Source organism: Spermophilus citellus (assembly GCF_964194105.1).
Source record: "Spermophilus citellus genome assembly, chromosome: 11".
NCBI classification, from domain to species: domain Eukaryota; kingdom Metazoa; phylum Chordata; class Mammalia; order Rodentia; family Sciuridae; genus Spermophilus; species Spermophilus citellus.
The window spans coordinates 118,260,960-118,331,653 of record NC_138192.1 but is presented as its reverse complement, the minus strand read 5'-3'; the positions used below and the strand labels follow the sequence as shown (position 1 = coordinate 118,331,653).

The 70,694-nt window shown below is 47.9% G+C and overlaps 2 protein-coding genes across 2 annotated transcripts in view; both read left to right on the top strand.

The window, feature by feature from the left end:
• Positions 1 to 12,059: 12,059 nt before the first annotated feature.
• Positions 12,060 to 45,220, top strand: CFAP65 (cilia and flagella associated protein 65; the record flags this gene model as incomplete). The annotated part of the gene is given in 36 exon segments (XM_081261748.1): positions 12,060 to 12,117; positions 15,017 to 15,052; positions 15,055 to 15,146; positions 15,542 to 15,694; positions 17,587 to 17,771; positions 19,871 to 19,973; positions 20,610 to 20,776; positions 20,954 to 21,153; positions 21,367 to 21,512; positions 21,982 to 22,204; positions 22,560 to 22,825; positions 23,681 to 23,881; positions 24,105 to 24,464; positions 25,885 to 26,022; positions 27,269 to 27,514; positions 28,006 to 28,230; positions 29,055 to 29,213; positions 29,416 to 29,566; positions 30,003 to 30,131; positions 31,130 to 31,343; positions 31,649 to 31,777; positions 35,376 to 35,552; positions 35,820 to 35,886; positions 36,066 to 36,176; positions 38,382 to 38,573; positions 38,677 to 38,835; positions 39,974 to 40,117; positions 40,392 to 40,505; positions 40,672 to 40,779; positions 41,998 to 42,042; positions 42,269 to 42,471; positions 42,860 to 42,988; positions 43,483 to 43,681; positions 43,772 to 44,064; positions 44,848 to 44,985; positions 45,100 to 45,220. Coding segments are annotated over 36 exon segments (5,781 nt in total).
• A 23,029-nt stretch (positions 45,221 to 68,249) lies between these two features.
• CRYBA2 (crystallin beta A2) overlaps positions 68,250 to 70,694 on the top strand; it is a gene marked incomplete at both ends in the record, with an annotated part of 2,829 nt that continues 384 nt past the window's right edge. The window contains 3 exons of the mRNA XM_081262165.1: positions 68,250 to 68,410; positions 69,095 to 69,236; positions 70,380 to 70,522. Of these exons, the coding sequence (XP_081118291.1) occupies positions 68,250 to 68,410; positions 69,095 to 69,236; positions 70,380 to 70,522 (446 nt within the window). The remainder of the gene's footprint in view (positions 68,411 to 69,094; positions 69,237 to 70,379; positions 70,523 to 70,694) is intronic.

Below are 70,694 nucleotides of genomic sequence, written 5' to 3'. Positions count from 1 at the left end.
ATGTGACCATAGTACCTGGGACTCAGGGAGAGGGGCTGGATGTCCTTGCTAACCCTGCCCAGGCTAAGCTCCTTTTTCTGCTGAACCATGACCCCACCCCCCTTTCCGTCAAGTCTCCCCCATTTTATTTATTGGCAAGAGAAGGAAATCCACAGGAGAACTTGGGGGATGTTTTGGTCTTTTCTTTATTTTGTAATAAAAATTATTTAAGTTGTTAGAGTCATGGAGTCCAGGATGCTGAATAGAGTCAATACACAGAGTTTGGAGTCACAGATGGATCTGTTTAGGGGTTTGCTTTCCTCCTCCAAGAACAGACATCCAGAGCTCCCACCTACTCTGCAAGCTCTTTCTCACCCAGTAACTCTGCAAAGTTCAGCAGAAAGCTGTGCTCCACACTGGGCAGGGCCTTTGCATACTGACCCCCAAATTCTGCCCTAAACATGGTTGGGTCAGAGAAATAACAGGGGTATCTAATCCATCTAGATCTATTTCATTGCATTCTGACCAAAGTCATTTTGTATGCGCTACGGTCCTTCTTGGAACCTGGCTTTCTGACTCTGCTGTTGGTAATGGAGTGTAGAATTCACATTTATCTTGTGGCCCATTCTAACTTCTTGGACAAGTCAGAATTTGGGTGTTTTTTTTTTGTTGTTGTTTGTTTGTTTTGTTTTGTTTTTTTACCAGGGATTAAACTCAAGCACTCAACTATTGAGCCACATCCCCAGCCCTGTTTTGTATTTTATTTAGTGACAGGGTCTCACTGAGTTGCTTAGCATCTCGCTATTGCTGAGGCTGGCTTTGAACTTATGATCTTCCTGCCTCAGCCTCCCGAGCCACTGGGATTACAGACATGTGATACTGCACCTGCCAGTAGATCCTTTAACCACGTAAGAGATCCTTTAACCACGTAAGAGATCCTTTAACCAAGTAGTTGTCAAACCTAAGAATGACCTCAGCAGTTGATTCAAAGATATTTCTGACATGGTCTTCCGGATTCTGCTTTACTACATCCATTATGAGACCCAGGGACTTTATAAATATTTCAAACATGTATCACATTTTGAGAAGCACTGTTAAATCTAGAGATGACCCCCTTCATTTTCTCTCAGTCACTCTATCCAAGGCAAAAAAAAAAAAAAAAATGTACCACCACAGATCAGCTGACATCCTAGGTCCGGCCAGTAGAAATAGGTGATGGTGGCCATTGGAACACCATGGAAATTGGCAAATGCTGCAATCAAGGTTCCCCTATTGCAGAAAGCCAGTTGTTAAAGCAGGCCACTGCCCAGGTTCTGTCCTCTTACAGAGATTACTATGTTGGAAATGGTAGGGATGAATTCCTTGGAGGAAAGCTCCAGGGGAAAAAACATTTCCTTGGGAAACAGGTTCCCACAGGCTATAATGATAACTGCTCTCATTTAACGATGACTAATCACTGGGCTAGGGTGGCTAGGGAAGGGATGCTATGCCTGGGAGTCCAAGTTCCCCTGCAGTAACACCTCCATGTCCCTTCTTCTGAACCATGACCCCACCCCCCTTTCCGTCAAGTCTCCCCCACCTTATTTATTGGCAAGATAAATAAATAAATAAATAAATTATTCTAGATCTATATCCTCAGTGGCCCATTTAACTCTATGTGGTGTATACTTTAACACTATAATTTTCCAGATGAGAACATACCCAAGATTATACAGCAAGTGACAGAAACGGGATTTGAAGCCTTCCATTTGTCTCCTGGGTCTGTTGTTTTGCTACAAGGTCATGATTTGGTAAACTTGGTCCCTTTCTGGAAAGTCATTCCCAGCATTTCAGTTCTGGAAATCTGCTTTGTCAGCACATCTAGAGTGGGCCTATCTCTGTAGCAGATTTTCACTGACCATATCAAAATGCCTATGAACTCTTTTGTGGTGGGAAATATGAGGTGAAGATCAAGATGTTCTTGTCTGCTCATGTGTACATCTTCTCCACGTAGACATTCGGCTTGGGAGATTAGATTATGATGACAGGTGATGAGTACAGATGCATAGGGTGGATGGTTGGGCAAAGAAGGAGTTTGGCTCTCAGGCAAGAGGAAAGAGGGGACAACTTCGTAAATCCGAGGCGTGGAGGCTGGAGTGAGCCTGGAGGCTTGGAGGAACCACCATCAGGCCAGTGTGGCCACACCATGGGGGCATGCATGGCTTGGCAAAAACTGAGATAAAGCAGTGGCAGAAGTAAGGTGACCCGGAGCCTGCGTTCCACGGATTTGGCCTGGATCCCCAGGACCCAGGAATATGTGGAAGGTTTGAAGGGGGGCAGGTTTGTGACCAAACAGATTCTGAAAGCTCCCCTGGCTACAGTGGAAGATAGACTAGAAGGCACAATAGTGGAATGGGGAGTCCATTAATTGGGCAGAGAAGCATTTGACCTGGATTGGGGAGATGGCCATGGGGTCAGAAACAAGGTGACAGATATTTACATCTAGGGAATAGAATGGCCAGCAGTGAAGCTCAGGTTGGATGAGCAGCAGGGTAAAAAGGGTCCAATTCAACATCAGTGGTTTTTTTATTTTATTTTTTTCATGGCGTGGGAGGGTGGTATTGAGGATTGAACCCAAGGGCACTTTACCACTGAGCAACCTCCCCAGACCTTTTTATTTTTTATTTTTTTACTTTTATATTTTTGGTACTGGGGTTTGAACTCAGGGGCACTCAACCAATGAGCCACATCCACAGCCATATTTTGTATTTTATTTAGAGACAGGGTCTCACTGAGTTGCTTAGCACCTCATTTTTCTGAGATTGGCTTTGAACTCACGATCCTCCTGCTTCAGCCTCCCAAGCTGCTGGGATTGTAGGCGTGCACCACTGTGCCTGGCTTTTATTTTTTATTTTGATATAAAGTCTCCCTAAGTTGCTCATGCTGGCCTCCAATTTGCAATCCTCCTGCCTCAGTTTCCCAAGTTGATGAGATTATAGGTGTAATCTCAAGCCCGGCAAACTTCAGGGTTTTAAAGTATGAGACTCCACTCTCTCATCCCCAGCTCCCCCCTATTCAGCTCTCCCATCCCCAGTACCCTTGACTTGGGTTCTTCTTTGGCCTTAGTGGCTGCACCTGCAAGAGTGATGCCCAGGACTTTTCCATATAGATATCCTCTCTCATTGCTTAAGGCTGGTCTACCTGGGCTTATGGGACTCTCCAGGCTCCTGCTCTTTTTCTGTCTCCCCTCTTAGTCCATTTAGTGCTGCTTTAACATAATTGTATAGCCTGGGTCTTTTGTAAGAAAAATACATTTATTTCTCACAGTCCTGGAGGCTGAGGTGTCCGACATCCTCATTTAAGCATCAGATGAGGGCCTTTCTTCTGCCTCATCCCATGGTGGAAGGGAAAATGGCAAGAGAGCAGGAAATGGCAAAAGGAAGGGGGTCAAACTTGTCCTTTCATCAGAACCCACTCCTGCAACAAGCCCACTCCCAGGATACAGGCATTAATCCACTCCTGAGGACAGAGCCCTCAAGTCCTAATCACCTCTTAAAGTCCCACTGTTGCATTGGGGATGAAGTTTCTAACACATAAGCTTTGATAGATACATTCAAACCACAGCACCCCACCCCCACCACATATCTCACAATTGTGTAGGAAAAAAACTTAGCTGGGCCTAGGCAAATTACAAGACCTACACCTAAGGCCTCAGGTCCTGGAGAAGACTGGAAGATACTGATACTAGAGTTTTGGGTCCCAGATACAAAGTGAGGGAACTTCTTAGTTGTGAGGTCTCTGTAACAGCCTGGGTGCTCTGCCCTCCCCAGAGAGCCCCGGTTCACCTGCACTCCCCTATCTGACTGCACCAGGACCTCTGGCAGCTAACCTCTCCAAGCTGTCCTTGCAGAGTCTCTCTCTCTCTCTCTCTCTCTCTCTCTCTCTCTCTCTCTCTCTCTCTTTCTTTCTCTCTCTCTCTCGCTCTCTCCTCCAGTCATGGCCAAGCACTGCTCTTTGCCAAAGAGCTATGTGAACCTGCACCCCTCTCCCCCAACATAAACTCATTAGGGTGCTATTTGCTTAAGGGCTTCTGGAAGCAAGTGGGGGCCCTGGATTGGAAAAAGCTGAACCCAGAGTGACTGTCCTTCAGCCTTCCTACCTCCTGCTAGGCACTTGCCACCCCTGTGAGGAAACTGGACACAGGAATCCATTGAAATATTTAGGGATGGACTTTGAGGGGCTAAGTAACTTGAGCAAGGGTAGTTGAATGGATCATTAGGAGCAAAAGCAGGGAGGGGAAGTTTAGGCCATGCTCAGGGACTGAAGCCCATGTAACTGGGGCTAGAAGTAGCAAAAGGGGAGGCTAAGACATGGGGACACTGAGGAGGAAGGACACTGCACTCAGTGCCAACTGGACTGAGGGCCTTGTAGGAAGTACCTCCAACAGGAATTCTCTCAAAGAGATCAGACATCAGCAATGGAGACCTTTAAAAGCAGAGTGAAGGCCCTGCTTCCTACCTCAGAGGATGCCTCCTCTGGGCAAACCTTCCTGGCAGTGGTAGCTTTCCCACCTGGTGTCCTCTGGCTCCTGGGTGTCAGTACCTCTCCGGCTCAGCTGCAAGTCCCACACCCCAGTCTGGTTCTCAAAGCCTCTTTGTTCAACAGGCCAAGCCTGAATCTGATAAGGTCGAATTGCACTGGGTAGACAGCAGCCCTGCCCTCACTGGTACCCTGAGCCATACCCCTCGCCCTCGCACGCAAGCAGCATCCACCCCAACTGGTACAGACACAGGGCCTTCTCAACCAGGTGGGGACAGGGTTTGGTCTCCGGAGCAGGCCTCCCTGTGGCCCATTTAAGACCTCTTTCATCCCTTAGGGAAGTAGGATAGAATTATTATCCCCATTTCAGAGATGATTAAACTGTGCTCCAAGAGGGGAGACAACTTGACCACATTCACTTCTTGCACAGTCAGGAACTCCTTTTTAGTCCTAAAACGTTGGAAAGTGGGGTTGCTTCTAATTTCTACTTTGCACATGAAGAAACTGAGGCCCAGAGAGATGAAGTCTTTTTTCCCCAAGTTACATATTAATGGAGTCCAGATCAGTACCTAGGTCTCCTGCAGCAGCAGACACAGTTCCCATTCCAGGGGAACTGCAGGAAGGCACACAAGACCTGATGGGCTGAGAGAGGCCAGATCTCTGTTAGAGAAGGTGGTCCTGGAATAATGGTTCTAGGTGCTGTCAGGGAACCCAGAATTGGGTGTGAGGATAGTTAAAATAGGTCCACAAATTCTTTGGTGACTCCTCCTCTGGAGAGGCTGAGTGTGCCTTGAATTCAGTCTATGGCTAGGTCAGAAACAGCCATGGAGCTTCTGTCTGTTCTACCCAAGACTGCACTTGGCCTATATAGATAGGTGTTCTGGTTCCTGACCTAGTTGAGCCCCCCACAACAGGCAGCATCAATGTCAACCATAGGAGTACCATCTTGGACACCGGATCAGTGGAGCCTTCGAATGGCTGAAGTTTTGGCCAAAGTCTGATTTGGAAAAGATCCCCCAGCTAGAACTGTCGGGCCATGCTCTGAATTCTAGATCCACAAAACCGTAAGCAAAATAAAATGGTTACTTAGAAACTTGACATTTTGGGGGAATGAATAACCAGACAAACAGTGAAGAGGGAATGGGGACTGAGGAGGTCATTTCCTGAGACTCTCCAGAAGCCTTTAACACAATTTGACACAAAGACTTTTAGAAATGGAGGTTTCGTGAGGCTGGAGGATGTGTGATACCCTTCAACATCTAAAAGGGCAGCCTGAGAAAGCACTGCAATGGAAAAAAATGGGGCAGACAGAGATGGAGGCAAAGGGGAGAGCTGGATGAGCACATCTCTCCACACTCAATAGATCGGAAAATATATTTGTGCTGGGCGTGGTGGCATATGCATGTAATCCCAGTGACTCGAGAGGCTGAAACAGGAGGATTACAAATTCAAAGCTAGCTTCATTAACTTAGACCCTGTCTCTAAATTAAAAATAAAAAGGGTTGGTATGTGGCTCAGTAGTTAAATACCCCTGAGTTCAATGCTTGGTACAAGAAAGGAAGGAAGGAAGGAAGGAAGGAAGGAAGGAAGGAAGGAAGGAAGGAAGGAAGGAAGGAAGGGGAAGGAAGGAAGGAAGGAAGGAAGAAAGGTTCACAATGATCAATTTTTGAGCGGAAATGAAGTCTTCAGGTGGTTTTGGAAGCAAGGAATATCATGGATGTGGATTAGTGGGTATTAAGGAATTATCCATCACCAAAAGGAAATGAATGTAATTAGAGATTTTTTAAACCCAACAAGTGTTGAAGAAAGTGCTCAAAGTTTGGGGCTAGACCTGGGAAAGTTGGCCATTCCTTAGAACAATTGCTAGCCACATTTGCCCAGAGTGCCCTACAGGCAGAAAATGTAAGATCTCATTAAGAAGGTCTATGAAGATGACCCAGAAAGCACCTTGTTGCCCTAAGAAACTCCAGATATTATAATCTTGGTGACTCAGGAGGCAGAGGCAGGAGGATTGTAAATTCAAGCCAGCCTTGGCAACTTACCAAGAACTTGCCTTAAAAAAAAAAAGTGCTGGGGATATTGCTCAGCAGTGAAGGTTCAGTCCTCAGTACCCAAAACAAGCAAATAAATCTGCAAGTCCTTCTGCTTCTGCATCTAGCTTATGCACAAAACTCTGAATGCTAGATTTAGGAAAACTCAGAGGAAATCAACCACGTAGATAATAGGGAATGAATGTGGCTTGGGAGAATATTTGGGAGTGTGATGGAGGAAAGTTTAGAGGAAAGGTTTCAAGATCTTAATCCTAGCAAAAGATGGGCATGATGAAAATCTATCACATAGAGGGAAATAACAATATAGTGGAGAATCGTGAAAGACACCACTTTAGCCAAGTGGTCAAGATTAATATTACCAACAACACATGGTGACACTATGTGCTCTCATATGCGACACTCTGAAAAGGACTTATCAATTCTGTGTTATCCTTCCCAATATGCAAACCTTATCTTAATCACGTGGAGACAAATGCAGGCTGAGGAATATTCTAAGAAATTACTGACAGTACTGTTTAAAAGAGTCAAGGTGCTGATAGGTGAGAAAAGACTCAGGAAGTGCCCCAGAGTGGAGGATTCCAAGGAGGAATGACAAGTAAGTGCCAGATACTTGGGAGAAAAAGGACATTAATGATAAAATTTGTCAAACCTTAAATTCTGTAACTTTTGTTAATAGTATTTCAAGTACCAAGGTTAACTCCTTAGCCTTGGTAAACATTCTATGGTCATATAAGAGATTAATGTAAGGGGAAGATGGGAGAAGGAAGAACACCATTTTGTGACTTTTCTGTACAGTTAAAATTAACTCATGAAGTTATTAATGATGGTGGAATGTGATGATCATTATTATCCAAAGTACATGTATGAAGACATGAATTAGTGTGAATATACATTGTATACAACCAAAGATATGAAAAATTGTGCTGTATATGTGTAATAAGAATTGTAATGCATCCTGCTGTCATATATAAATAAAAAATAAATAAAATTAACTCAAAAATTTTAAAATGTGGGAAAAAATGTCTGCTGAAGACAATCTCATGGACTAGTCAAAGGTGGGCTCCCTTGCCGTACCTGAGTCTAAGGTGACTTCTATGTCCAAAGAGGCCAGCTGTTCTAGCTGGTGACCATGCAACATCTTTACTTGAAAGAGAGCCTTGACCAGAAATGGAATGAAAAAGGGTTGGAGGGATTGAGTAGGGTGAAAAGTCACGGAATACTGGTGTTCTTCATTTATTCAAAATTTACAATGAGCCGCACATTATGTTAAGTTCTTTAAGCCTCTTATTTCACTTAAACCTCACAACTATTGTGGTAGCTGTTAAAGTTTCCACTATTGACAGATAAGAAGAGTGGGTTTTTCTTTTGCTTTCATGTTCTGGGGATTAAGCCCAGGGATGTTCTACCACTGAGCTATAGCTCCATCTTTTTTTATTTTTTATTTTGAGACAGGATCTTGCTAAATCATAAAGACTGATCTTGAACTTACAATACACCTGCCTCAACCTTCTGAATAGCTGGAATTACAGGCATGTGCCACTACTTCCAACAGGAGACTGGGTCTTATAGAAGTGAAGGAACAGAATCATGTAGCCAATAGGGGCTGGGATTCAAATCCAGTTTGATGGCTCCAGACCTCTTTCCTAACCACTTCACTCTACTGTCTTCTCAGGGACACCCTCAGTCAGTTTATATCTCAGGGTTTCCCATCTGGGCGGTGTCAGGGAAAAAGAGATTGCCAGCAGAAGGAAGGAGGAAGGGTATGGGCGAGGATGGGCTGGGCAGCTGGAGCTGTCCATGGTGCTGGTACCTCTCTGTCAAGGGTGAGGCGGGAAGGCTGGAAGGAGGCAGTATAGGAGAAGCAGGGAGAGCTACTGGAGAGACAAAGCCCTGCTCAAATTAAAAGGAAATGAGCCTGAGACATCAGATGTGGTGGCAGATCCTTCACCAATGAGAAATAATCAAAAGGGTGAGACTTCAAGTTTGGAGGACTTCATATTGAAATAAATAATTGTGTATACAATAGCCAGTGAGGAAGGGATTTGTCCTCAAGTCTGACTTGCAACCAATATAGTATAGCTCTATCAGTTGTTAATATCTGGGAATTCCTTGGCACCATTTGGTAAGCAGTCACTGGCTGAGCCCTCCACTGCCATGTCTGCCTTCTCAGTCCCCTCCCTGCACTCAGGCTTTCCCATGGTCCAAGAAGTAAAGGGACAAAGCCTGAGAGGGCATCCAGCATAATGTGGGCTTCCAGGACACTTCTCTGGCTCTAAGACCAGATGACGTCATTCTCATAGGCCAGTTGTCAAGCATTTTGAGTTCTGTCCCCCTTTATCCCCATTTTACAGATAAGGAAAGGGAGGGTTTAGGAGGTTGAACAATTTGTCTGACGTTGTTCAAATACTAAAAGTTGGAAAAAAAAAAGATGGGGGAAAAAAACTAGAACCAGAACTTGAACTTGAATCTTCTGAGATCAAATTTCATGTCCTTTTCCCATACTGCTTTTTTCTCTTTGTTTTTATTCTTAATTTTCATGTTTAATCATAAAATTTTTTCATTATGATAAACTAAATATCTAAATCATCTTGAAGAATCAAAGTTTTAGTGAAGTCAAACTAATAATTTTCCAAAACTCAAGGGCAAATTATATGAATGGTAGGAAGCTGTGTCTAAAGTACTCATCTGGACTTTATTTAAAAAAATTTCAAGAAGAATCTGTCAGTCCATTCTAAGGGAAAAACACACCACCTTGGAGACAGATCCTTTCAATTTAGTTACTATGCTGAGATGATTCAAACAAAAACTAATTTGTTCTAATCATGCAGAGATCATATGTAAAATGGTCACTAATTTATTCCAAACTATTCCCTTACTGTTGACCTGTATCTTTCTACCCTGTTATAAGGACAATGAATAGAGGTGTAGAGTTATCTAGGGAGGCTGGGTTTGTTCAGAGAGTTAGAAAACCCTGTGGTGGCCCCAGGCAGGTTGGAGCCCTTTCCTTCGAATTCTCTTGCCATATGGCAATCTACGTGCAAACTCCTGCTCATTTTGTGCCCCAAAAGTGCATTCAGGCTGGTGATGCCGCCAATCTCTGGATGCCTTCCTATTCCAACAGCTACAGGGACCTTGCCCCGTGCATGCTCCTAGATCCATCCCTGAATACGCTGATGGCCCTGTCACTTTCCACCTCCAAGGCTGGACTGAGAAGACACGCCCCACTCATTTCTGAGACCAGGAGCTTCTGTGAGAGAGCCCACCACCCCACCTCCTTCCTCCAAATACACCTTGGATGCGGACCTGATTCCAGGTCCAACAATCAGACTACAGCCATTGTTGCAGTGTGAAGGAAGACCGAAGGAGGGCACAGACAAGTGCTAGAGGACTTGTCAAGAGGAGAGTCCAGCACTCTGCCGTCGGCTTTTGTCTTTTTCCACCTGTAGCAGCAGGGTAGCCTCCTTCTCAGAGAAACAAAAGAGGAAAGAGTGGTGAGGAAAACACACTCTAAATGTGCAGCAGAGAGGCTGGGAGCTGTAAGAAGCGACGGTGCACAGAAAACTGACTGACTTATTTTGGGGGACCTCCCATCTAAGGAGTGGTGTGTGTGTGTGTGTGTGTGTGTGTGTGTGTGTGTGAGAGAGAGAGAGAGAGAGAGAGAGAGAGAGAGAGTGAGTTTGCTGACTGCTTTACACAGGCTCAATTACTCAACCTTCACAATACCTTTGGGAAATTATTCCCAAGAAACAAATGAGGAAACCGAGGATCAAAAAATGATGTGACTTTCCCTAAGCCACACAGCCAGTAAATAACGGTCAGAATGAATCCCAGATTCCCAGAGTCTTCTCTGTTCTTTGGAGGAGAGGAGCAGCCATGGGAGCATGAAAAGACACTTAGAAAGCTTAGCAAAGATATTTCGTGTGTGTTGAAGTCCAAATCACTGCGTGTGCTTTACCTTTCTTACCCCCAGCTCTGGGTTCTGGAGGGTCTGAGGCTGCTCCGACCCATCCTTCTTCCTTTCACCCACATCCTGGGCTTCATCAGTTTTCCTAAATCATCATTCACTTTTGTTTACAGACTTGAACCAAACAACACCTTCCTCTGATGGCGTTTTTTGGGGGAAGGGGGTTGTCCAGGGAGGACATGATTACCAGGACACAGCAACTATTATTTCCCACAAGTTCTAGGCTCCTGAAAAGGGGACTTCCAAAGCAAGCCAAGGTTCCACTTCCTCTCCTCAGGCTCAAATCCTAGCTGTGCCTCTTTCCATGCTATCCACCTCCCTGGGCAAGGTCCAGTAGGCAGACCTCTCCCTGAGACTCCCCACGTAAGTCAAAGTCACTAGCTGCAGAGTTCCCAGGAGATAATTAGAATCCCATAGATCCAATAGAAACCAAGACCACAGGGGCCCCTGCTGACAGGAGGAACCATCCATCTCCTTTCATCCTTCCAAGCCTAGAGTCCACCAAAGTGTAAGCGGGCAAGAACTCTAGAAGGGGGATCCCCCAGTAAAGACACAGAAGGACTCATGGCTCTACTATGAATTTTTCTTCCTCTTTGGGGTTTTCCTGAGGTCCCCACTGGACTCTACTCCTAGGAACAATGCTTCCTATTTTCATTTTGGCCTAAAATGGAAAGGTCCATTTCTTTGTCCTTAAGGTCAAGCTGAGTCAGGCTGACCATTTTAAAAAGAACTTGGGGAAAACAAAAAGGAAATCATTATAGAAACCATAAACAGCATAAAAGTCATCATGTCCAAAGTACACATTTCAGATTCTGAGAATCCCATGAAAACAAGTGAAACACTCACTGAGTTCTATGTTCCTTGATCCCAAGAAAACTCCAAGCCTAATCATGCTAGCATAACTTAACAGGCCCCTTGGCCTGCCCCTTGCCCCCAGTCCTGCGTGCCTCTGGCCATGTGATCGCCCAGGCCAACTCAGGCCACTATTATCTCAGCCACCTTCCACCTTTCACAAGTGAATCCTAACTTTCCAAAAATTATAGTTTATTTCTTGGTTTACTTCTAGACTAAGCTCTCTTCCCATAACCACAGCCGGCCTCTTCAATCTGAGGAGAATCCAGCTCACTGTCCTGGATAGTGAAACATCTTTAAATACCCACAAATGAACTTTGAGATTTCCAACCTCACCTACCTACAGAGTCTTCACCAAGAAAGATTCTTCCTCCAAAGCACACATGGACAAGTGAACACATGGGCTTCCGAAAATCCACATTATTGTATAGTAAGTTCTTCATACATTAACCTTTGGAACCCTTCAAGAGTTAATTCAATTTCAAAGAGTTAATTCATATTCCAAACAATATGCAAATAAGTTAGCAATTGCAATCGCCTGAAACGTGATTCTGGCTGGGGTTCTGACCCTATGTCAACAGCAGTTGTGGGGAAATAACAGGAATGACTCCTATTTGGGTGTCCAGTCCAAAGAAGTAGTCCCCTATAAATCTGGTCGTCAATGATTGCTGGGACGTCAGGACAATTAAGGCATTATGTATAATAGCACGTTGCGATTGGTGAAAGCCCACAGTTACTACTACAGCAGGAAAAGTCAGGGAATAAAAACTGAGTAGTATGAGGATTGAAATTGGGTGACAGGGGCTGGGGAATGTACCTCAGTGGTAAAGCGCTTGCCTAGCATGCGCGGTTCCATCCCCATCACCGCAAAAACAACATCCAAACAATACACACACACACACACACACACACACACACACAATCACAATCACAATCATAATCACAATCATCAACATTTGGGCAGCGCATTCGCCTACACTGAGCTTGACCCTTTCGGGTTGCCGTCGTTGCCCTGGGATACCAGGAGACGCTGTGTCCTGCGCGTCCCGTATCTGTGGAGACCGCAATATGGCGGCGGTGTGAGTTAGGAGCGTTGGTCCGCTGCTAGCGAGTAGCCAGGGAAGGAATCTGTACCAGGAGACTGCCTCCTCCGGGAAGTTGTGGCCAGGGCCCCTCAGGGTCCTCAGACAGCCCCGTAAGACTGGGAAAACTTGGGCGAGATCAGACCGGGAAGCCCGAAGACAAAAAAGGAACAGCTCTAAGTATATTTTGTTTCCTTCATTTTACCTATTTTTCCCCTCAACTCTCCACGACGACCTCCACTTTTTTCTCTGGTCATCTTGAGAAATTTTAATATCAGAAATTAGGCAATTAAAGGTGGCTGGTGATGTGTGTGTGTGTGTGTGTGTGTGTGTGTGTGTGTGTATCCCTGGAGATTAGAAGATTGGATTAAAGAAAAAAAAACAAAACCCATAATTGCCTAGTGTCTTCACGATGATTGCAGCAGTGTGAAGTCTTTTAGGAAAGTAGTGCAGGCTATTGTGGAAGTTGATTGTTAGTTGTAGTAACATTGGTTTGTTTAATGCTTTCTCAAACCCCTTATTTCACATAAACTTTACATGAATTGTGAAATAGGACAACCCTCATTTTATGGAATAGATTGACGTTCAGTGTGATGGAGAAACTTGCTTGTCCCAAGAGAGTCTGGGGAGTTAATTGAAAGCTGCTTGCCTTGCTTTCTGCTCATTCAGTCCTTAGCCTAGGATGGGCCTGTTTCTTACCCCATTACTCTCCCTATGCACTCTCTGGGCTAATTCCATATGTTGAATGGAAACTTTTTCAGAAACTGCCTGTAGAATCCTCTGAAGTCAGAGACATCAATGAGTAGGGGCAGGACTCCAAATTGATTCAGTGACAGAAAAGTAATGGTAATTTCCTCCCTGTCTCTTCAGCTTGCATTTCTTGGGTTACATTTGAATGTTTGCTTTAAAATTGAACGTAGGAGTCTTGCCTGTCTTATCCCATGTCTAGTACAGTATCAGCTAATAGTAGGCACTCAGTAAATACTTTGTGAATGGATGAGTGAATGAATGAATACATGAATGAGTGGATCTAAGATAGTCCCTTCCAGAAGATTTGGGAAACCCTCTAGGAACAACTGAATCAACAGAATCTTTTGCTTTGGATGGGTGGTAGAGAAGGAATGGGAGAGTGTCTTCGGGAAGTGTACAGATTCTTAAAGGTGATCATAAAATATTTACTCAATTTAAGTGACTACATTATAATAAGGAGATGAACCACAAACATGAACAGGAGAATTAGGCTAAACAAAATGAAAGTCACTTGCAATTATAAACTGTTGTAAGGATTAAAGTACCTGTGAAGACTTTACAACACTGCTTGGCACATACATTCTCAGTGGATGTTAGCAGAAATACATACCATTTTTGACATTGTGGGGAAAGATATTGAGTTGTCTGAAAAAATATTCCTATGTTCAAAAAAGGTGTTAAGAGTGATGCTGCCCAAGGTGATAGCCACTAGTCAAATGTAGCCATTAAGTACTTGGAATAGGAGCAGTCTGAATTTGAAATATAAAACTGTACATCAGATTTGAAAAAAAATGTAAAATATCTCAATAATTTTCTGTCAATTACTTATTAAATGTTAGTGGCTTAAATAAAATACTTTATTATTTCACTGGTTTCTTTTACTTTTTAAATGTGGCTACTAGATAATATTTAATTACATGCCTGCCTTGCATTATATTTTGGGGAGCAGAGCCATGTTTGGTGATTTCTTGGATTATTGCTCTGTACTGAGTGTGAAAGGAAATTAGAGCTGAGTGGATTTCTAACAAAATGGTACTAGGGTTTGAATTCAGGTTCTTAAGCATAATAGGCAAGGATTCTACCATTAAGCTACATCCCCAGCCCTTAGAGCTGAATGTTGTGAGGTGGATCATTGTAGAGGTCTGGAAACCACTATCATATGTGCCTGAGCAAGACTGGCTGTAGCAGGAGTGTCTCAGAGTAGAAGTTGCTATTCTCTTATATAGGTTACAAAGTCACATGTGAGTGTATGTGCCAAAGTAAACCTATTAAAGGAAGAAAGAATTTGAAGTGATGAAACCAAAAATGGTCTAAGACACTTTGTATCCCTTAGAGCAAGGTCAAGAACTCTCTTTCACTCATTTGGTGAAAGCTGTGATTGCTATTCTTGGAAAATAGCACCTGGGTATATGTATGATATGTCGCATATAATATGCATGAAATTGTTTCATATTTTTGCATATAATTTTCAGCTCTGACCCAGTCCATTCAAGGATCCCTCTATTCTAGAGGTTGTTAATCTTTTTTTTTTCAGTGTTGGAAATCAAAACAAGGGTCTTGTGCATGCTAAGCAAGCACTCTACCACTGAGCAACATCCCCTGCCCCTTCATTGATTCTTGTTTTTTTTAAACCTTTTTATTAGTTATTGATGGACCTTTATTTATTTATTTGTTTATATGTGGTGCTGAGAATCGAACCTAGTGCCTCACACATGCTAGGCAAGCCCTCTACCACTGAGCCACAACCCCATCCCCCCCTTCATTTATTCTTTAATTGATCTGTTACTTTAGTGAATGTTTGCTTTAAACTTGGTCTACAGGGTGTGTTCTGGTAGAGAAAACCCAGAAGATCACGAACACGCCGTCTCATTTGCTTCTTTGCCCTCTATTTCTCTTCTCATAACTTATAAGACACATTTAGAGGAAATAGAGAGTAAAAGCAAGCTAAAGGTAAGGCATGTGCTTTGGTGACTGGGGACTTGCTAAGTAATGCCAATTGAGGCCATGGAGGGGCATGGCTGGATGGGCCTTATTCCCAAACCTCTGGTTGAGTGCCTTTACTGAGTGGTGTCTCTCGGTCCCCAGGCAAAGCTCCAGATCATATTTCTAGTGTCGGGTCTCATGGTACTGCCTCCTCTCTTACCAGCGTTGGGAAGCAGGCCTTCTCTTCCATCTCAGTGATGGCTGTGGCAAGTCCCCATCATCAGCCTCTTTTTCTCATATCCCTCCTGTCTCCCCTCTGCTCTCCTCCCCACTCCAGACTTGTACCTGGATCTGCAGGAACTCCTAGCTTAGTCAGAGTGCTTCCTTGGCATTCTTGTTCCAGGTGCCCATTGCTCATCCAGGCGATATCAAGTCCCACCATGAGGCCCAGGGACAGCGGAGACTGCACTATGAATTCTGGTGGGTCATGCCTGAGTACCATTACAATGGCTGTCCCCACCATCAATGACAGCAGTATACCCATGAGCACCTGCAGCAGCAGCACCAGTGCCCAGGTGAGAATGGTAGAGTAGAATATGGCAGCACCAGTCAGGACATGGATGGCAGGGAAATGGGGAAGGAATCTGAGGGACATGACTGTCATTTACCCTCCAGTGTTAGACCCTGCATAGGTAGAGCACCAAGCCAACTGGAATGTCGGTAGCAGTGAGCACTATGTGAGAAGCATGGGGTGGGGCTCCACGGGGAGGAGCAGGCAGGAGTCTGGGCAGGTAGCCAGTGTTTCTCTCTTACCTCAGAACACTCTTTTGGCCTTGACCCTGAGACTTTGTATTTGACCATCGTGTGGATGTTGTTTACTTTTTGTAACTCTTGTGGTTCTCTGTATGGCAGCACAGCTGTCCAAGGGTGTGACTATGGAGTATGACTTTGCGTTTGGTGCAGCTTGTGTTCATATTGTGTGTGGGTATGTGGCGTGCGACTGTGGTGTGTGGGTGGTACAGGGTGTGTAGGTGGGTAGGTGGGTGGTGCGGTGTGTGTTGTGTCTTGGGGGTGGTACCTGCCTCTTTATATGTGACGGTTGTTGCATTCATCTCCCTATGGAGAGGGGTTTTCTTGGATGAAGGTGTCTCCTCCATCTGTGTCATTCTGGGCATGTTCGTCTTTGGATTTGCTTGCCACCCTTCCCTCTGGATGGGAAAGGCCCCCTCCTCTCTCTCCGATTTTAGCCCCATCTGCATCAGCATCTGAATCTCTCCAATGGCTCTTGTTCCCACCATAGAAACTTCAGGACTCCAGTAACCCCACCATCTCCCTTCAGCTGGGTGTGGTGACTCCTTCTTGCTGATGTTCATTCCTGGATTTCTTCATTGCTCCTGATTGATAATTAAATTCTGTTTTAAATACCAGGATGGCTTCTGTTTTCCTGGTTGGATCCTGACAGATGCATCAACTGATATTTATAGTAAATCACCCTCCCTCATCCATGCCACCTTTTCTCCATGTGCAGTCAGGGAAAGAAAATACAGTGGCCATTCAGCACTGTCAGTAAACATTGAAACTGAGAATGTGAGCACTAAGTGAGAAGGGATTTGTTGGTCTCATTCACTATTGTGATCTCAGCACTTAGCACAGAGACTGGGGCATAATAGGTCAACAATATTTGTTAAATGAATGACTACATCCTTGTGGTATGTAATGATAAACCAGCTATAAAGTGGTTGAAGATAAAATGGCAATGAGTTGAGTGATCACACCAATGGCCTTGGTAGGAAGAGGAAATAGGTTCATCCTTCTTCCACCTTACTACCTAGGGAGGTTTCCATCACTCTTCCTCCTTAGCTGTACAGGCATCAAGCATCAGCCTGTGAAGGATCTTTCCATAGCAGACAGGGAAGTATTAGCACATTGCATCTCCAGCATCACCAGGAACAGCACTTAGAGAGGACCCAGAAGGGGAGGGGCAGGGACGGCTCACACATGAGTTGGCTGCTTAGTTTTATTAGCCAGCTGAGGGGTGGAAGAAGGAACTGTGATAGGTCTTGTGACCTGGAAAAGTGCCATTCCACATAGGAGAGGCTTCTTCAGTGAGGAGGAAGTGGGAGGACTAGGTTTCTGAGAGAGAAGGGTCTGCGGGTGAAAGTGAGGAACAGAACTGGCCGGCTAAGACTGCATGTGTGTTCTGGATGGACTGGCTGGATTGGGCTGCCCAAAGGGAGGCTTCCAGAGACAGGCTGTCATTGGCAAACCATTCCAGTGACCTTGGGAGAGGACATATCTTCCTCTGGGGCCTGCCTGCTCCTCCCCTCTCTCCAGACCATGCCCCTGGTGAGGGTTGTTGTCACTCTTCACTTGCTAGAGACACGGGGCTCTTTGTCCACTCTCTGGGCCTTTGTGTCCTACCCCTAATGCACCTCTCCTTCTTCCCCTTCTCCTTGCCACTGAACAGCCCAGCAGCCCCATAGACACTCAAGTGTGCCTCCCAAAGAAGCAGAACAAAGTAAAGAAGAGGGTCATCTGGGGCATTGAAGTGGCCGAGGAGCTGCAGTGGAAAGGCTGGGAACTGGGGAAGGAGACCACGAAGAACCTGGTTTTGAAAAATCTCTCCTTGAAAACCCAGAAGATGAAGTACAGGTACCAGAATGAGGGACCAGGGACCAGGCCCTGAGCCCTCAAGTCCCCAAAGTGGACTCTCTTTAAAAACAAATGAACTTTTGGGCTGGGGCTGGGGCTCAGTGGTAGAGCACTCACCTAGTATGTGTGAGGCCCTGGGTTCGATCCTCAGCACCACATATAAATAAATAAAATAAAGGTATTGTGTCCATCTACAACTAAAAAAATAATAATAATTTTTTTAAAAAAATGAACTTTTAAAATGCTGTATAAAATCAAAGGAGTGTTCAAAACGTGCAGTTTGAAGAATTCCAGAAAGTGGCACTCCTGTAAATGGATGAAATCATGGAACAATGACAGTGTCCGAAGCCTCCCTTCCCCCATCATGGGTCCCTCCCTCCTCACTAATGAAGAAAACCACCATCCCGCCTTCTATGTGACTTCCTTGCTTTTCTCAAATGCATTTACCAGCTGTGTCTACATCTCCAAATGACATCCCTAAATTGATTTTACCTTCTTAGGAACTTTATGTAAAACAGGAGAATTTGGTGTACCCTTTTAACCCTTTTGTTTCTGTCTGTAAGACAGGGTGACTAAGTTGCTGAGGCTGGCTTGCTCTTGAAGTCCTTTTGCTTCAGCCTCCTGGGTTGCTGGGAAGACAGGTGTGCCCCATCAGGCCTGGACTGAAGTTTAATAACTTATCTAGTAATTATTTGGGGTTTCTTCCAGGTGCACATTCATATTTTATATAGAAAGTGGTGATTCTCTTTCTTTCTTTCCAATTCTTGTACCTTTTCTTTGCCTTTACTGTACTATTAAATAGAAAGTGTTGAGCAGAAGTAGTTATAGAAAACAGCCCTGTCTTGTTTATGATCTTCAGGTGAAAGATTCCAATGTTTCACCATTAAGCTGGATATTTTCTGTAGGTTTTTTCTTTTTTTTCTGGTGGACTTGATCATTTTAAGGAAGTTCTCTTCTATTTCTGCTTTGCTAAGTTTTTCTCATAAACACATGAAGTTTACCTAATTTTTATTGATTCTCTTTAGTTACATATGACAGTGAAATCTATTTTGATATATTTAAACAAGCATGGAATGTATCTTATTCTAATTAGGACCCCAGTCTTGTGGATGTACATGATGGTGAGATTTTTATTGAGATTATCATCTGATTTTTTCCCTCTCTTAACTAACATGGTAGAATATATTGATTTTCTATTTTTTAAATATTTATTTATTGTAGTTGGACACAATACCTTTGTTCCATTCCTTTATCTTTATGTGATGCTGAGGATTGAACCCAGGGCCCTGCATGTGCTAGGCGAGCGCTCTACCACTGAGCCACAATCCCAGCCCCTTGATTTTCTATTTTATATCAACCACTTATTCCTCAAATAACCCCAATTGGTCACAACTGAGTATGCTTTCTATACGTTGTTAAATTCCTTTTGCTAATATTGCTAATTTTGTGTTTCTGAGTAAGCTTGTTTTTCTGTGTCTCTAGGGTCTAGAGATCCTGCCTAGTCTCTAGGGTCTTTGCAATTTTCCTTCCTACTGTTTTCTTTGTGGAAAGATTTTTGACTACCTATTCCATTTCCTTGATGATTTCAGGTAGGACGCCATAAAATTTATTGTGCAATTCTTGAGTCAGTTCGGTTAGTAATATTTTCCTCAGAGTGTGTTTATTTCATCTAAACTTAAGCACTTATAGGCATAGAGTTGTTGACAGCATCTTATTAATATTTTTAAAATCTACAACATCTGTGACATTGGCCACCCTGGCACCTCCCTTCCCAGCCTTGATTACCCTAGATAAGAGCTCAGGGATTCTGTTAAATCAAGATAGCCAGTCCCATTCCTGTCCTCCTGGGCCATCATCCTCATCAGAGGCACAAGTGTTGTTCTTTTTTTATTTGGGTAAAGATCTGAAAGGATTGTGGGAGTGGCTGTGCCCTCTTGTGATCAGACCCTATCTCCCTCCCCATGGACTCATCTCCTTTTTCTCCATGGTCCCACGGACTCCAGCCCCCTCAGCTCTCTCTAGAGTCTGCAATTTTCCTGCCTCCTCTGGTTGCTATAAGCCCAGATCTGAAGTGCTCATCTCTTGGCTCTTTCCTGAAGGCCTCTCAAGACCAAGTTCTTCTTCACGGTCATTCCTCAGCCCATCTTCCTGAGCCCAGGCATAACTCTCATGCTACCTATTGTCTTCCGGCCTCTAGAGGAGGTAAGTCCCACCAAGCAAACAGTAGCATGATGGGAGGGACATGGGAACAGGGACCCCAGAACAGGAAGTAGGACAGAGCAGCAAGGAGCTCCCCCCACATACACCCTGCCAGCTACAACTAAAACCCCAGCTGGGGAGTACCCCACAGGGCTCAGAGCCTAATCTCCTTAGGCAGAGGGATATTCCCCATCAGATTTGGGGGCATAAAGACCGCAATATTGTGTTGGTTACTAGAAAGTCCAAGATTTCTTGGCCTCTTCTTGCTCTCTGCAAGTTTCTTCAAAATTCTTTGTAACAATAACAACAACAATTTCTCTTTGAGATGGGGGATCTTACTGTGTTGCCCAGGCTAGCCTTGAACCCTTGGCTCAAGTGATCTTCCTGCCTCAACCTTTCTAGTAGTTGGGAATTATAAGCATGTGCCACCAAAATGTCCTCAAAATTCATTGTTCCCCACAGAAGAGCCCCTCATCTCTGAGACCCAGACAGTATAGGAGCACAGGCTGAGCTAGTACGTCACAACCCAGCCTACTGCCAGGAGTTGTGTTGGGGGGATGACTGAGGGGGGGTGGGATGTGTGGCCCCTGAGCACTAGGAAGGCACTGCTGACTGCCTCCCCTCTCCCCTGCCCTACAGAGAGAGTACAAGGACCAGCTATGGTTTGAGAAGGAAGAGGGGATATTCTGTGTGGAACTGAGGGCCACCCTGCCTTGCCACAAACTAGAGTGCCCCCCGTCCCTACAGCTGCCCATGTGTGCCATCGGGGACACGGTTGAGGCCTGTTTCTGCCTGGACAATGTGGGGTGAGGGGAAAGTGGCTGAAGCTCAGAGGTGACAAGAACCAGCACTGGGAAGAGAGTCCAGGGAACAGGGGAGGCAGGCATGTCTCAGTGGGGAATAGGGCACCCCGGAGCCTCTACCTGATAAGGCCACGCAGTAGTCAGATGTACAGTGACCCGGACCCACCCCCTGCCTCCTAGGGACCTGCCCACCTTCTTCACCTGGGAGTTCCCCAGCTCATTCCAGATCCTTCCCACCACGGGGTTACTGGAGCCAGGCCTGGCTTGTAGGATCAAAGTGACCTTTCAGCCCCTCATGGCTGTCATCCATGAAGTGGAGGCCACGTGCTGGTATGGGGAGGGCAGCAAGCAGAAAAGCAGCATCCAGCTGCAGGCTATAGGTGAGGCTTTCCTCTCCGCCGTCCCCAGCTGCTGCTCCCTGGGTCTCAAGGCCTTAGTGTGCCCCCACCTCCCACTCTGCCTCCCCACCAACCCCCCCCACACACACACACGCTTTGCCTTTTCTTTGCTTCCATAATGTCACAGACTGTCTTCCCTGGGGACACATGCCTTCTAGGGACTGTTCCCCCAAAACTGCCCCATCTCTGCCCCAGCCAAATGTGCCCAGCTGGTGGTGAGCATAAAGCACAAGCGACCGGAGGACCAGGATGCTGAGGGCTCGCAGAAGGTGTTGCACTTCGGCTGTGTTGCCGTGGGCTGCACGGCTGAGAGGCAGATAAGGCTGTATAACCCAACCGTGGTATGCACTGGGCAGGGGAAGGAGGGTGGCAGGAGCGGGAGGCAGCACTCAGGGACCCCAGGACTGGGTGTGCTTAAACTCCGTTCCCTTTTCATAATAACCCAGAGCCTCCAGTCTGATCCCACACACGTCAACAGCTGTCATTAGACGTTCCTCTATCCTCTCAGCTGGCACTGGGCTCATGTGACACTAGCCTCTCAGAGAACCCCTGGAGTAGCCCTAAGAGTGTCCTGACCCCAGGACCATAGCTAGCCCCATAATGCTTTGGGAAGAACAAGACTCTGTTCTGGGCACACGGCATGGCCCTTCCTTCTTCCTGGTGGAGGCAGCTTCACCCACACCCATACCAATCAGTATGCACGGGCTAGATGCCAGCTGCCCCCCACTACCTTGGCTGGACCCCTCTGTACAGTGCCCAGACTGCCCAACTCTGTGACCTGATCCTTTGCTCCCTCACCTGGACCCACAGGTGAATGCCCCTTTTAGGATCGAAATAGCCTCAGACATTCTGGCCAAAGACCAAGCCTTCTCATGTTCCAAGGGCCATGGCATCGTGCCCCCAGGAGAAAAGAAATATGTGTCATTGTTCTTCCACCCTGAGGCCTTGGATGTCAGAACTATGGATTACATTTCCATCATGTCTTCTGGCTGTGTCTCCCAAACTGTGCTCAAAGTCATTGGTTTCTGTATAGGTAATGGCGTCCCCCAGGCCCGGAGCAGCCCAGATTTAGGATTCCAGAGAACTCCTTGTCTGTTCCTAAGAGACCTTGCCTCTAGTCTGTCAGCCTGGGTGTCTGCTGCCCCCTCGTGGCCCAGTGGGGAAGCATTGTGTACACCTGGTGATACCATCCTGCCACTATCCCTAATGACACGGGGTCTCTGCTCAGGCTGCAGGGATTCTGTGCCCATCCTCCCTGCCCATCTATCCCCAGGCAACAGCAACCCCAAGCAGTGTCAGCCTTTCTGAGACATTCTCTGGGAGGCTAATACCTCAGCCCCACCCAAGTGGGAGGGCCCACTCGCAGGGACCACATCTCCTGTGCCCAGGTCCTGCTGTGGCCCTGCAGCACTACTGTGTCAACTTCAATTGGGTCAACCCTGGGGAGCACTCGGAGCAGACACTGTGGATAGAGAACCAGTCAGACTGCACAGCACACTTCCAGTTTGCCATTGACTGCCAGGAGAGCGTCTTCAGCATCCAACCTGCCTTCGGGACCCTGGTGGGCAAGGCCCGCATGACCCTGCACTGCACCTTCCGGCCCACTCGCCCCATCATCTGCTTTCGGCGGGTGGCCTGTCTCATCCACCACCAGGTGAGTGGTAGGGAAGGGGCTGAGGGGAAGGAATCCCTCAGTCTGAGAGCCTGCGAGGAAGGCAGGCCTCGGTAGCCATTCTCCTGTATTCTGAAACTTCCACTGCGATCTCTCAGCCATTTTCTCCTTCAGGGCTCCAGCCCAGGCTGTTGGAGCTAGATTGTGACCAGGAGCATCTGAGGGCTTACTCTGAGCCAACTGGGTGTGCCAAGCTTGTCTGGTTGCTACCAGGCCAGAGACTTTGGTGAAGCTGTTGCTGGTGGGCTGGGGAGAGAGAGGTTTAGGGGTTATTCCACACAGTATGTGCAAGGCAGAGAGTCTGAGATAAGAACCCAACTCCAGGCCTCTGGGCAGGTCATTCCCTTGGTGCCCTGACCTGAGGTGCCTGGCTAAGTGGCAAGCAGGGACTGAAATTTATCCTCAGATCCCTCCCGAGCAGGTTCTCAGGCTCTGGGCCCTCTCTCTCTAGGCCTGGAGAGTGGGTGCCTCTTTCTGAGTCTCATGCAGGTATAGGGTTCATGGGGGCCTTGGGATGGGAGGAAAGAACAAATTTGCTTTCTGCTCTCACAGGGAGGGCCTAAATGCTGGTCTTGCAGGCCCTTGGCTGGCAGTGGGATGGGTAGTACAAGGAATGCCCAGCACCCATGTGCAGCAGAGGGAAGGGCAGGCCATGGCTGAGTGTCCCACTTACCACTGAGTCAGCTAGGCGGCTGTCAGAATGCTCCCTCTGCCTACCACCCTGCAGCTCCATCTCTGCCATCCTGTTTGCCCAGTGTCCGTCCTCAGTTCAACCCCAGCGTACCCCCTTACCCCACCAACCCTCCTGTGCCCTGTCACCCATGGAAAATGTCGCAGGACCCGCTATTCCTGGACCTGATAGGAACCTGCCACTCAGACAACACCAAGCCCGTCATCCTGAAGCCTCAGCACCTCACCTGGTACTGCACGCACCTGGCTCGGGGTCTGACACTGTACCCTCCTGACATCCTGGGCATCATGCTGAAGGAGAGGAAGCTGGAACGAGACAGGGATGGGGCCCTTATGATACCCATTGAGGTACCGTGGATCCCTTAGTGCCCATGGGGAGCAGGATGCCCTTTCCAGGTTCCAGCCCCCTCTAGCAATTTGTGAACAGTCCTCTGTTCCCAGAGGTACAACTATAGCTGGGGGTGACCTTCATGGAGCTCTTGCAGTCTTTTTTTCCAGAAGGGAGGGGCAGAAGGAGGACAGCGGCAGGAGGAATGGCAGTTGGGCACCATCCCTGTCTCTCCCCTTACAGGACCTGGAGGATATGCCAGCCCCGCAATACCCCTATATTCCCCCCATGACTGAGATCTTCTTCGATGGTACCAATGACTTGGCCATCTTCCCCCCACCCGTCAGCATAGAGCCCATGGAGGTGGACTTTGGTGGCTGCCCTGAGCCTGAGCCCCCCAACCCTATCCCTCTGTGCCTGATGAACCACACCAAGGGCAAGATCAAAGTGGTCTGGACACACAGAGATGACTGTCCCTTCTGGGTGACCCCAGACACCTGCGATGTTCCCCCACTCAAGTCTGTAGCCTTGCGTCTGCACTTCCAGCCACCCAACCCCAACTGCCTCTATGCTGTGGAGCTTGAAGCCTTTGCTGCCTACAAGGTGTGTGCTACAAAACAAGTTGGGGAAGATGGTTCTCTGCCTTCCCCAACAGAGAGGGGCAAGGTGGAGTGACAGCATGTGACACAGGGTCCTGCATGGTCCGTCCTGTCCATGCCCAGCTTCTCCTACTTTCTCCTTGGTTGGACAGCACCCCCTACTGGTTTGATCCGGCCTAACTCGGGCCCTCTGATAATGTCTCATTCATTTGGGGCCTCCCTCCCCTCTGGAGAGGAACTCAGGAAAATTGGGCTAGGGGGTTCCTGGCTTCCCTTCTAGTCCTCCAAGCAGGGAATGGTCCCTACAAAGGAGCTGTGGGCAGGCAGGAACCAGGCCTGGGAACTGAGTCAGGGTGCAGATAATGAAGTACACCAGGGAGGGCTACTGAGTACAGCTTCCCCTGTCAAGAACCTCAGTCCACAGCCTGTCCCCAGGCCTGCTGTGGCTGCTGGGCCTCTTAGTCCCTCCATGTTCCCAGGCAGCCACTTTCCCTCCCTCAGCCCTGTCCACATGCTGTTCTTCGCAGTTGCTAGCTCTAGGCTGGAGAAGAGCAGGGCTAAACAGTCAAGGTCGGAGTCCCTGACCAGCTCGGTGACCTTGGACAAATTCCTTCATATGTTTTCATCTGTAAACCAGGGGCTGTTTCAGAACTTTTAGGGAGGTTTCCCAAACAGAGTTTTGAATTACCTCTGCTCTGGTGTCTCGACAGTGGGGGAATATGGAAATTTGTAGAATAAGGCTGTAGATTCCTGGCTTGGCTGAGGCCAAGCACATCAGGTTTAGGTTACAGGGTTACAGGCTGTATACCTGTAATAGTCTGATAAGGCGGCCAGCAGCCACACAGGGCCACTGAACACTGAAAATGGAGATGTGCTATAAATATAAAATAGTTCAAAACTAAATTTCAAAGATTTCATACAAAAAGAAAGTAAAATATCTCATTAATAATTTTATGATGATTATATGTTACAGTGATAAGATTTTTATATCCAGTGGGTTAAATAAAATATATTATTGAAATTAATTTCATGCGTTTTACTTTTTCATGTGGCCACTGGGACATTTAGAATTATATTTGTGGCTGGTGTTTGTGGCTCATGTTGTATTTCCATTGGCTACTGCTCCTCTGGGCTCATTCCTAGAGAATAAATGCTGCTTTCAGATCCTGCCCCACCCACCTCCCGGCTGTGGGGACTACAAGAGAGGGTTTGCAGAGCACTCCCTGTAGGGCCTGGCTCAAGACGGGGTGGGGGTGGAGGTGAGGGGTGTACAGCTGTTGTACTCTGCATGCACTGTCCCCCCTGCGCCCTTGCCCCCTATCCATCCCAGCTTCAGCACCCAGTGTAAGACTCCTGCAGCACAGGGGCAGGGGGGGCGGGGCAAGGTGGCTGCCTTGCATGGAACCCTGAGCTGCCCCCTGCAGGTCCTGTGGAGCTACAGCAACATCGAGGAGGACTGCACTGTGTGCCCATCTTGGTGCCTGACAGTGAAGGCACGAGGCCACAGCTATTTTGCTGCCTTGGAGCATCATGTCCCCCAATATTCCCTGGATGTACCCAAGGTGAGTATGGTACCAACAGCAGTGAGAGAAGGACAGGGGAGCGCTGGCTCCTACCTGCAGATCTTTCTTTCTCTCTATCTTGCCTCAGAAACACACCCCTACACCCTCTCCAGCTGTCCTGGGGATCTGGGCCATTTAAGGACTTGCTCCTAGACCATGGCACTGGGACAGGGTCATTCTGGGAGTTGGCCACCAGTCCTCCCTTCTCCCTCTGAAATAGTCACCTGGTCCTCTGCCTCTCAGGTTTAAACCTCCTCAGCTCCTTTGTTGCCAGTGCCCTGTTGACTGAGCGCCTGCCCAGCCTAGGTCCTGGGCTAGGCCCTAGGGAAACAAGGACCATTAGCCCTGTCCTTGGGGGATACTCCTTGGGGGATCAGAATTCCCAGGTCTCTCACAAGGCCCTTGAGGCCCTTCAGGCCTATGAAGCAGAGTGTCGAAGAGCTGAAAAGTGTAGGGCCCACTGCCAGGCCACCAGCTGCTAATTCTAGTTTGGTCTCTGATGTCTCCTCCCGGCTCCCATCATCAGCTTTTCTCAATAGTCTTCTTGCCCTGGAAAAGTACCGCTCTGAGCCTGATCCTCCCACCAGCTCCACTCCTTTTCCCAATCCCAAACCTGTACCACCCCTGCCCAAAGCCCTCCCTGACTCAAAGGGTTCTCCTGCTGATGCCCTCAGCAGCCTTCCCTTGGCATGTCCTCAAGTGGTCTGTGGCCTTTCCCATAGTCCCCACATCTGGATGGGAGTTGGGTCCAGGATTGAGAGTTTGTGTTTTGTAGCCGGATCAGCTGTAGCCCAGTGCACGCCCCACCTCAGAGGCTCAAGAAGAGTTTGGGGGTTGGGCAGTTGGGCCTGGATTCCTTCAGTCACCTGCATGAGAATCATTTGCCCCTGAGCTTCTAGACCAGGATTTCCAAAAGCATCTTTCCAAAGGGTGATTTGAGGGCGCTCTAAACAACTTTTCTTCTAACCGGAAGGACAGACCTTGGAGGCCTAAGTTTTTCTAGGACCTATGATTACCCGACCTCTGTTTCTAAAGGTCTCAGCAAGAGGGAAGACAGAGTATTCTTTGGTGCTAGACTGTGGCCTCCCTCAATTCCCTACTTTTAGGTTGTTGGTTGAGCTGTGTGCAGGCATCTTGGATCTCCTTGGAAATGGCCCACCCACACCCACATGCATGCCCCTGAGTGTGCATCCCAAGGGTGGGGATCTGACAGGGCTCCTGCTTTCCTCTTCTCTCCCACTCCCAGCTATTTCCTGCAGTGTCCTCTGGTGAGCCCTCCTACCGCAGCCTGCTCCTGGTCAACAAAGGCTCCATGCTGCTGATCTTCAGCCTGGCCCCCAAAAGCAGCTCAGATATCACCCTGAGGCCTGCCTCAGGCCTGGTAGCCCCCGGGGCCCACCAGATCTTTCTCATCAGCACCTACCCTAAGGGCACCTCCTGGAAGCAGCACATTTTCTACCTGCAGTTCAATTTTTACCCCCAATATCTCAAGGTAAGAGGCAAGAATAGGGAGTCCTTAGAAGTGGACCCTAATCTGTGACTTCTTTTATCAAAACCACTCTCTGGGGTTGGCTTGCGAGGCTCCCCTGAACTATCCAGGAAGGTAGTATCTCAGGGAGATGGTTCCATTTGTGAGCGAGGCACCCCTCAGGGCCCTGCCCATCCACTTCATAGAATATAAGACCAAGACAAAGGGTACAGATATCCAAGATTCACACCTGTGGGTGGTGGAGGGTGTTTGGGGGCAGCCCAGGGATAGGGTCTGGCTGGTGGACCCATGTCTGACCCTGTGAACTGGCCTGTACATCCTCTCTGGGTCCCCAGGGTTTTTTTTAGTTTACATTCTATAGAAACTGCCAGACTCAGGTTGGCAGAGGACCTTTGCTCCACCCTCCAAGAGGGGAAAGCTGACCATCCATGGCCTCTTGGACACTTGGGAAGGCCAGGACCATGAGGTAAGTTCAGGCACCACCCTCTTTCAAGGAGGTGAGCATGCAGAGCCGGGAGGAGCCACTGCAGCTGAAGCTGGACACCTACAGAAGCGTCTTCTTCAAGCCCACCTGGGTGGGCTGCTCCTCCACCAGTTCCTTCACCTTCCGCAACCCCTCGCGTCTGCCCCTAGAGTTCGAGTGGAGGGTCTCCCAGCAGCACCAGAAGACGCTGGCCGTCCAGCCTGCCAGAGGCCTCATCCAGCCCAATGAGAGCCTTGTGAGTACCCTGACCATTGCTGAGGGTGGTGGAGAGTGACTGTCACCTTCACCTTCAGCGTTTCTTGCCCCTGGCTCTCACAGGCTGTGCTGCACCCATCAGTCCACAGTCCCCTCTCCCAACTTGTGAGTGGATATTATGAGTACCACCTTCATGTCCGCCACTTCACAGAGAATTGAGACAGTGGGAAAGAGCTGTTTACTTGAGATCAAGGTTAGGAAGTGCAGAACTAAGTCTAGATCCGGGGTAGTCCATGCTCCGTCGTCCATGGTCCCAAAGCTATGAGATTGCCGGAAGGGTGGTGTGGAGCCGCTGGATTTGGGGCCAAATGGGCGGCTTTCAGTAGGGGTGATGATTCCCCGCTATAGAACAAAGTAGACACAGTCTGGGACCCAAAACAGCAGACTTTGTCTCTAGTCTAGAGCCTCATAGGGTAACTGGGGAGGCTAGACTTGGGGGAAAAAACCAACACATGGTATTTATCTGTCAGAGCCCAGAGACAGTAAGCCGAGGGTAGGGACGATCACATGAACTTTGGAGTTGGCCAGAACCATCCCAGCTCCCACCCTCACCCGCTGTCTCACTCTTGGCCAGTTACCTTGTTTTTCTGAGGCTCTAGTTTCTCAGCCCAAAATGAGTCTTGAAAGTGATACCACTCACCTGCCATGGAAGGCAGGGTGGGGGGAGACATAATGTACCATATGGAGCAGACACTCAAGGGCATGGCCAGAGCCTGACGCCCCACAGTGGGACCTCTACTGGCCAGGAGCCTGAGGAAGGGGGACCCTGGAGGGCCCAGGCAGGGATCATCTCTGTGACTTCAGACGCTGACGTGGATCTTCAGCCCTTTGGAGGAGACCAAGTACCTGTTCCGAGTGGGGATGTGCGTCTGGGAAGCTGGCCTGCCCCTGAACACCAAGCCCCCAGCCATCACACACTACATGATCCGCCTGGTGGGCATGGGCATCACCAGCAGCCTCTCTGTGAGTGGGAGTCCCCAGCAAAGTGGGGGGTTTCAGGGCACAAGTGGAACAGACTCCCAGAGGGCAGGGACAGGATTCCTCCGGCTTCCCCACCCACCGCCCTGGACCTGGCCTTCCTTGGGGGATGCTCCAGGGATAGGAGTAGGATTATGGGACTGGGGACCCAAGGAAGTCCCCCAGCAGCTGGCTGACTATGCCTCAGGCAGAGGCAAAGGAGCTGGACTTCGGAAACGTGCTGGTGACTAGCAGGGAGTCCAGGAATCTGGTGCTTCTGAACGATGGCAACTGCACCCTCTATTACCGCCTGTACCTGGAGCAGTGTAGTCCTGTGGACGATGACCACAACTCCCCTGGTACTCAGACCTGGGCTGGGGTCAGGGGTCGGGGAGGTGTGTGTGTCAGGGAGGGTACTGTTTAAGATGGAGGGTACTGCTAACTGCGTGATGGTCTTGATCAGGCAGAACAGAGCTTAAAACGTGGTGCTTCCACTTTAAGGCTGTGTGGCTTTCTGCAGATTATTATCCTCTCTGAACCCCAACATCCTCATCTATAAAATGGGGCTACTGGTGGTACCCACCTCACAGGACTGCTAGGTGAAGACAAGTACCTAGCAGGTGCCAGTAATACAAAGTGCGGTGCCTCTGACCCATCCTGGGAGGAGGGCCTCCCTGTTTTCTGATTTGGGGCTCCTTTAGCCAGTGCCCTCCTGGACCAGTGAGGGTATCTCAAAAGGAATAGGAGAGACCAGGTGCCTCTTCCCACTGACCCACCTGCATCATCCCCAAGCAGCTCTGGAGCTAGACCGTTCAGAGGGGAGCATGCCGCCCCACTCCAAAGACAACATCTGCCTGACAGCCTGCCCGCAGCACCGGTCCCAGTACTCCTGGACTATCAGCTACTCTCTCCTATCCCACAGAGGTACCTGGTGCCTGGTATGGAGAGTCAGGGCTGGGAAGGACAGAGGGGAGGGGAGAGAGCTGTGTGCAGCAGGCCTGTGGGGGCTGCTGAGGATTGAGACAGCAGCTTGGGCCAAGCTGCAGCATGCCTTTGGTATCGGTGTGTACGCTGCATCTGACAGTATGTGTTTGCACGTGTGTGCACTTGAGTTGTGGAAGATTCAACATGCAAAGTTAGATGTGCTGATTTCTTATGGGATTTTAAACCAATCCACAGCCTCCCTTAGCCTCAGCTTTCTCCTCCATGAAATGGATCTGTTACTAGCCTGGAAGGTGAGCAGGCACCAGAACATGGACTCAGTGAGCTGGGATCCTAGCTCCAACACTTAATAACTGCAAAGTCTTGGCAAATTGTTGCACCTCCATGTGCCTCTGTTTTCTCATCTATAAAATGGGGGTGATAATGGACCACAAAAGTAGGGACACATGCCACCACACAGATGGACCTGGAAAACATGATGCTTAGGGAAGTCAGTCACAGAAAGGCACATGGAATCATTCCATTTATATGTGACATCTAGAATAGACAAAAATATACAGACAGAAGGCAGATGGGTGGTTGCTGGGGTAGAGGGTAGATGGGGAGCAAGAGCCATTTGGTACCATGCTCTGCCACAGAGCTACTCCCAGCCCAGTACTGAGTTTCTTTGCAGGGTGATAGAAGTTTTCTAAAATTCAGTAGTAGTGATGATTGTACAACTCTGAATATACAAAAATTACTGAATTGTATGTTAAGAGGGTAGATTTCACAGTATATAAATTATGTCTCAATAAAGCTATTAGGGAAATTAATTTGAAAACAAATAACAGTGCACGTTAAAAGCAAAAAATCTAAGTGTATAAAGCACAAGAATTGGCTGTGTTGTAAATGCCCCAGAGCCTGCGGCCTGCTCTCCCCCCCTCCATCCTGCATCACTTACCTGCATGCCCCGCCCCTCTCTTCCACACCCATGCTCCCAGATAACAAGGTTGGCGAGAAGAAAGAGTTGTGTCAAGTCTGTCTGGTGGCTGTGTACCCCTTGCTCTCCGTTCTTGATGCCTACTCCATGGGCAGTGCCGAGGGCATCACCCGGAAGCACCTGTGGCGCCTCTTCTCCCTGGACATGCTCAACAATTACTTGGCACGTGACCCCACACCCGGGGAGCTCACCTACCAAGTACCCACCCGGCACAGGTAAGCTGGGCCAAGGAAAGGGGGACAGGGACTACTGGGAATGTTCGTGGAGCTACCTGCCCACATCCCAGCACCTATCTGAGAAGCTGCTTTTCATCTTTTGGGAGAAGTGACCTCCAAATTCTCACTCCTCCCTGGAGGGACCTGGAGAAGCAAGGATTGTCTCAGGTCTGAAGAGCTAACTCATCTTGAGTTCCACATTCTCCATTTCCCACCTGGGGAGATGGGAGTGCCCAAGCCAGCCACCCCTGGGAGCCCTCCCCGTCCCATCCCCAGTTCTGAGCTTGTTTCTCTGCTTCACACAGCACGAACCAGACCCCCCATGTCTTCACCCCTTTGAAACTTGATTTCAATTTTGGGGTAGCACCGCTCAAGGCCCCACCCTCTGTGGTACTCCTGGACCTGAAGAACACTGGGATGGTACCCTTGGACTGGTATGGCTGGCCTGGAGGAGGTGGCTTATGGGGAGTGCGGGGGGGGGGGGCAGAAGGGTGTGGAAGAGTCACCTTCTCTTGCCAGTGGGAAACCTGGCTGTCTGGTCTGTGAGGAATGAGCCTCCCCATGGACAGGGTGTGCAGGCCCAGGTGGGACTCGGGTCACCCAATAGCAGTTGGGACCTGTCATTGGCTGAGACGTGTTGATAGGCTCAGGGCAGGGTGGAATTGCCCTGATGGAGACTGGGAACAGCCATCTTAGTAACCAAATGAATGAGAAGCTTTTATTCAGCACCTGCTGCATGCCAAGTGCTGTCTTTCCAGGCTTCAATCCACCAGTGCTCACAGCAGCCCTGTGAGAACGTTCTCTCTTAACTCCTCCCTTGGGCCTTTTTTACAAAAGGCACAGCTAAGACCACTCACTAGTGGGCAGAGCCAGGTTGAAATCCAGATGTGTCCAACTCCAGAGCAAGAAGGCTTTGAGTAGCTTCTGCATACCAAAGGTATCCAGGTGCTAGGACCCTCCAAACAGCTCCCAGTGCAGCAGGGCTGGGTCTGACTGGGTTCAAGTCAAGAGTCTCAGAGAAACAGGGGTTTGGTGCCACAGATGGACCTTCCCCCAAAGGGCATGGCTTAGAAAATTTGTGGGGTCTGCCGGCAGGGTAGAAGCTGGCTACAGAGCAGGCTGCACCTCAAAGGCCCTAGGAGGCCAGGCCTGGAGACCCGAGCCCAGCAAGCTCAGTCTTTCCTGTGCTCCACTTTCCTCCCATTTGGGCCCAGAACTTGTGTCCTTTTGATGACTTCCAACTTTACTTAGCTATCAAGAGGTGAAAAAGAAGGGTTCCCATCTGAGTCAGGCTTGGGAGAGAGAGCTCTGCCTCTCCCCAGGCTGGACAAGTACTAAAGTGTAAACTGCAGGTGGAGAATTTGTGATGCAAAACCGGTGGCCTAAGCAGAAGTCTTGGGGTAAGGGGGATACTGGGGAGTAGAGGCCCATTGTCGGGTGTGCAGCAGCTGCCCCTTGCACTGATTGTCCCCTCCCCACCCTCCGTGGTGGAGTGAGATGGAGAAGCTGGCTTATGAAGTGGCTCTTGTCAGGGAAGGATGGGACTGTCAGCAGCCCAGGGCTTCTGGCCCTGAAAAACTAACTGGGGAAGCTTGGCCCCGCTGCTGGCTGAGATGGGGAAAGCCAGGGCCTGCCTTAAGCTCCAGATCTGCCAATCACTGGGCTCTGGTGGGCCAGGAGCCAGGCCCTACGGGGTTCAGGGTGTTGGCCTATGTCCTGGAGTGGAGCAGGGTATTTGGTGGACCGCAGACACTGCATGTTTGTGTAGGAGCAGCCTAGCTCACACTCTCAGTGGACAGGGTCCAGGTGCTAGAAACAGGCAGAGTGCCTGCTGAACTGGACCCCTCACTGGTGGAGAGCATTTGAGGTATAGGAAGGAGTCTGTGCTTCTTGCAGGGTTCCAAGGGGCCTGACTCTTCTGTGCTTTTGTGTTGTTTCAATTTCTTACAAGCTTTTTTTTTTTCTTTCTGTTTTTCTTTTCCTTTTAAAAACAAATTCTAGTCTGTCTCTGCTTAGTTCATAAAGAACAGACAGAGGGTTTTATTTCTGCCAGGACCAGTTATATAGAGGGAGTATGGACTTGGACTAGAGGTAGCAGCAGACAGGATGGAGGGAGAACCCTAAGTGGGAGGAGAGCCGTGTAGCTGCCCCCTCCCCTCAAGCCTTCCCCTGACACCTCTGCTCTGCTTGGCTCCAGGATGCATAGGGTCTGCAATTAAAAGGCAGCCCACCAGCACTGCAGTGCTTGCCTGTAATCCCAGTGGCTTGCAAGGCCAAGGCAGGAGGACTGCAAGTTCAAAGCCAGCCTAAGCAACTTAGTGAGGTCATAAGCACTAAGAGAGACCTTGTCTCAAAATAAAACAAAACAAAAAAAAAGGACTGAGGATGATGTGTCTCAGTGGTTAAATGCCTTTGGGATTAGTTCCCCATACCAAAAAAAAAAAAAAGGCGATTACTTAGAGATGTCAGATATACTGACATTCGTTGGTTCGTTTTATTGATTGGCTAAACCTTATTTCCTGGGTGGAGGCTCCTGACTCCAGCCTGCCTTCCTTAGAGCATAAGGGGCCTGGGGCAGCTCAGCCTCCTGGTTGCCTAATGTGTGCTTTGAGGATAAGCGTGCAGCACTCAAATAGGGGTCAATTGCTCATGTTTGTTTGCTTGTTTCCGGGAGGTGGGTAGGGATATCAGCAAAACTTCCTAGATGAAGCTACAGCTGAGCCAGACCTACAGCCTAGGATCAAGAGGCAGAAAGGCCGCGAAGATCCTTCCCACCAGAGGTCCTGGTGTACAACAATGGGGCTGGAGCAGCAGGAGGAAGGGGGGAAAGGCCTCAGGTGAGGTTGGAGGAGTAGGCAGGGGCTAGGACATGCAGGGAACCTTTCTTTGGAGAGTTTGGACTTCTTCATAAGGGACCAAAGTGATGAAAGCTATGGGTGAGGCAGACGTAGTCAGCCTTCAGAGAGTCACTCTGATCTCCAGGGAAGATAGGTTAGCAGCTTGCAGGACAGGTGGGAACCATAGCAATCCTCCAGATTTGGGAGAGGGCACCCACTGGAGGACCAGTAGAGGACCTAGGAGGGAGACTGGATGAGGGCAGTGTGTGCAGAGAAGATGCTGAACCCAAATGGAGGACCCAACATGGGATTTCTAGGTCAAGAAGCAAACACGTTTTTTTTTTTTTTCAAATTCCTTTGAAAAGACTATTATAACAGTTTCCTTTCTCCTTACCTAAGGGTAAGGGTGTCTCTTTGTTCTAAACTTACCAGCATTGAACATAACTATTGTTCACATTGCCAAAGTAAAAAAAAAAAAAAAATTGAAACAGATTCCTTGTGAGAGTTTTGGCTTGCATTTCCTTGTTGAGGCTTTTGGGGTGTGTCCTATCTGTCTTCTTTGTTTCCCTCACCCCTGAAACTCTAGGGAATCTCTTTTTTTTTCTGGATGTTTCCTGTTCACATTGCTGTCCTAGTTTGCTGCTGGAGCCAGTTCCGTGCCATCTTTGAGAGTGAAGCGTTCTCCTAACCGATTGTGACTTCAGGACCCCTTTATTGATACTATTGTCAGCGAGAGCGCACAGTCTATTTTTTTCAATGCAAAGCACTTCCAGAACATTATTCCACGCTATGCCTAAGCTGGCCTCTATACTTTTCCTGTCAGGGACCCCTGGGGGGTACTGCCAGCATTCTTGGGAGCCTCAAATGGCCCCTTCCTAAGAGTTTTATCAAAGAAGAGTTAGTGGCCTACGCTGAGTGGCCCATCAGTACAAGTGACCCACTCAACTCCTGTTACCCACAATGGGAGCCCCAATCTTCACTTCTCCTTTACTCACTATGGCCCCTATTCCATAGGGGACTACTATGGAATAAGAATGCACAACAGCCACATTAGCTCAGCCGTGCATGGGACAACCTGCCAAATGGGGGGAAGAAATGCAAAAGGTGTGGCAGAGGCTCAGAACTCCTTTCTTCTGATTCACCCATCCTGGCACAGCTTCACTACCTTTACTTCAAATCCCTCTTCCTCCTCCAGGGCCTTCCTCTTTCCAAGTGACCAGCAGATTGACTTGGAGCTATGGGCAGAGCAAGTAGATTTTGACAGCACTGAGCTCCACCAAATGCGTGCAGAGGACAACTGCATCTTCTCCATCAGCCCAAAGACTGGGAGCCTGAGTCCTGGGGAGGAGCAGATGGTGGAGTTAAAGTACAGGTGCTCCTCCTTCCCCCACCTCGCACCTTTGATCCTAGAGACCTCTTTCCTTGGCCTTTCACTGTGGGACTCCAGGGCCATTCCCCTGTGAGGCCATCTTCCTACCTGCGGGGGAGGCCTAATGTCCTTCTTGCCCTGTTCCAATTCAAGTATGGGTCGTCCCAGTTGCTAGCTGGCTCAAATCCACTGGTATACCATGTCCATTTGTTCTTCCACTTTTACGAGGGCTCAAAGAACTCACTCCCAGACTTGTCCCCTCTCTTCCAGTCACCTGTTTGTTGGCACTGATCGCCTGCCAGTGCTCTTCAAGGTGTCACATGGCAGGGAGATCTTGGTAAGACCCCAACACCCTGGCCCTGCCCTGGGTCTCAGTCTGAGGGAGGAGCTCTCTGGACAACCAAGAGAGGAACTGGGAATAGTATTATCCACTGGGAGTCAGGATCCAGATCTTTCTGCTGGGTGTGCCTCTTCCTCCCAGGGAAGGATGCTATCTCTGGGCTTTTTTATTTCCAGTTAAATTTCATAGGCATAACAGTGAAGCTGGAGCAGAAGTATGTGCTCTTCACCTCCACTAGCCACCAGTTCATCCCTGTCCCCATTGGCAACACACTGCCCCCACGGCAGGTCAGTGGTCTATGTCATCTTGATCACCAAGAGTTCTAAGCATTGATCTCTGCATATCTGTGACAACCTTGATGACTGACAAAGATGCTGTCCTCTAGAAGCACCTAAGAGGTAGGGTTGGCAGGTTGAAACCCCAAATTGAGCAACTGGGGAGATTCAAAGTGAGAAGCTTGTCTCCTGGGGCCTGAGACTAAGCCTTTTCATCAGACTCAGTTCTCATACAAAAGTGAGTGGTTTTCCCTCTGGCATAAGATTGTTCAAACTTCTCTGACCATGAACTACACTAACATGTTTTATATCATATATGCTTATACCCCAGTATTTACATATACATACAACCAAAACAGAAGTATCATAAATATACACGTAGGCTACCACATGAAAAGAGCATTTATTCTGTTCCTTTTTTGTTTATTTTTAAAATATTTATTTATACTGGGGATTGGATTCAAGAGTGCTTTTCCACTGAGCTACATCCCCAGCCACCCCCCTCTTTTAAATTTTAAGACACAGTCTTGCCAAGTTGCTGAGGGTCTTGCTAAGTTGCTAAGGCTGGCCTCATTGTATGATCCTCCTGCCTCAGCCTCTTGAGTTGCTGGGATTATAGACATGCACTACCATGCCTGGCCATGTTCCATTTTAAAAATCCTGGATAAGACCCACTATAGAACTGCTCACTAATAGGTATCAGCCAGAGTTTGGAAATTACTGCAGCAAGGAGATATAAAGGATAGGAATGCCAATCCTTGTTGTAAACTTTTCTTTATTAATTGGAGAGAATCAGTTACCTGTGCTCTGAAAATGTATATTGGAAGTCCCCAAGAGGTGAACATAAGATTTTCTGGAATATTTAGCATCTATGAAGTCTCTAAGCATTTAGAAGCCCCCGTGTTTCTCGGCAGGTGTTGCCAGACATTCAGCCTAGAGACTGAGGAATGGGCTTCCTGGGCCTGAAGGGAGTCCCAATACCCAACTCCTTTCACCTCCCTTCCCAATCTTCTGCCCCTCTGACCTCCCAACAGCCTCATTCAGGACAGTGACAGAGAAGCTGGCTCGAATTACAAGGGACATGTGGTGCCATTTTCAGAAAGGAAACAAACTGGGAAAAGGAATCAATTTTAGAGTGAAGAGTTTGGTTTTGGCCAAGTGTGAAGTTCATGTGAGACCCCTAGAGGGCTTTTCAGTAGAAGTCAGTTACTAGTTTTCTTAGTCCATTCTGGCTGTGATAACAAGCTACCAGAGACTGAGTTGGCTTATAAAGACAGGTATTTATTTCTTACAGTTCTAAAGGCTGGGAAGTCCAAGATGAAGGCCTGGGAAGATTCTGTGTCTAGTGAGGGCTTGTTCTCCTGGTTCATAGGTAGCATCTTCTCACTGTGTCCTCCATGATGGAAGAATGAAACACATTCCCTTGGGCCTTTTTTACAAAGGGCACAAATTCCATTCATGAAGGCCCCACCCTATAACCTAATCACCTCCTAAAGGCCTCCCTCTTTAAGATGGCTGTATTGGGGATTATGTTTCAGCATATGAATTAGGAAGGTGCTGGCACAAATGTTCACTCCGTTGGTCTGGAGATTAATAGGGTGGGCCAGGCTGAATAACTAAAGTGAGCATATGCAGGAGAAAATGCTGAGAAAGAGAAGGTTCCAGGACCAAATGCAGGCCAACCCTTCGTTCTCCCGGTCTTCAGTTTTCTCATCTCTAAAAAGTAGAATTGGATAGACGGTCTCTGGTTTCTTCAGGACACTCTTTGTAGTAGACCTTCCTTCTACTCCCTTAACTGCTTTAAGCAGTTACTCCCTCTAATGGCAGATGTAGAAAGTGACAGTCTCATGGGGGATTGGAATGAGAGCCTATAAAACAAAGAAGGGTCTGGATGGTGCATACGTGGACATTTTCCCAAGTCCCAACACTAGGCACACTCCCTAGAGTCCCCTTATAACTTTTCAAGGTAAACTGAGGACAAATAAAATAAGCTGCACCTTTACAAATGGGATTAGAGATTATCCTCAGAGGTCACAGGCTGACTATACAGTTACATCCTTTCTAGATGCTCAAATCAGAGGCTGTTAGGGGAGTTCAGGGACTCTTCAGATGATATGGTGGAGCTCAACTTGTCTTCCCACAGTACACAGAGAGTCCTGGGATCTCTGGTCTGCAGTCCTGAGCTGGTGTGGAGGTCTCTATTCCTGTCCCCTACAGATTTATGAGCTGTACAATGGTGGCTCAGTGCCTGTGACATATGAGGTCCAGACCAGCGTCCTGTCACAGGTTCAGGAAAAAAGTTTTGATCACCCCATCTTCTGCTGCATCAACCCCAAAGGTGAGATCCAGCCAGGTACCACTGCTCGGGTCTTGTGGATCTTCTCACCCATTGAGGCCAAGACTTATACAGTGAGCAGCAGCCTAGATGATATAGGGTGGGGGTTGGAGGTGTGGCTTCCTTATCAGGCCATTGTATAACCAGTCCCCTAAACCCACCCTCCTGACTTCTCAGGTGGACGTGCCCATACACATCCTGGGATGGAATTCAGCCCTTATCCGCTTCCAGGGAGTAGGCTATGACCCCTGCGTCATGGGTGACACAGCGCCATTCCACAGCATCTCGTCATGGGACAACAACTCCACACACTGTAGGATGATGGTTCCTGGACAGGTAGGGGGAAAGGCACCTGGGAACTCCTTGAGAACCTAGAGAGCCTTGGAGCCCAGAGTGGCCAGTTCAGAGGGGTGAGGAGGTGGGAAGGAAATGAGATGGAGTTAAGGAGGGACTGATGGAGAGGTGAGGCCTGGAACCAGCCTTCCTCCAGGTTTAGAGGCAAGAGCAGCTCCATGGGAGGCTTACCCTGCCACCTAGTGCCCACAGGCATTTTTACTCAAGCTCCTGTCCTTTCTTCAGGGTTTAGAAAGAAGCCCTCCTATTCCAATTATTATCTTCATACAAAATAGTCCCTCCCCTGGACCTAGATGGATTTTGCTGAAAGCTATCAAGGGTCACTGTTACTACCTTTAGTTCATATGCTTCTCATTTTTGGCAAGTTTGACCTGTTCATCCATCCACCTGAACATCTACCTACCCATACATGCATTCATTCATCTATCAACCCACATACTCCTTGTTAGTCTATATATCCATCTATCCATCCCCCATTCATCCATGGGTCCATCTATTCAATCACTATCTCTACCTGTCCACCCTTCTATTCAGACCCTCATTGTAATCCTACTCCAGGATAAGCACTGTGGAAGCCCTGGAACACAGAAAGAACCAGAAAAAGTGCCTATTCTGAGCACTCAGGGCCTGTATGGGAAGAAATTGCCTTTTCTGTGTGGCTTCAGTCTTTGCAGACATCCCTAAAACACAGCTCCTATTCTGTGCCCAGGGAATATGCTAATATCTGGTCATCTGTTCATTTACAACTACCCATCAAAGTCTCCAATAGTGTTGGCATTAATTCTGTCTTCTCTAAGCTAATTCTGATTCAGCTCTTCCAAGCTTACTTTAATGGCTGAAATCGTGGGCTTTACTATGAGCCTGGGTGGGTTTATTCTAGGTCTGCATGTGAGAGGCATTTAGAAAAGTTATTTATGCTCTCTGAACCTTAGAAGTACATCTGTCAAATGGGAATGAACGATAGTAGCACCTATGTCATAGGCCATTATGAAGGTCAGATGCATGGGTATACCTGACTTAGTGCAATACCTGACCTGTTGAATATGTCAGACTGATAGTGATTATATTGTTATTATCTCTTCACCTCCAAAAGCTACTGTTATGCTATCTCCACCAATAGGCTGTCTTCCTGTCCCAGTCTCATATATCCCTGGGAAACATCCCTGTTCAGAGCAAGTGTAGCCGCCTACTCTTCCTCAACAACATCTCCAAGAATGAGAAAATTGTCTTTTCCTGGCAGCCAAGGCCTCTAGATTTTGGGGAGGTGAGAATCTTCTTTCCCCACAGACCCAGAACCTCTAGCAGGGCTTCAGACTTCTCCTGACCCATCCCATCTCACTCCATCCCATTCCATACCATCCTGTCCCATCCCATCCCATTATATCCCACCTTGACCCATCCTGTCTCATCCTATCCAATCATGTCACAACCTGTCTCATCTCAACCTGTCTCTTCCCATCTCATCCCTTCCTGTCCCATGTCGTCCCATCAAATCCCATCCTTGTAGAACTCTAAAGACTCCTTCCCCAAACCAACAGATATCTGTGAGACCCATGATAGGGGAATTGGCTCCTGAAGAGACAGCTCCATTTGTGGTGACCCTGAAGACCTCAGTGCATGCTAGCTTTTACAGTGTGGACCTGATATGCAAGGTGGGAACCAGCCCTAGGGAGATGAAGGTGGGGTAGAGGGAGGCTCTGAGATCCTCAGACCTCCAAAGAAAGGCAGGAGGGTAGGGGGGCTGCAGCACAGGCCCAAGGTGAGCCCTAGCTGAGACCCTCCAGAGCTAGGCCTTCTCTCACCTTGTTCTGGGCCCAGGTGTACCGGCAGGAGCTCATGAAGCAGTACCACAAGGAGCTCCAGGAGTGGACAGATGAGAAGGTGCGACAGGAGGCAGAATTTACCATCACAGGCAGGAAAGTAAAGGTGAGGAGTGCTGAGTGGGTCTCCCAAACCCACATCTTCTAACTGGCCTCATCAGAGGGGATAGAGGTGGTGGGCTGAGGTGGTCTTCCATGCAAAATTGGCCAGGCTGCCCTAAGAGGTTAGATTTTATTCATTGGACTCTTCTCTTAGCAACTGGGTGGGGGCTGACTGACCATTTCCTGCTTCAAGAATGCCAGCTGTATGCTGGGTACTAGGGACACGGGAAACAACACAGATCTCACCTTCTGTGAGCCATAGTCCTGGTCAACATGTTTCCACTATTGGCTTCAGGGGCAAGCTCTAGAAGCAGGTGGTACAAGTTTGATTCCTGGTTTTTACCGCTTCTAGTTCTGTGACCTTGAACAAGTGACTTAACCTCTCAGTTCCCTCTACTGTAAAATGAGGGTGATATGAATCTGGGATTTGCTTCAAGATAATCCAGAAGTAGGGACAGATGAGACAAGACTGGCCCTGGGTTGCTGATTGTTAAAGCTGAGTGACTGGGTAATGGAGGATTGTCACATTTCTTGCCTTTATGTATACAAAATAAAAGTTTAAAATATTTTTAATGTGAGTGAAATATCTGCTTTGTAGCCTTATCATAAGGATTAAATGAGTTAATATGTGTAGAGTGCCTACAACGGAACCTGGCACCCAGTGAGCCTTCCCTAAACACAGGTTTTAGTATTTCTGGGGGGAAACTGATAGTAAATACAAGACAGTGCCTCCCAGTCTCACAGTCTGCCTGTGTTAGTGTTCCTGCTCCTCAGTCACCTCTCTGTTTACCACACTGAGCTCCTGGAAAGTTTCTGCTCCCTCTAAAATGCCAGCCCATCTGTGAATACAGATCCCTCCCCGGGGCACTGGGAGAGGGATTTTCAGACCAAGTCTTCATAAGGGACATTACTTTCCTGTCTCACAGAACCCCAGAGCTCCAAGGCACAAGAACAAGCCCCTTTGGAGCATCCTGCCCACTTTTGATAGCATTTCCTTCTCTTTCCTTCACTTGGGTAACCAGATTTCCCACATCTACAGGCAGTACTTTCCTAGGGAAGGTTCCAGAAGAGGGTGTGAGTGGGAAGTGGGCAGGACCAAGAAGACAGCAGGGCCAGAAACTGGTTTCAGGTCTTCCATGTGCCAGAGAGAGGAAGAAGGGGGACACGGGCTAAGCCTCTTGCATCTTAAGCAAGGGTTAAGCAAGGGTCTCTCCTTCCACAGAAGAGAGCATATTGTACTGCCTGTGAGCCCATGAGGAGGTACAAGGTGAGGCATGAGCCCAGGCCCATCTTCTTGTGGTAAATTGGGAGGGTCCTTGTTTGTTTCCAGAGATACTTCAACCCCATGGTCCAGGCTCCTAGAAGGGAAGGGTGAAAGGGCCATACTCCCATGTGGACCAAAATGTCTGGTTGAGGGGCTAGGACAATGAACCCATTGGTGATGGGAGTGTGGTCTCCAAACCCGTGTCACTCATGCCTCCCCCTCCCCAAAGACACTTCCCCCCATCAAGAACAAGCAGTCTCTCAACTGGCCTGCCAGTTGGAACCTGAAGATCACAAAGGAGGAGACATCCTGGCCATGCCCCCAGCCTCCCACGACAGGCATGCTGTGCCTGAGCCTCAGTGCCAGAGCCCATCCCACTGACTACTTCTTGGACAACTTCTTCTCAGAGTTCTCCTGCCACTTCTTGCACAGGTGAAATCTTGGGAAGGAAGGTCCCCTCTCCTACTCCTGAACAGGGGCTGCCCACACCCAAGCTTTGGCAGGAGCTGGAGCAAGTACAGGGGCAGCAGGATTCAAGATGTACCCCGAGTGCTTGGGCCCTTATGATGAGGGGACAAAGCAACCAGAGCCCTGGGGAACCCACCCATGCCTCCCGCCCTTCCTTGTTCCATCCTTTGCCAACTCAAAGCTCTAGGCCCTGCCCCGCCCCAAGGGTTGGGCTTGGCAGGAGCACTACATTTGTGTTATAGCGCCAACATATCAATGTCCTCACAACTGGGCAGCTACCACCATGGCTTATCCACCCCACCCCAGCATGGTGGCTTGCCCAGGCCACTCAGATTGTTATGGCCTGCCCCAGGGAGCTGCCAGAGAGGAAGACTCCCAGGGAAGAGTCAGAGGCTTCTGAAGAAGAATTCCCTAACAAGGGGACACTTGTCTACAAGCAGAAGAAGCAGCTCCTGGTTGACTGCCTTACCAACATCATCAGGTACTGGCCCAGCATATTTATTCTCCCGTTTCTCCAGTTTAGCTGGCCCTGAATTCCAGCACTTCCTTTCTTGAGGAACAGAACTTTCATGCAAGATCCTTCTGCTGGACTACCAGGATAGTACAGCGCTAATGAACTGGCTGAGGGATCCTTGAAGCTTGATCTGAGTTCTGCACTGTTCCATGGCTATTGGACGAGGTCTGGAGACAATTCATTGTCTCCCCAGGGCTCCTTACCCCTTATCTGTGTCATTCTGACCTGTTGGCTCTGCCTCCATCCTATCCTGTTCCCCTCTAAGAATCCATGGGCCCCAACATGCCTTCCACCAAAGAAAGAAGAAAGGGGCAACTGACTAAGGGCTCTCCTCTGCTTCCTAGCATCTGCTTGTGAAAACAGAAGGCAAGAGCTGCCTCTTGGGGAGCCCCAAAGTCAGGAACCTCCAGGGGGCTGCAAGGCCGCTCATTGAAGCCTATCTCCTCCTCCCTGCCTCCCAGGGGCATGCTGGAAGACAAGAACTTCCACAAAGCTGTGGACCAAATCCTGGTGGAGCAGGTGCCTTACTTCTGCCAGTTCTGGAATGAGCAGTCAGCCAGGTTCATGGTCCAGAAGAGCAATCTGTACTTAGTGCCAAACCTGTCTCCACCCTCCAGCACCTGCGAAGAGGAGAAAAGCAAGGAGCAGGAGACAGACAGACAGGGGCTGGGGGAGGAGGACAAACGGGGGCTGGGGGAGGAGGACAAACGGGGGCTGGGGGAGGAGGACAAACTGGGGTTGGGGGAGGAGGACAAACGGGGGTTGGGGAAGAAGGAAGGGGGAGAAGAGGAGGAGAAGAGCAAAGAGGAAGAGGAGGAGTTGGAGGAGGAAGAGGAAGAAGAGGAGACAGAAGAGGAGGAGTTGGGCAAAGAGGAGATAGAGGAGGAGGAGATAGAGGGAAAGGAAACATCTGAGACCTGGAAGGAGATTGAGCCCACAGTTCAGCCAGAGTTCCAGACCTCCCTGCAGTGGCAATGGCGGCCCGACCTGAAGACCCTGGTGAAGGAGGAGCAAGAGCATGAAAATAAAGAGGCCATTGGAAGGTGAGCAGCCAGGCCCAGGTGAGGGTCAGGAGGGAGGCTGCCTGTAGAAGGTTCATAGGATACAGTGGTGCTGAGGCTGGCCCGTACTTGTGTGCACTTCTCTTCCTAACTCATTATTCTGTGACATCATGTTGGTAGCTTAAGGCCTGGGTTAGGAATATTTGTATAACAGCAAAACTGCAGCTTTATTTATTTTCTTCTGTGCAAGCAGATGGTTAGCATTTAGCCAGCACTACAGGAAAGTGGTGACAGTCTTTAGAGTCTCTTCAATGAATGTCTAGAGCCAGAAGAAACCACTTTCTTCTGGCACCAGCTTCCCCTGGGCCAGCTCTGGGGATGCATTGTCTTTTTGGGGGATAACCATAGGTCCCACTCATCCCTTCTGCACCCACTCATAACTGCCTTCCTCCAAATCTAGCTCTGGGATGCTGACTCTATTACCTAGATTTCAATCCCACCACTTCTATAAGTAGTGCCCCCCCCAATCCCAGTTACTGGAGATTGAACCCATGCTAGGCAAGTGTTTTACCTCTGAGTTACACCCCAGAACAATCCTCCTACATCAGCCTGAGTAGCTGGGATTATAGGCCTGTGCCACTAAGTTGGTCTCATTTGGCTATATATTGAGCATCTGTGAAACTGGATCAGGATGCCCCAAAGTGTTGCGGGGTGAGCGACAGGGAATCTGCATAGAGCCCCTTTCACACTGTGCTGCACCGAGGAGGTGAGCGAACAACCAGCACAACCAGCCTCTCAAAAGCTGTCACCCCCTTCCCCTCACAGGCTACCCGCTTTCGCCAACCTGCAGGAGGCGCTGCTAGAGAACATGATCCAGAACATCCTGGTGGAGGCGAGCCGCGGGGAGGTGGTGCTCACCTCGCGGCCGCGCATCATCGCTCTGCCGCCGCTCAGCGTGCCCAGGTGGGGGCCAGCGACCTCACTGACCTCGCTGGAGAGGCTTGAGCGGCTGCAGGGGCGGGCAGGAGCGGTCGGAAGCCCCGCCTTTACCCCTATCTGGGGCTTTCTGTCTTCCAGGATGCCGACCCTAGACCCTCTGCTGCCCACGCAGCAAGAGGAGGTAACCGTCCCGGTGGCGCCACCTCCTCCCGACTCTTTGCTGGCTACCGTGCCCAGCCTCTCTGACATGCCGACCTAGGTCCCGCCAAGCTCCCTCTCCACCGCCCTGCCAGTAAAGCATCCAGCCCTTTTTCTCTCTCTACCTGGACTTTATTTCCCCGACGAGGGGGAAACGCGCGTGCACTCTGAGGGGTGGAAGGTGGGAGCGGCCAGGATGGAACCAGCGACCACTGGGCACTTAGGGGCTAGAAGAATGTCCTTCCTTGCTCCACACCTCAGTTGGATGACAGCTCTCTAGCTGCCGGGCGCTGGACCCAGTCTGGCCAGCGGAGGGCGCTCCGGGGCAGGGCGTAGCTGGCCTTTGCCCGGGTACTGTAGCCTGATGGACAGAAACTCAGCGCCAGGCCTGGGCAGCGAAACAGGTGGCCATGAGGCAGGGCGAGCACCCCTTTCTCATTGCCCCCACTCGTCTGCTCTGAGGCTCTGCACCCCCAGACCATCCTTTTAACATTTGCCGGTCTCCTGGAACTCAGATTGTAAGGGAAACTGAGGCATGCCGCAAAGGGCCAAGAACTAGGTTCTGGGGCACCGGTCAAAGTCACCATCAGGCAGCGGGCCACAGTCCCAACTAAGCGATTCCCACTATGAATTGACCCCTAGACCAAAAGATGTTCCACTTTTTCTAGAACGTCCTCCTCCCTTTCCTCTAACCCCCGCCCGGCAGCCTCTGTCCTCTGCTCCTCGGCTCCTCCCAGCCCAGAGGCAGGTGGGTGGAAAAGTGACATCTGGTGTTGTTCCAGAGGCGCCCAGGTCCCCGGCACCCTCCCTTTCACCCCCGCCGCCAAGGCCTCGGAGGAGCTCCGGTCTCAGAGCCCGAGCCGGGGAGAGGAGGGGGGCGCTCCTCCTCCATGAGTCAATATTTGCCCCGAGCAAACGGGCGCCCGGACAGGTGTGAGTGTGCGTGCGCGCGCGCGCGCGCGTGTGTGTGTGTGTGTGTGTGTGTGTGTGTGTGTAGGGGCGGGGACTGGACCTGCGGTATAAGAGTGCGCTGAGCCCGGGTCCTGGCACAAGCTTCGGGGCGTGGGCTGGGGACGAAGCCAAGCAGGACAGCGCAGGGCAGAGGGGCCAGGAAAGCCGGGCGTAGAGTGGCCAGGAAGGGAGGGGCGGGCCAGGTGTGCACCTGTGGTGGCTGCCGCGGCCGCCGACGTGTCAGCCACAGTTGTGCGCAGGTGAGGGAGGTGGCTAGCGGAGCGTTGAGCTGCACTGCGCTCGCGGAAGACCAGGACCAGGAGAACACCGAGGGCCACCTCCAGGCCCCGGGCCCTCCGCTCCCGCCCCGCGACGAGCCCCTCGCACAAACCGGACCTGAGCGTTTTGTTCGTTCGGCTCGCGTGAGGCAGGGGCGGCCACTCAGCACCAACCCCGGGGCCCAGCCGGATCGCCACGCAGGCACCTGCCTGCCGCCGCCGCCACCATATGGGTCGCAGAGGGTGCGCCGCTCCCCGGGGAGATCCGGCTCCCATCCGGCCCCGCCCGCCTTGCCCGCAGATTCTGGGCTGCCCGGCTCGATTCCGGGTAATGCGGGCTGAGCACGATCCAACAGGGTGGCGGAGGGGACTGTGGTTTGGGACAGATGCCCTTCTGGAGGTAGAAACTCAGATTCTAGTCCGTCTTGAGCAAGTCATTTCCCAGCCTCTCGATTTTCCCATTTGCACAATAAGAGTGTTGGTCTGGCCTCCCACAGGGTGATGGCCTTCCCTACCTCCATATCCTGGTTCCTGGACTTCTAGCCATACTTTGAGCCCTCCTGATGGGGAAGATGGAGGCCCTGCCGAGGTTGGAGCCAGAGCTATGAGGTGTGGAAAATCTGGGTGGGGCTGGATGGGGACTCAATTCACCCCTCAGATCTCTGGGGCTGCTTGCTGATGGCCTGAGATTTCCCTTCCTGCCACCTCTCTGGTACTCCTTTCAGTCCAACGTCTTAGACCATCCTAAAGACTGAAAAGGACAAAGATAGGGTTCCAAGATACACAACTCACCTCCCTAACTCCAATCCTAGGGCCCTTGTTCAGACAATTGGGTGGGCTAGGTCTAAGTAGTCCCCAGCTCACAGCCAGTTTCTGGATAGTTATCCACAACCCACATCTAGAACAGGCCCTTCCCCCCTTTCATTTGCCCAAAATGCAAACATGTAACCTGCAGGAGGGGGAATGGAGATTGTCAGGCCCTGGCCTTCTGCTTGAGGAGCCGGGAACTAAGGGCTCCATACAAGTCCTAGAGTCAGGACAAGCCAGAACTGAGTCTCTGCCCTGTGAAGTACCCCCTTCCTCCGGACAATGCACAGCCAAGCTGAGCTAGCACCAGAGGGGCTAGTAGCATGTAGGAGTAGTAGAAGGGTCCTTGGACAGAATTAAAGAGCTTCTAGTTTCCGTTTGAGATGAGGGAGCATCGCGGGAGGGAACTGTATCCCCAGGCAGAGACAACCCCCAGGGTGCTGGGGACCAGGGTCAGAAGTGGTTCCAAAATTGAATGTTTCTGGAGATGCTAGCTTGTCCCCTCCACCACCTCTCTCACTCTACTGCCCTCCCCACCCAACTACCCTGAGGTCCCACAGGATCTACTGAGTCCCTGTCATAGAAGTTGGGGGTGGGGTGGTGAGACGGTTCTGACAGATCCCAAATCTGGGGAGAAGGTGGGCTCTTGGGGGAACAGCTCCAAGGTGGGGGAGGACCCAGGGGCCTCCAGCTGGGTGTGTGCAGCCCCCATCTTGGCCTTCCTGACCAGGCTTCTGTCCTGGCCCAGCCTTCCTCTTTGCCTGGTACTGAATGATTTACTGTCAGGGGCCTGGCCTGGCACACCTTCCCTAGGTCTTTGAGGGTATCCCCTCCCCTCCTCTCCCCAACCAGGGCAGGGAGCTACAGCTCCCCTCTGACTGAGATTCCATGCCCTGAGGCTGAACAACAAAGAGGTCTCCCCTAGGAAATGACCCCCCAGAAGCAGTCCTTGAAGGGAGGGTCTAGGGCCTGGGGATCTGGTGATAGAGACCATTGTTCCTGCCCCAGGGCCCCATTTCCCCAGACTTCCACTCTGTACCCATCCCCAAGTCCTGCATTTCCTGGCCATTACCCAGGATCTGGTCTCTCCTCCAGGTCCCTCCTCCCTGACTGACCAGAGAGGGTGGAGTCTCCAGGCGCCTGCCAAGCCTGCAGGTGCTGGGCTGCATGGGGAGGGGGGTCCTTAGCAGCTGGTGTTCGGGTGGCCCCTCCCCCCTCCCTGCTCTAAGCCAGAGCCTGCTTCCTGTCATCCCTGTCAGCACCCTGGATGGGGGAGGGAACAGGTAGTGGGAGAAGAGGAAAAAGGACTGAGCAGTTGGAGTGCAGTCATGGGGGGACTGGGAAACAGCCAAAGAGAAATGGCAGTGGGGGAAGGCTGAGAAAGGGGCCTGAGAACAGGGGCAGAAAGGACAGAATGTGCATCCCAGAGCTGAGTGAGAACACGGGGAGAGTCAGGGCCCCGGGAGGCTGCAGACCCTCAGACAGTGAAGATGTGACTACAGGGAGACCAGAGACAGAGAGAACCTAGAGAAGGGGAACAGAGACATAGGGACAATTTGAAGGAACAGGAGATGGACACTGCAGAAATATGTAGGTTTAGAACAACTTGTAACCACAGGTGGAAGGCACAGTGTGGGTGGAGGAAGGGGGCACTGTGGACATATGGAGGTGCTGAAGTGCCCCTCCACTGAGGATATAGAGGTAGGCTGTGAATAGGGACAGCCGGGCTGAAGGTGGGGCTATTGGGGATGCCCTTCCCCCTTTTGGAAGACCATTCTCCCATTAAAGGACTGGAGGTAAAAAGGGACCGAGCTCATGCCACGACTAGACACTGAAGGGCAGGAGAAGTGATGGGCCTAGATGTGACTCCATCTCTCCCCTTTTTCTTTTTGGTCACAGTGGACAGGCCAACAGCTAGGGAAACTGCCTTGCCCTACTCTATTAATTCTGACCTGGCCTTGGAACTTCTGGGCTTGGAAGCCATCCAGAATCTACGTGAGAGTGGGGAGACCAGGAAGGGGGGCTCATACCCAGGTGCTAATCCCCATCCAGCCAAGGCAGTACCAGATCCTCATTGACCTTCTTGGAGATTAGTCCCCATGGAGACCACTGGCAACTCGCCCCCTCACTCTGGCTGGGCCAGGTGGGTGGCTGGGTGGGGCAGGCAGAGGCTGGATGGGGAGGGGAGTGAGCCTTCCTAAGGCATCACAGGATCACAGCAGGCAGGGTTAGGAGGCCCCTCCAGGATCATCAGCCAGTTTAACTTAACAGGCAAAAAAAAAAAAAAAAAAAAAAAAAAAAACCCCAGAGGCTCCAAGAGTGAGAGTGACTGGCTAAAGGCCACAGATGGAGCCAAGAAAAGCAATGGGAGCAGAAGCCAGATCTTTGGTTTCATTCCCAGGTGTTTTTTCCTGGAGAGCAGAGGCCTGTGCAGGAACAAGAGAAATTGGGACACCTGCTCTGACCTTGTCAAAGAGGTCATGAGCAGGCAAGGTGTGAAGGTGCACCATGCTGAGTGCGTGCTGGTCTTCCCAGGGCCAGGAGGAGGGGGAGAAGACAGATCCCGGCACCCTGCTTGCTGCCTGGACCACCTCTGATCCCAGCCCAGCCTCTGGTGGGGCGGTGGGGAGAACCATGCCACAAAAGCTGTTATAACTGCAGGCGACAGTAACCTTTAACATTTGTTGGGCACATGCTGTGGGGCAGTTTTCTGTTTTGCATGTATTTAAATCTTCACAACAGTCTTTATTAAAGACAATTATTCCCATTTCGCAGAGGAAAAAAAAAACTTGAGAAGCACAGTATATCACCCGACTTATAAGCAGTGGAGTTAAAATTTGATCCCGGTAGCAGCCTGGCTCCAGAGCCCACTCTTTCTAGCCTTTCTGTGCCTGTACAACAATGGCTAGGCAGTTCCAATGATGTCTCTCTGGGCAACTGCAGAGTGGGCATGTGTGCGTGTGAAAGTGCACAAGGTCATGGTCACGTGTGAATCCGACACCCCACACAGTGCCTTGCATGTGGTACATCTTATTAAATATTTGGGGAATAAGTGAGTGAACAAACATCTGTCATAAATGAGTATGACATTAAAGTGTCTATCTACAGAATCCTAGAACAAGGCTGTTCACGTGTGAAACGTGTGGTATCTTATCCGTGTGCCTGTAACTATGGATGGCTCTGTCTCCATCTGATTTCGAAGGTGTGTGTTATGTGCCCCCTCCCTGCAGCCCTGTGGCCTTGTGTCTGGGTGAACAGGCAGTGGCTGCTTCCCATCTCCTTGGATGGTGGCCAGATCTCCAAACCTACTGATCAGCAGGGAAGAGGGGCTCCACTTCTGGTGGGAGGGGACCATGGATCTGGCTAGGCGGGGCTCCCTCCAGAGTCTGGCCTGATCTGGGCTGGTTTCTGCACTGAGTTATCTCTGTCTCCCAGGAGACCAACCTTGCACAGCCCCAGGGAAGGAGTTCATCTGCCTGTTTCAGACCTGGGGTGGGGCGGGGACTAGAGAAGCCAGGCTAGAAAGGAGGGGCTGGTGATGGGACCAGGGTGGCAGCGGGCAACATTCAAGAATTTGCATCTTCAGTCTCCAAAGCCCTGGATGATTTCCCAGGGAAATGAGGGGAAGGGGTGGGAGCAGACCACTTTGAGGAAAAAGACATTGGCCACCAGCACCACTAAGCGGCCCAGCAGTACTGAGAAGCTGAGCTATTCCTGGGAGGGGCTCTCTACGTGTGGGAGGTGTCACTTCTCTGGGGTTTCTCAGGCCCTTTTCCTGGGATGGAAACCTGAATGGGAGCTCAGGGTTGAGTCTGAGGGTTTCTCTGTAGAATCTGCATGTCCCTAATGTGGGACGGGTGTCTGGTTGGAATCTGAGAGCCTTGCTGAGGGGATTCAAATCTTAGGATTTTTCTGTGGGGTCTTAATAGTTTGTGTGGGATGAGTGTTTTGGCAGAATCAAGGGTTGGGGTGTGGCATGGCAGGATCCTTAGATTTCTCTGTGGGACCCAAAGGTTCCAATAGGAACGAGATGAAGAGCTAGATGGGCTCAGAGTGAGTTGGGTTCTCTGAGGGTGATGAGATCCCTATTCAGTCCTGGGATCGCTCTGAAGTATAAATCAGAGGATGTTGGGGGGCAGTTAACTCCCAGTCCATGCCCAAAGGCCAAGTCTTGGAGGAGGTAGGAGTGATGGTGCTGAGCTGGCAAACAAAGCCACCTGGGCATCCATCCTTCAGGAAGCTCTGAGCACAGCTGATCTGGGAAAACAAACAGGAACAGCTGCTGGGCTGGGAGGGGACCCAAGGGGGAGGCTGAGGGACCCGGCTGGACCATTCTGGTTGGGAAAGGAGGAGACCCGAGGGTTCCACAGCACAGGACAGGATGAGCTCCCACAGTCCCATTCTGGCACCTCGGGGTGGTAATTCCTGAGGGCCCTAAAGCCAGGGGAGGGGTCTCGGGGTATGTGAGACCCTAAAGTTCTTCTGGACCAGTGGCTGTAGGTGATGTTGGACATGTGGTGTGCACATTTTTTAAAAAGCTGGTTGTGGATAGAACTAAAAGCCAAGGGTGGGATGGAGGGACCTACATATTTTCCGGAAGAGAAAACCAAGGTACAGAGAGGGGAGAAGCTGGCTGGTACCAAGATTAGAGCTGCCAACTGGAATGGGATGGGGGGCTTCTCACACATTTGGCCCCGCTCCAAATCCCAGAAGGGTGCCTAATTCTGACCCAGCTCTAAGCTGCTACCTGGCCCGGCCCGCTCCATGACCCACAGACACACCCACGCACACACAAACCCCTCCTAAGGAATACTGTCATCTACCAACACCTGGACTGCCCCCAACTCCAGGTGGAGCCGGTTCCTCAGCGGCATGTCCAGACCCTGGCCGCAGAGCAAACAGAGCCTCGGGGCTAACACACTAGGCCCGCGTCACCGACAGCGCAGACGCACAGCCTGACGCATTCGCCACCATCCCCACTGGCCCCTCCCAACCTCAGCGACCCACCAACTCCCCCGCCCCATCGCCTGAGCCTGCTTTTGGACCAGCGTGGCCTGGCTGCGCCCTCTGGTGGCAGAATCCAGAATTGTTTATTGAAAGAGGAAAAGTGAGAGATCTAACTGCTCACGCCTCATCCTGGCCTTCACCCAGGCTTGTGAAACTGAAATCAGAGGCTGGGACATCAAAGCTCCAGAAATCGCTATTGTCTCATTCTGTAGTTTGGATTATACTTGTAGCTTGAGGAAAAATATATCCCATTTGTGTTTGTCTTACCCTCTCCAGGGACTGAATCAGACCTAGTGGTGATTGTCCCTTCTCTGATCCCCATCCTTCTGACTTGGACTCCACCTCCATGCCCAGTTCTAGGGCACTCCTCTTCATGAATATGAGCCCTGAAAGCAATTTTTCTTCTTTTCTTGAATCTTTCCACATTTTTTATTGTGCATTATAGTTATACATCTGACAGCAATTTTTCATGAGTGAAAAGAGAGATCCAGCACCCAGAACCCCATTCTCAGTAACCCAGGACTTCAGGAGTGAGGAGGTTAGCAGGATGGGCAAACCATCCATGCCCTGCTCCTACTGGAGAATTTCCTCTACCCTGCTTTCCCCATGGACATTTGGCCCACACCTGACCATCTTGCTATTTACTCAACAGGTTTCATTGAGTGTCTACTATGTATCCAGAATTGTGCCACATTTGAGGATAACAACAAAGAACAAGACATACACTGTCCCTGCCCCTTTTAGTAGAGCTTACACTCTTACTAGTAAGACAGACATTTGTACACCTATAAACAAACACAAAATTAAAAAGGTATGTTGACAGAGTGATAGACACTAGGGAGAAAACATGGTGATGTAGGGGATGATAACAATGCCAGGAAAAGCATCACCTAGGAGGTGACAGAGGAGCTACAAGGACAAGATCTTGTGACTAAGATATTCCAGGGAACAGGAACAGCAATTTCCCTCTCCAATGCAAAGGCCCTGAGGTGGGAATGGACTTAGCAGGTTGTGAAAAAGGATAGAAGGTGGCATCATGGGCTTCCAGAAACTGGGACAGTCACATCTGCCCTTTTGTGGAGTCCTTTTGGTCACAGGAGTTGGGTCAAAGTAGTGGCAGAGCCCTGGCTTTGGTTTTTGATTTGTTTCTATTTTTGACTTAGTTCTGCTCTTGCTCTAGGAACTGGCTACTTATGTGTTAGAGATACTGGGGTGCTGCAAGGAATCAAACACCGCTAAGAAGCAGTTTAACAAGGCCAACTTTACTTCTGCAGAAGGGTGCGCTACCAAAGTGCAGCAAGCAAGCACACTTGGAAGGGCAGTTCGCTTGTTTTTGTGTCTAATGCAGCCCTGCCCCTGGCTCTGATAGAAGCTTGGGTTAAAATCTACAAGATTGGCCACTTTTTAAAACGGGGAGGGCAAAAGGAAGGGTTATAGTTAAGATGGCTAAGATTGGATCTTACATCCCAATTAAGGCTAAATACTATATTCTAAAAATGGACCATGGGACTTTCTATTTCCTCACAACCCCTCCCCCTGCCTTTTCTTTTTATACCTTTTGGCTTCCTTCTCACTTTTGTTCTTGTACCCTTTGGTATTGCCATTCATCCTAGATATATTCACTTTCTGAGGTGGAAACTGTCCATGCAAATGAGCTCTCCTCTTTTCAGCAGTTTGGATAGCCATGCCAGTGACCAGGAGCACTTGGTAAGGTCCTTTTCAGTTCTGTTGAAGCTTGTCTTCTTTCCACATCCTGATTAAAATCAAGTGGCTAGGCTGGAAGTGATGAACTGCAAACTCCAGAAGAGGAGTCTGAGCAGCAACTATAATACTCATACCAGAAAAAGAAACACAGATCTCAAATAGACTCAGAACAAAGTTGTGGCTCTGATAGAACTTTTTGTGACATTTGTCAGGCACCCTGTATAAAAACCCTTCCTTTATATTTTTTTTTAATATTTATTTTTTAGTTTTTGGCGGACACAATATCTTTGTATGTGGTGCTGAGGATCGAACCCGGGCCGCACGCATGCCAGGCGAGCGCACTACCGCTTGAGCCACATCCCCAGCCCCCAAACCCTTCCTTTATAACCTCCCAGTTTAATTTATTTTCAAGAGGGCTGTCACAAATGTACATCTCAGGTAACATTAAAAGAATCATTGTCCCATCTTTTAGATGTCCATTAAAGGCTATGTTTTGGTTATACTCCTCTGCCAGGTGTTTAAGACCAAGTTGGACAAAATTGGCCTTTTTCCTATCTACTCTTATAGTCAGCTGAGATTTGTCAGGGATCATTCTTCGGAACTTGTGAGAAGCGTCTTAGCTCCTTTAGCTTTTCCTCTACCAGTTATATCATCTGCCAGGAAGTGTGAGGGCCTTTCTGACCCATGTGGCTTCCCTTGGAATCATCAGGGACATTCCCCTCTCCAATGACCCTCCTCTTTGCAGAATGTGCACTGGTTGGCTTCCTGTTCTCTAGGGTCCTCTCAGTCCCCCTGATTGGGAGGTCCTGTGACTCACTGAAGTTGCAGGGCCCTTAGAGGGGTCCCCATGATTCCCTGGATTCTGGCCAACCTAAGAGGGCAAGGACCAAAATACTGGCTGCTTTTTCCTTGGCCCTTTTACTTCCTTAACTTTGGTCTCCATGTTTTGGTTTTAAACACCCAGCATGTCCATTTCACCAGTCTTGAAATAGAAGTACTGGGTTTTAATTTCAATGCCTATAATTTCATAGTTACTCCTTCAATTTAATAGGGGTATCAGTACTAGAAGTCAGCTTTATATCCTATCTGTCCTTTAAGTGATGGTTTATTTTCTCAAATTAACTGAGGTTGTTCTGTTAGAAGCATTGTTTCTGCAAAACACTAACAGCCAACAGTTGTAAAGTTTTACAAGGAAAATACAAAATAAAATTAATAAGAGCAAAAACTTACTCAGTTTTTATAATAGCTATGAACCAGGAAACATAATTTTTATAATTCCAAACCCTCAGCTATGTATTATATCCATTGCTTATTTTGAGATCACAGTAACACAAAAATATATATATATATGTATCTTTTGAACATAACTGTGAATGTGCTTATAATTCTGGCCTACTTTGGAGCCATCCTAAACCATGGAGTAGGGTGAAAGACAGAGCCTTATCTCAGGTAAGGTAGGATTCCTGACAGATCTTAGGTAAAGTGCTTTATTTCTGAAGGTGATATTTGTCTCTTTCTTAAGTATCATTTACAAAGTTCTCACATATTATTCCTGAATCCATCTTAACATCAGTTGACATAATATATTACGTCTGAAACATTAATCAAACAGAAAACCTAAGAGAATTCTTAAACAAATCAGACTCTCCTTGTTACCTTTCAAAATATGTTTGAATCCTCATCCAGTGAAAAGAGCAACAGAAAAAAAAATATATAAATTACATATATATATATATATACATATATATATACACACACACATATATATATCTTATTGATAACAAGTTATCTTTTTTCAAAATATTTATTTTTTAGTTGTAGTTGAACACAATACCTTTATTTTATTTATTTCCCTCTATGTGGTGCTGAGGATTGAACCCAGGGCCTTATATGTGCTAGGCAAGCGCTTTATAGCTGAGCCACAACCCCAGTCCCACAGGTTATCTTTATCCAGTTACAAAACATTAAATGACATAAATGCCAACCAAATTGGTTATTTCCATATAAATCTGAAAGAGACTATTGCTATGGACAATTTTAGTTTGGAGAATACCAACTTGATTAAATGCTGTTAAACTTTACATTTTAAAAAGCTTGTATATTTGTAAACAGGTACATACCCTAATCCCTTAAATGCTTAGTTTCCCTAAGTAATAAAACCTAACATACACAGGAAATTCTTTTGATAAGAGCAGATCAATGTTTTAAGGAGCCCTTATTGTTTCTAAATAGAGAATTTGCATATTAAAGGTTAACCTGGGGGGGGGGGACCTTGAATAACTTGGACTATGCTGTTTATAGCCAACTTAATCACATACACAAGCTTTTTGAGATTTACCTTCCACAACCCTTTTGCAACTTACTCAGACATTCTACAGCTTGTTTGCATCCTTAGTTTTGTTTTCTCTTTCATTTTGGACTTTAGCATGAGAATATTTCTTTACCATTCCCTCTAACTTTTCATACTAAAATATATTTCCATACCTATAACTTTCTTCTATCTCTTTTCTGGTTTCAGGCCCTTTCTTTTTTTTTTATTGGTTGTTCACAACATTACAAAGCTCTTGACATATCATATTTCATACATTAGATTGAAGTGGGTTATGAACCCCCAATTTTACCCCAAATGCAGATTGCAGAATCACGTCGGTTACACATCCACAATTTTACATAATGCCCTATTAGTAATTGTTGTATTCTGCTACCTTTTCTATCCCCTACTATCCCCCCTCCCCTTTCCTCACATCTTCTCTCTCTACCCCATCTACTGTAATTCATTTCTCTCCTTGTTTATTTTCCCATTCCCCTCACAACCTCTTATATGTAATTTTGTATAGCAATGAGGGTCTCCCTTCATTTCCATGCAATTTCCCTTTTCTCTCCCTTTCCCTCCCATCTCATGTCTCTGTTTAAAGTTAATCTTTTCTTCCTGCTCTTCCTCCCTACTCTGTTCATAGTTGCTCTCATTATATCAAAGATGATATTTGGTATTTGTTTTTTAGGGATTGGCTAGCTTCACTGAGCATAATCTGCTCTAGTGCCATCCATTTCCCTGCAAATTCCATGATTTTGTCATTTTTTAGTGCTGCATAATATTCCATGGTGTATAAATGCCACATTTTTTTATCCATTCATCTATTGAAGGGCATCTGGGTTGGTTCCACAGTCTAGCTATTGTGAATTGTGCTGCTATGAACATCGATGTGGTAGTATCCCTGTAGCATGCTCTTTTAAGGTCTTCAGGGAATAGTCCGAGAAGGGCAATAGCAGGGTCAAATGGTGGTTCCATTCCCAGCTTTCCCAGGAATCTCCATACTGCTTTCCAAATTGGCCGCACCAATTTGCAGTCCCACCAGCAATGTACAAGTGTACCCTTTTCTCCACATCCTCGCCAGCACTTGTTGTTGTTTGACTTCATAGTGGCTGCCAATCTTACTGGAGTGAGATGGTATCTTGGGGTGGTTTTGATTTGCATTTCTCTGACTGCTAGAGATGGTGAGCATTTTTTCATGTACTTGTTGATTGATTGTATATCCTCCTCTGAGAAGTGTCTGTTCAGGTCCTTGGCCCATTTGTTGATTGGGTTATTTGTTATCTTATTGTCTAATTTTTTGAGTTCTTTGTATACTCTGGATATTAGGGCTCTATCTGAAGTGTGAGGAGTAAAAATTTGTTCCCAGGATGTAGGGTCCCTATTTACCTCTCTTATTGTTTCTCTTGCTGAGAAAAAACTTTTTAGTTTAAGTAAGTCCCATTTGTTGATTCTTGTTATTAACTCTTGTGCTATGGGTGTCCTATTAAGGAATTTGGAGCCCGACCCCACAATATGTAGATCGGAGCCAACTTTTTCTTCTATCAGACGCAGAGTCTCTGATTTGATATCAAGCTCCTTGATCCATTTTGAGTTAACTTTTGTGCATGGCGAGAGAAAGGGATTCAGTTTCATTTTGTTGCATATGGATTTCCAGTTTTCTCAACACCATTTGTTGAAGATGCTATCCTTCCTCCATTTCATGCTTTTAGCCCCTTTATCAAATATAAGATAGTTGTAACTTTGTGGATTAGTCTCTGTGTCCTCTATTCTATACCATTGGTCCACCCGCCTGTTTTGGTACCAGTACCATGCTGTTTTTGTCACTATTGCTCTGTAATATAGTTTGAAATCTGGTATCACTATACCGCCTGATTCACACTTCCTGCTTAGAATTGCTTTTGCTATTCTGGGTCTTTTATTTTTCCATATGAATTTCATGATTTTTTTTTAAAGAGAGAGTGAGAGAGGGGAGAGAGAGAGAGAGAGAGAATTTTCATATTTATTTTTTAGTTATTGGGTGGACACAACATCTTTGTTTGTATGTGGTGCTGAGGATCGAACCCGGGCCGCACGCATGCTAGGCGAGCGCGCTACCACTTGAGCCACATCCCCAGCCCCTGAATTTCATGATTGCTTTATCTATTTCTACAAGAAATGCCGTTGGGATTTCGATTGGCATTGCATTAAACCTATAGAGAACTTTTGGTAATATCGCCATTTTGATGATGTTAGTTCTGCCTATCCATGAACAGGGTATATTTTTCCATCTTCTAAGATCTTCTTCTACTTCTCTCTTTAGGGTTCTGTAGTTTTCATTGTATAAAACTTTCACCTCTTTTGTTAGGTTGATTCCCAAGTATTTTATTTTTTTTGAGGATATTGTGAATGGAGTGTTTTTCCTCATTTCCGTTTCAGAAGTTTTGTCGCTGATATACAGAAATGCCTTTGATTTATGCGTGTTGATTTTATATCCTGCCACTTTGCTGAATTCATTTATTAGTTCTAGTAGTTTCTTTGTAGACCCTTTTGGGTCTTCTAGGTATAGAATCATGATGTCCGCAAATAGTGATAATTTAAGTTCTTCTTTTCCTATTTTTATGCCTTTAATTTCTTTTGTCTGTTTAATTGCTCTGGCTAGTATTTCAAGGACTAAATTAAATAGAAGTGGTGAGAGAGGGCATCCCTGTCTTGTTCCAGATTTTAGAGGGAATGCCTTCAACTTTTGTCCATTCAGAATGATGCTAGCCTGAGGCTTAGCATAGATAGCTTTTACAATGTCAAGGTAAGTTCCTGTTATCCCTAGTTTTTCTAATGTTTTGAACATAAAGGGATGCTGTACTTTGTCGAATGATTTCTCTGCGTCTATCGAGATGATCATATGGTTCTTATCTTTAAGTCTATTGATGTGGTGAATAACATTTATTGATTTCCGTATATTGAACCATCCTTGCATCCCAGGGATGAATCCTACTTGATCATGGTGCACAATTTTTTTTATGTGTTTTTGTATTCGATTCGCCAGAATTTTATTGAGGATTTTTGCATCTAGGTTCATTAGAGATGTTGGTCTGTAGTTTTCTTTCTTTGAGGAGTCTTTGTCTGGTTTCGGAATCAGGGTGATGTTGGCCTCATAGAATGAATTTGGAAGAGCTCCCTCTTTTTCTATTTCCTGAAATAACTTGAAAAGTATTGGTATTAATTCTTCTTTAAAGGTTTTGTAAAACTCCGCTGTATACCCATCTGGTCCTGGGCTTTTCTTGGTTGGTAGTCTTTTAATTGCTTCTTCAATTTCATCCATTGATATTGGTCTGTTCAAATTGTGTGTATCCTCCTGACTCGGTCTGGGCAAATCATATGACTTAAGAAATTTATCGATGTCTTCACTATCTTCTATTTTATTGGAATATAGGTTTTCAAAATAATTTCTAATTGTCTTCTGTATTTCTGTAGCATCTGTTGTGATATTGCCTTTTTCATCCCGTATATTAGTAATTTGAGTTCTCTCTCTTCTCTTCGTTAGCATGGCTAAAGGTCTGTCAATCTTATTTATTTTTTCAAAGAACCAACTTTTAGTTTTGTTAATTTTTTTCAATAGTTTCTTTTGTTTCAATTTCATTGATTTCCGCTCTGATTTTAATTATTTCTTGCCTTCTGCTACATTTGCTGTTGTTTTGCTCTTCTTTTTCTAGGGCTTTGAGATGAAGTGTGAGCTCATTTATTTGTTGTTTTTTTCTTTTTTTGAGGAATGACCTCCAGGGGATGAATTTCCCTCTTAAAACTGCTTTCATTGTGTCCCATGGATTCCGATATGTTGTGTCTGTATTTTCATTTATCTCTAAGAATTTTTTGATTTCCTCCTTTATGTCTTCTGTAACCCATTGATCATTCAGTAACATATTGTTCATTTTCCATGTGATGTAGGATTTTTCCTTCCTTCTTTTATCATTGATTTCCAGTTTCATTCCATTATGATCAGATAAAATGCATGGTATTATCTCCACCCCTTTATATTTACTGAGGGTTGCCCTATGGCATAATATATGGTCTATTTTTGAGAAGGATCCATGTGCTGCTGAGAAAAAAGTATATCCATTTGATGATGGTTGATATATTCTATATATGTCAGTTAAGTCTAGGTTATTGATTGTGGTATTGAGTTCTATAGTTTCTTTATTCAACTTTTGTTTGGAGGATCTGTCCAATGGTGAGAGAGGTGTGTTGAAGTCACCCATAATTATTGTGTTGTGGTCTATTTGATTCTTGAACTTGAGGAGAATTTGTTTTATGAATGTCGCAGCACCATTATTTGGTGCATAAATATTGATAATTGTTATGTCTTGTTGGTGAATGGTTCCTTTTAACAGTATATAATGTCCTTCCTAAAAAAAAATGTCCTTCCTTATCCCTTTTGATTAACTTAGTCTTGAAGTCGATTTTATTCGATATGAGGATGGCCACACCTGCTTGCTTACGAGGACCGTGTGCGTGGTATATTTTTTCCCATCCTTTCACCTACAGCCTGTGTATGTCTTTTCCAATCAGATGTGTCTCCTGGAGGCAGCATATTGTTGGATTTGTTTTTTTAATCCATGATACCAGCCTATGTCGCTTTATTGGAGAGTTTAAGCCATTAACATTCAGAGTTACTATTGATATATGGTTTGTACTTCCAGCCATGTTTGATTATTTATCCTTTTTTTAAAAAAATTTAGTTTATTTCTCCATGATTATCTTTCCCCTTGCCCTCTGTCTTTACCGAGGCACTTCCCACTGATGGTTTTGGTTATTGTTTTTCATTTCTTCCTCGTGTAGTGTTTTGCTCAAAATGCTTTGCAATGCTGGTTTTATGGCTGCAAATTCTTTTAACTTTTGTTTATCATGAAAGATTTTTATTTCGTTGTCATACCTGAAGCTTAATTTTTCTGGATACAGAATTCTTGGTTGGCATCCATTGTCTTTCAGTGTTTGAAATACATTGTTCCATGACCTTCTTGCTTTCAGCGTCTGTGATAAAAAAATCCGTTGTTAACCTTATTGGTTTACCCCTGAATGTAATCTGCCTCCTTTCTCTTGTAGCTTTTAATATTTTCTCTTTGTTCTGTATATTGATATCTTCATAACAATGTGTCTTGGCGTTGGTCTACTGTGATTTTGTGTGCTCGGTGTCCTGTATGCATCTTCAATTTGTATATCTGTTTCCTTTTTTATTTCTGGAAAGTTTTCTGTAATTATTTCATTCAGCAGGTTACTCATTCCCTTGGTTTGAATCTCTGTACCTTCTTCTATCCCAATGACTCGTAAGTTTGGTTTTTTTATGTTATCCCATAACTCTTGGATGTTTTTCTCGTGATTTTTTACCAGCCTTTCTGAGTTGGCTAGACTCTTTTCAAGATGATATATTTTGTCTTCATTATCTGATGTTCTGGCTTCTATTTGCTCCACTCTATTAGTGATACTCTCAATTGAGTTTTTAATTTGGTTTATCGTTTCCTTCATTTCTAGAATTATTGTTTGATTATTTTTTATAATCTCTATCTCCTGATAAAGATGCTTAACTTCTTCTTTTATCTGTTTATGTAATTCATTCTCAATGTGTTCTTTCGTTGCTTGAATTTGCTGTCTCGTATCCTCTTTAAGGTTCCATTCCATCTGTCTAAGGTGTTCCTTGAATTCTTTATATGACCATTTTTCTGATGACTCTAGGTCCTCCTGAGTATTTAGGCTGTCCTGCATTGTTTGTACTCCTTTTCTTCCTTGCTTTTTCAAGCTGCTCATGTTACTTCTTGTTCTGTTTGACTGCTGAGTTACTGTTTACTCCTATAAATTTATTTGATGCTTGGGAGGAAAGGTATTAGAAAGGAAGGGAAGAAGTCACTAAAGAGAATGAGAGTAAGCAGGTAGAATTCAAGGAAGGGGGAATAAGAAAATTGAAAAGACAAAAGAAGAAAAAAAATAGGAAATAAAAAAAGAAAAAAATTAAAAAAAATAATAATAAAAAAATTAAAATTAAAATTAAAAGAAAAAAAAATTTTAAAAATTGAAAAAAAATTTAAAAAACAAGAAAGAAAATTGAAAATGAAAGAAAAAACCCAAATCAAAAAAAAGAGAGGAAAAAAAAAACCTAATAAATGCAGTCTTAGAGTTTGATTAACTTCTCTTCCAGTAGGTGGCGCTGTGCACACCAGGCCAAGTTTCTCCTGTCAATACGCGGGAACCAATCACTGTGCAGCAGCTCCTCCTCCCAGACTGAGTGCCTAGGGCCTCCTCTTGTGTCTAGTCACTTCCCCACTTTTCCTCTAGCCAGGCCCCTCTCATGGGTGCTGCTCACCACAATACTGGCTACATGCCAGGTCTGCTGCTCCCGGGAGCCCTGTTTTCATGGACGACTGGGCACACTCTCCCTGTTTGCCATTCCCTCAGACCCCAAGTTTGTAGAGCTTGGGGCTAAGAATCCTCAGCGAATTTTACTTGCCCTCCCGTAGCCACGCCCCCGGTAGCTGGTGCAAGAGACCTCAGTTGTCAGCACTGGTGGGAGCGGTAGCCAGGAGTTCCATGCCGCGGGTCCCGAGCCACGTCTGATTCCCTCGGTCTGGCTATCGAGTTCACAGGAGAGCTGGGAGGGGCCCTTATGGGAGAGCTGGGAGGGGCCCTTAAGTTTTCCCCATGTGTGGAGAGGGAAGGTTAGGGAATTACACACCTGTAGCCGCAGGTTTCAATGAAGTTATCTCCTCCGCCGCAGTCTGGTGACGTCAGTTCTCTGCCATGGTGGTATCTCTTGCAAATGGCGACAGTTCGTTTCCCTTTGCCGGGCGACCAATGCAACGGGTGGGTCCTTACTGTCTCTCCCGAGCCCCGTTTCAAACCTGTGGCCACTACCTATGAAGGCTCGGTTGGCATTTACCTCCGTAGGATGAGAAGGGCTGACCAGTTGTTTCAGCCGGATGGATTAGTGCTGAGTCACAGCTGTTTGTCTGCGGGAAGCAGGCGAACAGGTGCTTGAATTCAGCCGATCCAGGCTCAGTGTGTGTTCTGAGAGGCCCAGACTGTTCGCCCCAGATCCACGTCAGCTCAGCATTGCCTAGTGATCCTGAGCAAACAGAATTTAGATTGTTTATGACTCCCTATGCCCGCACAGCTGAAGAGGTCAGAGACTTGATCTCTCCACGCCTGCCGCCATGTTGGAATCCTCAGGCCCTTTCTTAAATGTACATTCTGAAACAATCCTTATGAAATTTCTGAATTTAGACAAATCAGTCCTTTTTTTTCTTTTTTAAATTTGTTTTAATTAGTTACACATGAAAGTACAATGATCTTGACAATTCATACATTTGAATCAGATGGGGTATAATTTCTCATTTTTCTGAATGTACAGGTTGCAGAATCACATTGGTCATGCAGTCACGTATGTACATACAGCAATAATAATGTCTATTTTATTCTGTTGTCCTTCCATTCCCCCCTTCCCCTTCCCTCCCATCACTTCTCTCTACCCTATCTAATGTGACCCGTTTTTTCTTTTTTTTCCCTCACATCGTCCTACCTGTATTCTGTATAACAAAGGGGGTCTCCTTCCCTCTTCTATGCAATTCCCCTTCTCCCTTCCTTTCCCTCCCATCTCTCTTCCCTATCTAGAGGTAATTTTCTTCTCATGCTCTTCCTCCCTACCCCTTTTTGAATCACCTCCCTTATCTCAGAGAAGACATTCCACATTTGTTTTTTTTGGGATTGGCTAACTTCACTTAGCATAATCTTCTCTAATGCCATCCATTTCCCTATAAATGCCATGATCTTGTTATTTTTTAGTGCTGAGTTGTGGGAAGCCATTCTGACACGTGATTGGGTGACTCCTGTTAAGGGCCTGAGGCGCTTTGGCTCTGTCGAAGCTTTCCCGACCCTTTCCTGATGAGAGAGCCCATCCATGTGGGGGTGTGCCTGACCACTGACCCCGGGGACCCAATCACTGACCCTGACCTTGGAGTGCAGCCCCCCCTCAACCTTCATTGGATGGAATTCTCCCCTGAATCTCTTGTTCCCCAATAAAGGGCTACTCCCAGGCGTGTTCGCTCTCTCTCTCTCCTGCTAGCCCTGAGTAATCCTCGCTGCCCTGCTGGGCGGCTAGAGGTGGGAACCAGAGAGGTGAGCCGTCTCGGACCTAGCAATATAAATAAGGTAACTGGTTTGTGTGTTTTATTTCGATCTCTTCTAACTAACTTTATGCCTAGAACCTCATTAATGAAACCACTGCGCAGGCCGCGTGGTAGACTGAGTAATATTCCATTGTATATAAATGCCACATTTTTTTTATCCATTCATCCATTGAAGGACATCTAGGTTGGCTCCACAGACTATCTATTGTGAATTGTGCTGCTATAAACATTGATGTGGCTGTGTCCCTGTAGTATGCTGTTTTTAGATCTTTTGAGTATAGTCCAAGAAGAGGGTCAAACAGTGGTTCCATTCCCAGTTTTCCAAGGAATCTCCATACTGCTTCCAAAATTGGTTGCACCAATTTGCAATCCCACCAGCAAATCACTCCTTTTTTTTAAAAAAAAAAAATTTTAGTTGTATATGGACACAATATCTTTATTTATTTATATTTATGTGGTGTGAGTTTTGAACTCAGTGCCTCACACATGCAAGGCAAGTTATCTGCAATTGAGCTACAACCCCAAACCCTAAATCACTCCTTTTTAATGAGGTAAAAATCTGTTTCACAGTACTTAAAACACAGCTGAAATTTTTGTGCTCTTTGCATATAGAATTATACCTGTTAGAATTTTAGCTCTTCATAACCTAGCTTTCAGTGAAGACTCAAAACAAAGCAGTCTTAAACTGTTTTCCCATTTACCAACAACTTATAAAAACACATTTATGAAGATTAATCCTATTTATGTTAACAATCATTTACACATTTTAAACTTAAGTTACCCATGAAAACCAAGTATAGTTAACACTTTAAATTAGTTATTCCTGTCAATGAAAAAAAAAATCCTTTAAAAAAAACCCAGACATAATACTTTAAATATTTTATAGAAATCAATGCTCTCTTGATTGGCTGGCTACCTAGAAAACCTGTGGATTCATAATCTAAGACCTCTTTACTCATATCTACTTAACCCATTTAAGTCATATGAACTGAAAGACATTTAGAACCATTTTTTTTAATTTATAAGCATTCATTTATTCACATGCTAATTTTGTACTATGTAACTGATAGAGACACAAGCACTTATGTAGACACAACATACAATACAGGGTGTGCATATATATATATATATATATATATATATATATATATATCAGGAAACAAGGGTTTATCGCTTTTTGTTTTGTAGGTATTAATTCCCTACAGATAGGAGACAAAAGAACTATCAGATTTAACCTTTTAGAAATCAAAATAGAGTCTGTCACAGATTTTTACAGTATCCCCAAATTCCCTGTGTGCGCCATGAGACCAAATGAAACAGTATTTTATCATCCTTGATTTCTTTTTTCCTTTCTTCCTAGGACTATATTTCCAGTATTTGAACATAGTAGGGCCTAGAGGGCTATCTGGGGGAATTCCTGTGTCTTCCCCTATAGAGTTTTCTTATTTAGAGGCTCAACCTCCCCACTGGAGGTTTCTTGTACTGTGTGTCCCCATCCTGCTCTCCAGGGTGTGGACCCTCATTTCTGATGGTCCCCTATCCATTTTGGAAGTTTCTTGCACTCACAGCTCAGTCACATTTATATAACCTTAGGGATGTGCTAAGGGATATGCTGACCACCAAGGAAGTACTTCTTTCTTAATAATAGATTTTCCTACCTTGGTCCAGCATGGAGTTACCTGGTCACCAAGGTGCTTGCTTGGGCCCTTTCTCTGTGTTGAAGATCCACTTTTGGTTTTGGGTCCATTGTGTGCCACAGGGACTGAAGGTTCCCTCCTCCACACCTAAGTGCTGCAACAGGGCAGCAGGACTCCTCTCCTCTGAGGAGGGAGTCGTCATCATAACCCTCTAGCAAGGTATGGAGCCCCACATTGAGCACCAAAATTGTTAGACATATAGGGTGCTGCAAAGAATCAACACATGCTCAGCAAGGCAAACTTTACTTCTGCAGAGGGCATGCCACCAAACAAAGTCTAGCAAGCAAGCACACTTGGGAGGACAGTCCACCTGTTTTTATCCCTAATGCAGCACTGCCCTTTGCTCTGAGAGGAGAAGCTTGGGTGTACAATTTACAAAATTGGCTAGTTTTTACAATGAGGAAGGTAAAGGGAAGAGCTACAGTTAAAATGGCTACGACTGGATCTTACATCCCAATTAAGGCTGAATGCTATATTCTGAAAATGGGCCACTGAGTTTTCTATTCCTCGTGTATGTGAATTTGGGCAAGGCCCTGTACCTCCTTGAGCCTCAGTTTCCACATGCAAACTGACCTCTTTGAGTTGTTGCAGGTCTATAAAGGAAGCACTTGGCTCACAGAAGCAATAAAATTATTAGCTCCCTTCACACTCACCCTTCACTCTTCTGCCAGAATACCCACCACCACCATTAAGAAACACAATTTTGCAAGAAACCTTTGTGTCTCCTTAACAGCTACGGTGGTTAGGAAATTCTGCTACAGGTGGTGATGAAATACTCCTTGGAGCTACCCCTTGAAGGTCCAAGCCTTTTACCTGTCCTTGTCTCCTTTTTCCCCTCTCCCCACCTCACATGGCACTAGGATTGTGTGGGCAAGAGCTAGAACCTTCACTCTAATGGAAACCCAGGTTCACATCTCAGCTGAGTCACCCTCAGCTGTGACCCTTTGACCAAGTCCTGAACCTCTTCTGGGACTCTGCTTCTTCCTTTGGAAAATGCTGGACTGTAACAGCGCCCACCCCTTCTGGTCAGTGTTAGAATTTCGCTGAGACCACACAAGGGGAAGCCTGGGCAGAGCTCCTGGCCTGAACTGAGCGCTCAATAATAATATTGCCTAGCTTTCAGGCAGGCCATCATCCATCACGACCTTAGCTCCACACCCTAGAGCTCTGTGCCCTCAGCGTCGAGGATCTGGTTGTGGCGGGGAGGTAAGGTTGAGATGTTCTATCTCCTACCACAGTTATCCTACCACAGTTAACCCAGGAGGGGTCCCTGGGTTACTGTTATTCCTAAACTCGCATCCTTGGGGGAGGTTCTTGTTTCCTGAGTTAGCGCCGCCTTGTGGTGAGTCCTGGTCACCTCCTTCTGATCTCTGAGAGCGAGAAAACTCCGAAAGCGCTTGGCCAGGGATCTGGAAAATGAGCTTAGAAGGAAAGGGACCCTGATGGATTGTTCCTCCAGGGGAAGGAAGACTGAGGTGCGTGAGACGAGTCATCTGAGGAGAGCCTTCTTCACCTTCGCCTTAGCATCAACCAAAAAAGGTTACGACCTAGAGCTGAAGAAGAGGTGGAATTTAGACCTTGAATTTAGACCTTGGGAAGTGCGTGGTGCATCAGCTCCAGTGTGGTCTTAGCGGGAGGCCACAAGCAGGCCTGGTACCTTCATGCCTGAGGGTCTGAGCCAGGGATCCTGCGTTTTACCCCGAGGTTGAGTGCGCCCTGCCTGGCCCGGGCCGGAAAGAAAGAAAGCGCAGAGTCAGCCCGGGCTCCGGCAGGGGCGCGACGTGCACCTCAGCACTTTCTGTTGTAATCCCCTGGGACTGGGGCCAGATCCCCGGCTTCGGGAAAGGCCTCGGCTCCCCAGGGAAAACCAGGGCAGACTACAGTCTGTCTGCTGACTCAGGTCCCCCACCCCTGGGAGAGGGAGCCAGGCGGGGACTCGGCCTGAGTATAAAGGCCCGCGCGCCAGGCACGCGCGCAGCCTCTGCATTTGCCTCGCGTGCTGCGCTCACCCACCCGGTGAATACCCTATGCTGGGGTGGGGGAGGGCGAGAGGAGGGAGAGCCCCTGGCAGCCCCGATCCAGCCCCGGGGTCCTTCACATGCTACCCGGGTTGGGCAAGCTCTGGTTAGACAGAGGAGCTCTCAAGAGCTGAGTGCGTGGTCCCATCCTTCCTGTCCGCAGCAGCATGAGCAGCGCCCCCGCGCCGGGCCCGGCGCCCGCCTGTCTCACGCTCTGGGATGAGGAAGACTTCCAGGGCCGTCGCTGTCAGCTGCTGAGCGACTGTGCAAACATCAGCGAGCGCGGAGGCCTACGCAGGGTGCGCTCCGTCAAAGTGGAGAACGGAGCGTGAGTGATCTCCGTCTGGGCTGGGTTGAGGGGATGCCAGGTTCCCCTCCCAAGCACGAATCCTGGGATCTCAGCCTCCACCCCTGTAAACTCTGGGGGAGAGTCACCAACATGGGAAATCCCTCGGCCTCTCCGAAACTCCGGACCCCGACACAAGACAAATCGTGGGAGAGTTGTGTCCTCATGCCCTAAAGAGAAAAAGGCAAGAAGCAATCATTGGAACCAGCCCCAACGCCAGCGAAATTTCCATTGTAGTTATATCCTTCCCACTTCTTTTCTCTGAACAAAATTATATAGCTCTGCACTTTAACAAAATAAGCCAAATCCCTTCGGGTGATCCCACCCCAGTCTCCTAGAGACCCCAGCCTGAGGCTTTTGGGAAAGTGAGACCGATCCGTGCTTCTCTATGCATGGTCCCGAAATCCTTGAGGTAGGAGTGCTTGAGCGGATGATCTTTGTAACCTAAAAAATTCCTTTCAACCTGGGGTGCCCTGAGTGGGAAGCCTGGGTCCCACAAACCCCAGATAGCTGCCAGTTTGGAGGTTTTCAAGAGAGGCTGAATTCCCTGCAAGGGGTTGGAGAAAGAGATTGGGTTTCTTCTTTTCATCCGCAGCAAACAAAAGGGAAGGGGAGGAAGGAGTGAAGCTGGGCAGATGCCCTCTAGTTCCCCCTCTCCTTTTCCAGATGGGTAGGCTTCGAGTACCCTGACTTCCAGGGACAGCAGTTCATTCTGGAGAAGGGAGACTATCCTCGCTGGAGCGCCTGGAGTGGCAGCAGCGGCCACCACAGCAACCAGCTGCTGTCCTTCCGGCCAGTGCTCTGCGCGGTGAGCACAGCCCACTTCCCCTCATCTCCTGCTTCCTGGCTCCAGGCCCTGGCCCCACCGCGGCGGCCCGGAAGGGGCATTCGCCCTTGTGCGGGGTGTGGAAACACACTCCCAGATAGGTGGTAATGGAACCAGAGGGAACTAGACCCAGAAGGGTCTCTGAACATTGGAACTGGGGCACCAGATGCCTGTTAATCAGCACCACGGACAGCGTCGAGGCTTGCCAGTCCTGTGCGCCTGGGTTCTTCACATCCAGTCCATTACTGTGAGCGAGAACCTCTGTCATCACATAGCCCTGTGTGGTTGGGGCAGCTATTCTTAGTTCCATATGCAGTTGTGGAAATAAGGTTCAGAGGGACAATGTGAATTCTCAAGGTTACAAAGGGTTAACTTGGAGATGAGACTAGAATTCAGTCCAGGGATCAAGGTTGAGAAGGTCAGTCTCAGTATGTGTCTCTGTGTGTGTGTGGGGGGGGCATAATTAATCAAATACACTAGGGAGGAGGACCTTGATTTCCATCCATGCTGACTTAGGTACTGGTACAGCCTGGAGCTGGGGGTGGAGGGCATAGGACATAGCCCAGTCCAGCTCTCTGTTTCAAGAGGCTGAGGAGCACTATAGGGGGAAGACCCTGGCACTAGGGAAGCCAAGAGGTAACAAACACTGAGGCCCCGGCCTGTCTGTTCTGCCTCTGCCATCTAGCACTGATTAGCTGGGCCTTGCCTTAAGAGAGGTTGCATCCAGGATGCTGGGCAGGGGGTTGGGTAATTAGTGAAGCCTTTAGGGAACTACTTTGATTAGTGGGCCAGACTTCTTTTAGGACCTCTGATTTTCCTAAAAAACAAAACAAAACAAAAAAACAGGCTTATGTCACAAGATGTCCTTTACCCCTGATCTGAAAAGGTCCCTGGGGACCTCCCCCATATACACAAGTCTCATCAGTCCAAAGCCACAGGAGGGGCCATGTGGGGCCTCTGAGCATCCCAGCTTGTCAGACTGCCAGGGAGCTGAAGGAGTGAATTCTGGGAGTGTTCATAGAGTCAGCTTGTGTTGGGCAGGGGATGGGGGAAATGGAGCCTAGGGTGTATTCATCAACACCCTTTCAGGGGACTGATCTCTCTGTCCCCCTTCTTGTGCTTCAGAACCACAGTGACAGCCGTGTGACACTATTTGAGGGGGACAACTTCCAGGGCTGCAAATTTGAACTCAGCGATGACTATCCCTCCCTGCCCTCCATGGGTTGGGCCAGCAAGGACGTGGGTTCCCTCAAAGTCAGCTCTGGAGCGTGAGTCCTGGAACTGAACAGGCAAAGTGGGAAGAACAAGGAGGCAGTGGGAATCAAGGAGGAAATGGGGAAAAGTAGTGGGGGCTCTAAGAGACATGGGGACCTGAGGCAAGGGGAAGTAAGGGGGTGGATGGAGGAAGGAGGGAGTGAAGAATGGGAGCCAGCAGAACAA